The following is a 72,089-nucleotide window of genomic DNA, read 5'->3' on the forward strand; positions in this document are numbered from 1 at the left end:
CTTTTCTCCTGCACATAAAACAAACAAACAAACAAAAAAACTTTCCACAGTATTTTAACAAAAGGACAGAGTCAGGACTAGACTGCCACCTGTGCCCATGAAACAGCAATGAGCTTGCTGGGCTGTAGCTGGGAAAAGTTCAAAGAAACAACTGACTGATCAAATCACCCTGAGCATTAACTCCATGTTTATCATATTTTCTCAAATTCAAAAACATATTAATTTTATACTTGATCCTTTTAAATGTTTCAAACACAAATCAAGGCACACTTACCAATACAAAACACAAAATATTTCTAAGCCATTAAATATTTTCTATAAAGCCAGTATAATATAGTGAATACATTTAGTAGTTCCAATTCTCCTAAATTTTCAAATGCCATGTGGAGATACATGCAAGCAAAATAGCCAAATGCTTAACAATGTTTGTTAAATTTTAGGAACATCTTTTATAAAAAATATACAATTATTTTCTACAATTTCTGGAGGTACAAACTCAATGATCTAATTATATGCAACCTAATTTTGATCTCAGACCACTTTTTTAAAATTTGAAATAATTATGGAACAAATAATCACAATCAAAGATCTTTGGAACTAACAGTTGTTCAGAACGTGGCTACACTTTCTAACACCTATATCTGCTACTATTGCTTCCTCTCATGACCACATTCATCTGTTTTAACCACTGGGCTTTCTAAAGCCATACTCTTCATCTGGAACCAAACCAAAAAGCTGTGTAAACCATAATTTCATCCTAAAATGATTCATCCTTTAAATTAGAGGATGTCTTATATGTTCTCATGTTTTAGTACACATTTGTATGACTATACAATAAGCCTTCTATTATTAAGACATGGAAAATTATTATTGGGATTGAACCTTTTTGGGAGGCTGCAGTTGCACTCCTTTTACTTTTTATATTGGCTCCTTGGACATGTTTTTAGTCAATTTATTAAAATTTATTTTAAAGTGTTACGTTTTTGAGAGGATCTGTGTATATGACAAAGGTAACTAAGTAAACTCCATAGGTCTGCTTCAGGCTGGATACAGATAAGGAGAAGATGTGACAGCTCAAGAAACTATATTGTCTAACTAATTCAGAACTGTTCATAAATGAGTGCCAAATTTTATAGCATTGTAAAAACGAGACGACTGTTTTCTGGTCACATAGATAAAGAACTTGGATGTCAACACTTCCTTCCTCATAACAAGAAGAAACTAAAAGTCCATAACTCTCCTTAGATCCGTTTGAAAATTGAAGTCACAGGCAAATTTCAGACTCAAAAATTGGAGAGATATTTGCATACAAAGAATCATGACTTACCAGCAACAAGAGAACAACAAAGTGAGTAGACTGACATTACTCAATTTCAAGGCTTACTAGAAAGCTACAGCAATCAAGACAATGTGGTACCGGTGAAAGTACAGACAAGTTGATCAATTGAACAGATTAGGGAGCCCAGTAATGGAGCCACACAGATAGGATTAACTCATCGTTGACAAAAGGCAATCCAATGGAGAAAGTATAGTCTTTTCAACAAATGGTGCTGTAACAACTAGAAATTCATATGCAATAAAGTGAATCTAGACTCAGACCTTGTACGTTTCACAAAAGTTAACTCAAAATGACTTATAGACCTAAGTGTAAAATGTAAAACTATAGAACTCTACAAAATAACATAGGTGAAAATCTAGATGACCTTGGGCATGGTGATGACATTTTAGACACAACATCAATTGCCCAATCCATCTAAGAAAAATATTGTTAGACTTTATTAAAATAAGAAAACAATTCTTCACTCTGAAATATACTATAAAGAGAATGAAAAGACAAGCCACAGACTGGGAGAAAATATTTGCCAAACTATGTCTAATAAAGAGATCAGTATCCAAAATATTCAAGGAACTCTTAAAACTCTATAGTAAGGAAAAAAAAATTCAACAATAAGCAAAAGATTTGAACAGAAATTTCATTAAAGAAGATATACAGATGGCAAATAAGCATAGGAAAAGTTTCTCAACATCATTTGTCACTTAGGAATTTTAAAAAATGAGACACCATTGCACATCTATTAGAATGACCAAATCCAAAACAGTGACAACAGCAAACGCTTGGGAGGATGTGGAGCAACAGAAACTCCCTCTCATTACTGGTGGGAATGCAAAATAGTAGAGCTACCTTGGATTATAGTTTCATTGTTTCTTACAAATGAAATATATTTTTACCACATGGTTCAGCACTCCTTGGCATTTACTCAAATAAGTAGGAAACTTATATCCACGCAAAAACCTTCACACTGATATTTACAACAACTCTTAATAATTGCCCAATTATGTATAGAGGTTCATTGGGCATAGAATGTACACTGTATCCATGCAGTAGAATCTTATTCAGTGATAAGAAGAAATAAATGATCAAGCCATGGAAAGACACGGAGGAACCTTCAGTGCATATTACTAAGTGCATAAAGCCAATCTAAAAAGGCTAAATACTGAATGATTCTAACTGTATGACATTCTGTGAAAGGAAAACTATGAATACAATAAAAAAGATCAAGATTCCAGTCATTTGGATGTAGAAAGAAGGGGATGGATGGATAAGTGGAGCACAGAGCTTATTTGGTGTAATGAGATTATTTTGTAAGTAGCCAGTAATGGTGAATACATGTCGATGCATATTTTTCAATATTCATAGAGCTGTACTACACAGAGTGAACTATAATGTAAACCATGGGCATTAGGTAATTATACTACATAAATATTGCCTCATCAGTTGTCACAAATGTCCCATAGCAATGCAAATACTAATAATAATGAAAACTGTGTTGGCGAGGGAGTGTAGGGAGGAGCGACTCTCTGGGATATCTCCGTACCTTATGTGCAATTTTTCTGTAAATCCAAAACTACTCTAAAAAGTAAAATATATTCAAAAAATAAAACATGTATGTTCCAATTTTTATTCCTTCTAACAGTTTATTCCCATTAATTAAAAAGTTTTTAGCACCTATTGAGAATCAGATTTTGTGACTGTCTCATGGCACAACTGTTCAAAGATCTGATATACATGCAGTTAAGATGTCAGTATTTCAGATAGGTCTGAGGTCTGTGAAGGTGAGCTGGACAGGAGATGAGGTCATTGTCTGGCAATCACCTACATCTTAATGAACTCAGGTTAGCAGCTTGCCAGGCTTAATCACATGAGGACACATGGAGTCGTTTGGGGGGAAATGGTTTCCAAGGGGGTAATTCCTTAATAAGGGAAGTGGAATCAGACCTCAAGTGACCATCAACCTCCATGAGTTGACCTGCTTATCTCTGCAGCTTTGTGACAGGCTAGACATTTTCTGCCTGCACAGCACGTAAAGATGCCAAAATTCCTTCATAATCTTCCCAGAAATGTAATGATTTGATTCCCTACTGGCTTTCAGTAGCATAAAGGTAAAGAGCAAATACTCTGTGGGCCTATAGGAAGGTTCAGAGATGAAGCTTGAGACAGTGTGGTCTGTGAATAGCACCTATGTCCAAAGTAGACTGCAAGAACACACTTGTAGTCGTATAACTGAGCCAACTGGACGAGGTTCCTAGATTGATGATAATTTCTGCATTGTATTCCATGGAGTTGAAGCTGTCAAAAGTAGTGCTTGCCAGGAAAAGCCCATGGAAATTGCAGCTCCAAACAGAAAGGGGTTGATAAATCATAGAAACCCTTACAGAGATTCAGCTAAGAAAATCCAGGTGAGGCCAAAGAGTTGTACTAATATTGGTCTATTTGGCATCAATGTCAGGAAACTTCACATTCAGAAGAGAGAGAGCAATCATCCTGAATTCTAATCTAAAACCTCAAAGCACCAGAGTTACCACAATATCCCAAGACATGCAGAAAGAAGACTGTTTCTCATATCTAAAATAACACAACAAAGAAGGAAATCTTACACCGTGAAAAAGAAGCAATAGAATCAACAAATAGCAAAAAAAATCACAAGAAGAAATAAAAATAATGGAGACTTTTGAGCAGGAAATTAAAATAATTTGGTTTAGCACTCTCAAAGGAATTAAGAAGGGACAAACATTTATGAAAGGACAAGGAAACTAAGTAAGCAAGAAAAGACAGATGGGAGAAAGAACTAATTGAAAGTCTTTTGAAAAAAATTATTTGAATAAGAAAAGAAAAACCTCAATTGATGGGATAAATAGGAGACTAGATAAAACAGGTATGAATTTTTATTTAAAGTAATGATTGCTTTTAGAACCTACTTGATTTCTCTTTATCTACCAAAGCCAATGACAAGACCATATTCTGAGATATTCCATGTACAAGAGGTCAATCAGTGCTATTTTTCTACACTAAAAATTATTTTGCTCCTGTAGATTTGTGGTATTGGTGTTGAACTGTTAAGCCATATTTACAAATATTTAGACTTTACTCTTTTTTTTTTATTAGGAAGATTGGCCCAGAGCTAACATTTGTTGCAAATCATCCTCTTTTTCTTTTTTTTCTCCCCAAAGCCCCAGTACATAGTTGTATATCCTATTTGCAGGTCCTTCTTGTTCTTCTATGTGAGATGCCACCTCAACATGGCTTGATGGGTGGTGAGTAGATCCTCATTCAGAATTCAAACCAGTGAACTTTGGGCTGCCACAGCAGAATGCGCATAGTTAACATTTACATCACCAGTCCAGCCCCTAGGCTTCACTCTTTATGTGATGTTTTATATAATTTTCAAACTTCAATCCCACTCATTTTATGCATGGCTACCACTCTCGGCTCCTTCTTCTTCCTGACCCTCCTCATGAGCCTCCACTTCTGCTCCATTGTAGAAAGCGGAATCAAGCCAATTCAGATTTATCCAGGACACTCACTGATTCAGTCACTTCAGTCTTAAAATTTGTCTCTTTCAAGAACTTTCCCATCTACAAAAATATATGGGAAGACAACTGCATGCTGGCTTGCTCCTTCCTTTGCTGGCTCTCTTGCTCAGAGCAGAAATGAATGGCAGTCCACAGGCTCTGTTTCATTCTCATTGGTCACTTTTGTCTTCCCCTCAGAACCCATGGAAACTTTCACATATCATGTTTTCACCTGGAATAAGATCAATTCACTGGCATTGCTGCTGGGACACACAAAATGGGAGCCCAGGTAATTGCATCTGCCAGGGAAAATTGTTAATCCTCTCCAGTGATGTCTGAGACAAGGTATGGAGGAACTATGCCCCATTATTAAAGATCTCTTTGTTGGAAATGTTATAATTCAAACAATAATTCTTCATGAGGGATTCTATCATTAAAAGGTTGTTTGAAAAGCATAGGAACCAGTAAAGCAGGCTGAGAAGGAGGGTTAATGTGGTCCAAGGGAAAGCAGAAGATGGTTCTGTCTTGGACTGCAAGTGAAGGAACTGTTTCAAGGAGAAAAGTATAATGCAACTAATATGACAAGTAAGAAGAGGACTAAAAATGGCCATTGAATTGGCATATAGTACTCAGAATGCAGTGTGACTAGAGTAAAGTCTAGAAGAGCAAGTGGTTAGACAATAGCCCATTGCATTGAGGATGTTAGGTTCCTTAGAGAGAAGTCATGTAACTATTCTTTTAAGGCCGACATCACCTTGACCCTATTATCTTACCCACTTCTCTGTACAATCCCTTCATGGTTTCAATTTATAATTCCTTCCAAGTATATGGTGACATCACCCTTGTTCATACAGACAACTCAAGCTTCTCAGTGTTTCAACATCCTCAAATCTAGAGAGTTTCTACTTGTACCTACACTACGCAAGGTCATTACTCCCATGTTGACTCCTTAGAACTGCTTCATCTCTGAAATTGTAACACTGACACATTCCACCCAGCTCAATTCTTATTACTCAGTGGTTTCTACTACACCTCAATCCATCAGGTTCTTGATTCATCAGGAATTGTATTCACTGATTCTCCTTTTCCCCTTTTCATCCTTTTGGTTCTCATAGAAGTTTACATACACCACTTACATTAAGTAATAAGTTAAATTGAAATTAAATCAGACTCCACTCATTCTCTCTACTTTTCTCCTTTAAACTGATTGGTGCTGAGTGAGGCCTCCTGGCTTTTCCACCTCTTTGTCTTTCCTTGTGTCAATCATACAGGATAAATGTCCTTATAACAAAGACAGTTACTCTGCTCTTATTAATGTGGACCCTTTTATCTAAAGCTGAGACCCAACTCCCGCAAGGATTCTCATTCATTTAACCATAATAAAACCTCGGTATTCCTCTATTTTAAAAGCTCACCAAGCAGTTCTAAGTGTGGCCAAGATCTGAAATGTCTAATGTAAAGACCACCAGGTTCTCACTATGATTTCAGTGGTCAAGGTGTTTTTCTTCCCAACACCCATTTTAATCCAATTGGTTTGTTTAGAATATTCATGTTAACTCCATTGCACTTGACATGTCATCACCTTATGAAGGGGACTGTAACCCAATCCGACACAGTGAACGCATAAGGTAACTGTGCTGAGGGGCTTCTAAGAGAGTTTCCATCATTTCTTGAAACAGGTGTGCCCTCTCCGTCAACTGGATATGTCCTGTTGAGATATGTCATCTGAAATTGCAGCACTGTCTTCCCTCAGCCCAAGGACAATGCCAAACACAGAACAAAGAAGAGCCAAGAGAGTATCGGAGAACATCTGAACCTCCTATGAAATACGCAGAGCTGGCCCTTCCTCTTGACTTCTTATTGGGATAACACATTTCTGTGGGGCCTAAGCCAATTTGAGATAGATTTTCTCGACCTGGTTGTATCCTAACCAAGCCATCCATAGAAGTTAATGATTTTCTCTTTACAACTCCGTGCACTATGCATCCAGCCAAGAGTTTCACAATCTGTGGAAATTGCTGTGTCATCCTCTGGGATGGATTCTAAGGTTTTGATGATACTGTTGAGATGATTTTATTAAAATAAAATAAACGATGCAGAAGAGTCAATGATCCCCAAAAGAGCCTCAGCTTTTCCTTCCCTCATCTCACTGCCCCATTCAGGCCACATTTTGTTCTTCAGACAGAAAGCACTCCATGACACAATAGTGATTGAAGTGGATTTTACTTCAAATTCCATAGTTTATGAATTTCATCAAGTAACATATTTCAAACTTCATAAATATCTCCTTAAACACTTCTGCTTCTTTCCCCATAATTCCTCCAAGGGCATCTAAAAGTGCCATCTTCCCTCCCTTCCATCTCTCCTCCCATACAGCCTCTATCATCTCCTGCCTTTTCCAAAGCAATACAGTCTGATCTTTGGCCTGCACAGAAATCAACCTGCCACTCCACACCCATTAACCCCTGTCAAGTTCAAGTGTAATCTATTTTTGCTCCCACAGAATATCACGTGACCCCACTCTACCCCGGAGAATTCATTAGACAGAACGGGTCACTCCCGAGGGATGAGTACTGCTGGCAACATAATTTTACATTTTTTTAAACTTATCAATATACACTTTGCTCAGCAAGTATTTGCTGTTCTCTGTACGCTGACAATTCTCTTGTACAGAATGAGTGAGGAGAAAAATCAAGCAATTATTTACTGGTGAACACAAACATTAAAAATAACTCCCAGGTGCTCACTCCTCCAGGACCAGGAAATCCTGAGGTCTCTTGACATACGGTTTTCTTGTTCAGCCTGAGTGTATAAATGGGGAATGTTTGAATGCCCGCCAATTCCATTTACCCAGACTGGTCATGAACAAGGCCCAATGGACAAGCCAGTGAACCTTGGGATGCTGGAGGATTCTAACTCATCATTGGCTTAATAAGAGAATGTCCAGCCTGGGCCCTCTGTGATATATAGTGTATCCTACAAGTCAGAGCCTGCCCTAGTATCCCCAAAGGAGCAGCATATTGTTGATGCAAAATAACAGTTTTTTCTTGCCACAAAAATTCAAAGAAACAAGGCACAGAAATCAGAAGGGGAAATGAGGTCTTGATGTAAGGAAAAAGGTAATAGAATTAGCGGTGGGGCTCCTGAGGCATTTTGTTATATGTATGCTGGGCGTAGGGGTTAGTCTTTGTTCAAGAAATTCTGAATAAATCTTACTGATGGGATTTTTGACAAAATGAAGGGTGAGGTATTTAACTAAAGTCTTACAGTGGAATTTGTGTTTAGAAATGACCAGTCTACTGGTTATTTTGCATCTTGTAAAGTAAAAGTCTGATGTAATTGTCAAGGACAAATTGACATGGTTAAATTCTTTTTTAACTTAAGAGTCAAGGATGAGCAATGCTGAAGAGAAAATTCAAACTCCTGTAGCATGCATGATGTTTCTGCATGCTATCCTGTAAGATATGCCTGCAGAGACCTGAAAGAATTATAAAACAGTCAGTGGCTTGATTCTAGTTTCACTTTGAAATCACTGACTTCTGTAATCTCCGCCCCACATATCTTGTTATTAGTAGAAATAAACAATGCTGGAGCCTTGTCTTCTACTCAGCTCACAGTTGGGGAAAGAAAGGATAGACAGAGTCAGGTTAGCCAGGACTGTGGACAGTGATGGACCTGAACCATAGTTGTTCTGTGACACTGAATGATGGGCACTTTATAACTTTGCATGAATTTGGCACTTTTGCTTCAGATGAACTAAGTGGAGCCCGCAGGCCTGGAGGGTGGAACACAAACAGCCTGGAAGGGTGGTCAGCAGACCCGCTCCCCATGCCTAGTACACTTTGGGTGATTTGGAATGACTCATTTGAGCCTCCATTTCACTGTCTCTAACTTTGCGCTAAGTGGAATGAGAAGCTGTTGACTCTGGGGAAGGAGGGGGCAGGAATTTTGTGTATAGATTATCGTTATTATTATTTTGGTTACTTAATATATATTGAATTCTTACCATGTATGTTAAGTACTTTCCACGCGTTGTCTTTAATTCCTCAACAGCTCTCATAGGTAAATTATTATTCTCCTTTTTATTACATGTGTAAAATCTAAGCTCAGGCTGCTCTCCCTGCACTCATCTGCTGCCTCAGTCACAGTCACTCTGCCCTTTGTTAGAAACCCCTGGTGGGCAGTGGGCACTGGAGGAAAGGACAAGTAACGTGACTACCTCATAGCAGCTTTGCTGTAAGTTTCTGGGGCTGGTAGAACTGGTCAAAGAGTTTTCCCAATGTTTCCATCACTGAAACCTTTTGTCATATGAAAAGTCTGTATTATTCCAAATGTTATGTATTTGGAAATAAAATCTTAGGAGGTAAAAAATAACAATGGAGACAGAATTGTGTTTCTCCCCAAATGTATTCTTGACACTCCAGGTGGTCTCCTGCCATACACTTAAAGTGTCAAACTCTGGTCTCCATGAAGTAGAGGAAGCTTTGGAGTTGGGTGGGAGAGTTTCACTCCGAAATAACTGAGACCAATATGATCCATCTTGGTAGAGCTATCACATAAAATATCAATAGCTAATACTTGTCAGACGGGGCTAGTTTGTTGGTAGTGACATAATTATCCATCGTATTCACCATTATAGCTTAAGCATAGATTGTGTCTTACCTATATTACATGCAACTTTTATTACTGTTGTTAAACATAGAAAAGGAACACAGAGAACCTAACAAATAGGCAACGATACATAGGATACTATAATGAAAACTCCAACTCTCTGTAGCTCTTACATAATAGTGCAGTCTGAAGGACTGTGAAAAGATACGGCAACTCATAGATAGAATGTGATCAGTCTCAGTAAAGATTAATTGCTGTTTCTGTCCCCAGTTAGATGGAGAATCTACTATAATCAATTCTCCACCCAGGGGCTGGCTTGTCTCCTCCAGGAACAGTAATTTACCAAGACTCGGTATCAAACTCTGATGCTGCTGAGAGGTCACCCATTTCAAAATAGTAGTAAGTCAAACAGCCCTGGTGAGAAGTCGCCCATGCAGTTGACCCACGCATAGTCTTAATCCCCTACATCATGTATATTCCATGCATGGGCCTATTGTGTAAATCCTGGAATGGTCTATATGGAGGCTAAGTATCATCCAGTAGACAAGACACACCCCCTTTACCTAAGTATTGAGAGCCCCTTCTGAAGACTCTGGTGATCAGCAAAATCCCTCAGGCAGAGACACAGCTTCTCACAGTTGGAAGTCTGGGTCAGTGTACACGGATATATTGAGTTTCAAGCAGATATGGGTAGAGTGACAACTGAGTCTGTCACAATAATGTACTCCTTATAGTACATTTGTCGTTTAATTCTCGTCACAACCCCCTGAAAATTAACTATTATTCTCCTTTTAATCTTATTAGTACACTTTTTCTTTTTAAATTTTTTTCAACTTTATTGAGGTAAATGTGACAAATAAAACTCTAAGATATTTAAAGTGTATGACATGATGATTTGATATATGTATACATTATGAAATAATATGCCCCATCAGGTTTAACACATCCGTTAAATCATCTACTTTTTTTTGTCATGAGAACATGTAAATTCTAGTCCCTTAGCCTACTTCTATTATACTATACAGTAGTCTCAACTGTACTTACAGCATTGTACCTTTGTATAGCTGAAAGATTATATCATTGTACCAACATCTCTCCATTTCCCCCAACCCCTACCACCTGGCAACCAGTTTTCTAATCTCTATTTCTATTAACTCAAGTTTTATTCAGATTCCATCATGCAGCATTTGCTTTTCTCTTTCTGGCTTATTTTACTTAGTATAATACCCTCCAGCTTCATCCATGATGTTGCAAATGGCAGGTTTTCCTTCTTTTTCAAAGCTGAGTAGTATTCCATTGAATATATACATCACATTTTCTTTATCCTTCAGCCATCAATGGGCTCACAGGTTGATTTCATACTTTGACTATTGTGAGTAATGCTGAAATGAACAAGGGAGCACAAGTGTCTCTTCAATATAATGATTTTGTTTCCTTTGGCTAAAAGCCCTGAAGTGGAATTGCTGTATCATAAAGTAATTCTATCTGTAATTTCTTGAGGCACCTCCACACTGTTTTCCTTAGTGGCTGCACCAATTTTCATTCCCATCAGCAGTGTACAATCATTCCCTTTTCTCCACATCCTTGTCAGCATATATTACCTCTTGACTCTTTTTTATATTATTTTATTGAGGTCATATTGGCTAATAAAATTGTGTAATTTCAGGTGTACATTGTTATCTATCAGTTTCTGTATAGACTGCATCATGTTCAACACCAATAGTCCAACTTTTATCTGTCACTACATATGTATGTCCCTTTACCTCTTTCACCCTCCCCCCACACCTCTACCCTCAGGTAACCACTAATCTGTTCAATTTGTTTATGTGTTTGTTTCTCTTTCACATATGGATGAGATCCTAAGTTGTTTGTCTTTCTGCATCTGGCTTATTTTCCTTAGTATAATACCCTCAATGTCCACTAATGTCGCTGCAAATGGCATGATTTCATCTTCTTTTATGGCGGAGTAGTATTCCATTGTGTTGTATATACATACGTATATATAATATCTTCTTTATCCATTAATCGGTTGATGGGCACTTGGGTTGCTTCCATCTTCTCTCTTATTTTTTGATAATAGCCATCGTAACAAATGTAAGGTAAGGTGCAATCTTCTTTATTCATATTTTATATGTACCTAAGAGCAAGGCTGGAGAGGCCAACAAAGTGTCTATTGATGTAGGTTCCCATCACATTGATGTGGCATTCTTCTATCAAAATGAGAACGAGATTGGCAAGGCCATCTGAGAGAAGATGGCAGATGGTACTGTCAATAGAAAGGACATCTTCCACAAAAACAATGTGCTGTTGGTGGAATGAAGAGAGGTTGCTGCAGATCAGATGTGTTACACTGAAAAAAAACTGAAACAACTTTGTCAGATTTGAATAATTTATTTTCCTCCTAACGCTGCAGAGGCCCATTATAGAAAAATAGAAAACAAAAAAGGCTTCCTTTGCTCTGAAATTTGTTATGCCTGGGACACAGTTGCTCAACATCTCTGAACAAGTCAGCATTCACATGTAAACCTGAATAAGGACACTTTTATTCTATATCTATTGTGTGGATTGACAGAGCCACTATGGAGTCAGTTTACTCTTTCTATCTTTCAGCAGTTTCTCTCAGGACATCCAAGTAAGGCTGACATGTTATTCAGAAAAGGGAGCCAGATTAGGAAATACATTGTTCTAGTCAGCATTGGGTTTATAGAAATGTGTACAATTTTCTAAGGTGGGAAACCCTGCTTCCAATGTTAAGAGAGCTGAGGTCTCTACAGAATGATCCCATGTTCTTCAACATCAGTGATAACATGGTTTAAGAGTGTGTGTCTCTCAACAGAACTGTTTCCAGGCATTTATTATATGGGACAGTAGGTTCCATGTCCCCTTGCCTGACATTTCTTTACTCTCCTTACAAGGATAATTTTTCTAATCCTTGAAACAATTAGGTTTTTTGTCTGGGCCATCTCGGTGTTATTCAAAGTCCTCTTAGGGTCATTCAGGAAATCTCAGCATCTCATTAAGAAGCTCGGTTATACTAAGGATCTTAAACGTATCCCCATTGCCTCATATTTTTAGGAACCACCACAGTGGTTTTTTACTCACTTCTCAATCTCTGAACCATGAGATTTAATTTGGGTCCACAAATGTCTGAAATCATAAGCCACTTTTTTATTTCTTTTAGTCACTGCAGCTTTTGATTACTTTCCTTCAATCTGAATTCATTGACCAACCATGGAAAGATCACTGAAGAAAATTGGACTAGACTACATAGACCTCTTCATCGTTCATGTGCCAATTGTTATAGAGGTCAGGTTTTGCCTTCCTTGTTATGCCCAAGATTATTTAATTACAGCTGTTGCACCTCTATTCTCTCATTCCATGTAAGTTTTCTGAGTTTTTACTTGGAGAGATAGGCTTTATCATAGTGGATACAATTGCTAAATGATTTATGACTCTCCTTCATAGCTGTGTCATTTCGCCATCGAGATTTCTTTTATCCTTATCCCATAGCCTTCAGAAGGATTGAAATTCAGTGATCTCAATGCCTCTATCTCAGAGATTTGAGGACATCGCCTTACATTTCTAAGTGATATGCTTCTGTCTGTAGTATCTTAGTTATTAGGGTACTCAAGAAAGTTGAATTACAGCAGAGTGCAGAGATACAATGAGAAATATTCAACTCTTTAGGGAGACAGCCCTCCCACATGGATCTCTTAGTCCCAGTCAAGAGTGAAGTACTCTGGAATGGCCCATATTACACAACTGGGCTCCTTTGAGCTTCGCTGATCCAACCTCTCATCACACTGGACATTCGTTGAGCACATCCGGTATCCTCACTATCTCTGAGTTGGGTTATCATAAACTGGAGCTAAAACACCTTGCTCAGTAGTAAAGGAAGTCCTGTCATCCAAACTGGACTGTGACTGGAAAACTAAATCAACTTCAACCGTAGGACAATTTATTCTTGGTGAAGTTCAGGGGTGGGTATGGAAAGGAGGATGGAGGTAATTGGGAGAGATGCAGTTTGCAGATGCAGTCTCTGAGGTGCTGCTGATCTTCATTCCTCCCATATTTTCCCTGACACAACACACACACATGCACAGAAACACACACAAATATATACACGCAAACACCCGCATTAGCTTCTTTATGGTTTTGTTATCAGGCTCTTTAGGCACCAGGAGAATTATACTTTGCAAAAAAATCCCACTTCTTCATGCTCTCTCCTGGCTGTATTCCAGCCTGTGGAGGAGCTTGTGGCAAAGGATGCCAATGAGGAAATTATTTTTCCCCATGAAAGTGGACTTTTATGATACATGGGAGGTAAGTACCGCCATTAACATCCAAGAAGCACTGACTGTCAAGGTAGAAATCAATAAGATGGGGAGTCAGAAGAATGGGTTCCGGCCCCATCGAATGTTTGCCATTGGCTATGTTGCTGCACTTCTCTGTACCATTGTGTTCTCATCTGTAAAGAAAAGGAGCTGAATGGGATGAAATCTAAGGGCTGTTCTTCATCTAAATTTATATGTTTCTAAGTAGGAACTTCTTAGCCCTCTTATCAGGTTGACCCTGGGAGCCCTACAAGGGGATCATCAGAGCAAACTCAAGAGGACTGGGAGCTCCATCCCAGGACAGATAAACAGGCCCGTGGATGAAGGGAAGTCTGTATCTGACTTAGCAGAATGGTGGACTGTATGAGAGTGAAACTTGCCCTTATGTGGCCCTTCCTAACATGTTTTTCACCATTCCAGGAAAGAAGAAGCAGACAAACCCTCTACTAGGAAAACCTAAGAGTTTCACTTTGCCCTGGACTCTGACAACATTTGCTAAAGAACTGTCAGATACTTAACAACAAAGGGGCACGTGGAGTGGAGCGGGGAGGTGAAGGGGAACAGAACAGCATCTTCATGTCAATTTATCAAGCTGAGTGTGCATATAATAGGAGCAAGGATACAATGTCTGTGTGTATAGCCATAATGGGCAATAGGAAATAATGTATTCAAGTGATAAAACAGGTTCAGTCAAATCGTGATATATATGATAATGTCTTTCCAGTTTTTAAAACATTTGGTGTCAAATGAATGGATCAAATTACATGACAGGCTTACCACACATTTCCCTCTGTCCCAGGCCTTGGAGAAGTGTAAAGATGCAGGTTTAACCAAGTCCATTGGGGTGTCCAATTTCAATCACAAACAGCTGGAGATGATCCTGAAGAAGCCAAGGTTCAAATACAAGCCCGTCTGCAACCACATGAGCCTAGAGCCCATTGAGCTTTCCTTGTTTTCTGCTCTTCACACTGTCTTTAACTGGCATTCATCAAGTTTTGTTCTTGATGTCAACTGTATAATGATAGTTACTTTTACTCTCACAGGGAATGCCAAAGAAGGGACAGGTTAAGTGGCATGGAAAGAGAATCGCTTAAATTCTTCAGAGGTGGGTTTGAGGTTCTTATGAAAAATCTAAGTCGATATGCTGAGTTGGGAGACAGCAATACTGATTTGGAGCTCAGGAAGACTTTTAGGGGTAGATTTTGGAGTCATTGTTTTATGGATGGTAATTAAACTCACAAAAGTGGATTTACTCTCCTGGGAAAGTTAATAAAATGAACAGGAAAAGGGCTGAAAAGTCAGCATTTAAGGATCAGGGAAAGAGGCACTGGTTAGGAGATTGAAGATGAGCTTCCAGATAAGAAGAGAGACAACCAGGTGAGTCTGGTGTCAGGAACTCCAAAAAGGGGATGAAAATGTTTGCGTGAGATGGAGGGTGGATCCTGCGGAGGAGCAGCCAATCCAAGTTTGCATGGAAAACGTTATTGGATTTAATGATACGGAGTCCATGGAAACTTCACAGGCGTAGCTACAGAGAGGTGAGAGAAAAATCCGGAGAAAAAAAGCAGAGCGGTGGAAAGTGAGATAATGGAGAAATCATAACAAAAAGAAATAATTTCTGAAGATAACACCAATGCTGCCAATTTTCAAACACTGTGACATTGTAGAGTTGTATAGCTCTAGTTAGTTTGAAAGTTATTCAAGGTACCATTCAAATATTTATGATCTTTGTCTTAGTTATTTCTCTTCTACGAATTGATTTGTAGAATATCTTTCAAAATATTTAAAAATATGTTCCTCTCATTATCCCTTCTCCTCCTCTTTCTCCATCTTCTCTCTCCCTCCTTCAATTTATTCGTGAAAGAAACTAAGCCTTTTTCCTTTAACTTTTCCCACACAATTGACATTACTCATTCACCCTGTGAAACAGTTTCACATCTTTCTCAGTATTTGTACCCCTGTAAATCAGGGATTCCATCTAAGGACTTGGTCACACATATCTCATTGTAAATTCATGAATTTTAACAAATATGGTATTTTCCTTTCAAAGTAGTTGCTATTTTTATTGGTGATCAATTTGCCACCATTGTATTGCCTCTTCTGGTGAGCTCCTGAGTCCTTGATTTGTCTCATCATCTTTCCTATCTTCTTCACTTTCTACAGTGCAAGATGTTCTAAGCTTAGTTTGTAGCTTTTTTGCCTAGACCTGGAATCAGTCATTTTTCTAAGAAATCTTGGTTTCTTTCAGTAGGAAATGGGATTTTAAGCACACAAGCTGGTTGTATGAGTCTTTAGTCATTTTAAACACCAATAAAAATATAAAAAAAGAATTGTTTTATCATTTCTGAAAACCATTAGCATTTGAAGGTATTTCAGAAGGTGCGTGGGAAAAGTACCAATCTGAAACATATAGTATATATATATTAATTTAGTGTCAGATATTCCTTCAAATTTTCAAATTTACATGTTACCGGCTCATGTATTATGATACCTTTTGATCTTGGCAACTTACAGGTGGAATTTCACTGTTACCTCAACCAGAGAAAACTGCTAGAGTTTTGCAAATCTGAGGGCATTGTTGTAGTTACTTACAGTGCTCTGCGGGCCCATAGAGACCCAAGCTGGTAATGAGAATATCAGAGTGAAACTATGTCAGTAACTCTATTGGTGAAGAAACCCTTTTCTTTTTTTTTTTTTTTTTTAATTTTTTGTTTATTGAAGTAACATTGGTTTATAACATTGTAAAAATTTCAGTTGTACAGCATTGTACTTCTATTTACCACCAAAATACTAATTACAACCCATCATCACATACATGTACCGAATTATCCATTTCACCCTCCTCCCTCCCCCCTTCCCCTCTGCTAACCACCAATCCAATCTCTGTCCCTATGTGTTTGTTTATTGTTGTTATTATCTACTACTTAATGAAGGAAATCATATGGTATTTGACCTTCTCCCTCTGACTTATTTCACTTTGCATTATACCCTCAATGTCCATCCTTGTTGTCACAAATGCCTGGATTTCATCATTTCATATGGCTGAGTAGTATTCCATTGTGTATATATACCACATCTTCTTTATGCATTCATCCCTTGATGGGCACTTAGGTTGCTTCCAAGTCTTGCCTATTGTGAATAGCGCTGCGATGAACACAGGGGTGCATGTACCTTTACAAATTGGTGTTTTCAAGTTCTTTGGATAAATACCCAACAGTGGAATAGCTGGATCATATGGTAGTTCTATCCTTGATTTTTTGAGGAATCTCCATCCTGTTTGCCATAGTGGCTGCACCAGTTTGCACTCCCACCAGCAGTGTATGAGAGTTCCCTTCTCTCCACATCCTCTCCAACACATGTTGTTTCCTGTCTTGTTAATTATAGCCATTCTGACGGGCGTGAGGTGATATCTCATTGTAGTTTTGATTTGCATTTCCCTGATAGTTAGTGATTTTGAACATCTTTTCATGTGTCTGTTGGCCATCTGTATATCTTATTTGGAGAAATGTCTGTTCAGGTCTTTTGCTCATTTTTTAATTGGGTTGGTAGTTTTTTTTTTTTTTTTTGATGTTTTAATGGTTTCTGACATTGTGAAATTTTGGGTTGTACATTTTTGTTTGTCCATCACGACATATATGACTCCCTTCACCCCTTGTGCCCACCCCCCACCCCCACTGCCCTGGTAACCACAGTCCAGTTTTCTCTGTCCATGTGTTGGTTTATATTCCACATATGAGTGAGATCATACAGTGTTTGTCTTTCTCTTTCTGGCTTATTTCACTTAACATAATACGCTCCAGGCCCATCCATGTTGCTGCAAATGGGACGATTTTGTCTTTTTTTATGGCTGAGTAGTATTCCATTGTATATATATACTACATTTTCTTAATCCAATCATCAGTCGAGGGACACTTAGGTTGCTTCCACTTCTTGGCTATGGTGAATAACGCTGCAATGAACATAGGGGTGCATAAGCCTCTTTGGATTGTTGATTTCAGGTGCATTGGATAGATTCCCAGTAGTGGGATAGCTGGATCATAGGGCATCTCTATTTTTAATTCTTTGAGGAATCTCCATACCGTTTTCCATAGAGGCTGCACCAATTTGCATTCCCACCAGCTGTGTATGAGGGTCCCTGTTTCTCCACATCCTCTCCAACATTTGTTGTTTTTTGTCTTGGTGATTATAGCCATTCTAACAGGCGTGAGGTGGTATCTTAGTGTTGTTTTGATTTGCATTTCCCTGATGATTAGTGATGTTGAGCATCTTTTCATGTGCCTATTGGCCATCTGTATATCTTCCTTGGATAAGTGTCTGTTCATTTCCTCTGCCCATTTTTTGATGGGGTTGTTTGTTTTTTTGTTGTTCAATTGTGTGAGTTCTTTATATATTATGGAGATCAACCCCTTGTCAGATGTATATTTTGCAAATATTCTCTCCCAGCTGGTTGGTTGTTTGTTCATCTTGATTCTGGTTTCATTTGTCTTATAAAAGCTCTTTAATCTGATAAAGTCCCACTTGTTTATTTTTTCTTTAGTTTCCCTAGTCTGGGTAGGCATGTCATCTGAAAAGATTCCTTTAAAACCAATGTCAAATAGTGTGTTGCCTATATTTTCTTCTATGAGTTTTATAGTTTCAGGTCTCACCTTCAGGTCTTTGATCCATTTTGAGTTAATTTTTGTGAATGGCGATAGCACATGGTCCACTATCATTCTTTTGCATGTGGCTGTCCAGTTTTCCAAACACCATTTATTGAATAGACTTTCCTTTCTCCATTGCGTGTTCTTAGCACCTTTGTCGAAAATTAGCTGTCCGTATATGTGTGGTTTTATTTCTGGGCTTTCAATTCTGTTCCATTGATCTGTGTGCCTGTTTTTGTACCAGTACCATGCTGTTTTGATTACTATTGCTTTGTAGTATGTTTTGAAGTCAGGAATTGTGATGCCTCCTGCTTTGTTCTTTTTCTTTAGGATTTCTTTAGCTATTCGGGGTCTTTTGTTGCCCCATATAAATTTTAGTATTCTTTTTTCTATTTCTGTGAAGAATGTCATTGGGATTCTGATTGGGATTGCATTGAATCTGTAGATTGCTTTAGGTAATATAGACATTTTAACTATGTTTATTCTTCCAATCCACGTGCATGGGATATCTTTCCATTTCTTTATGTCATCATGGATTTCTTTCAATAATGTCTTGTAGTTCTCATTGTGTAGGTCCTTCACCTCCTTGGTAAGATTTATTCTTAGGTATTTTATTCTTTTTGATGCAATTGTAAATGGTATTATCTTTTTGAGCTCTCTTTCTGTTAGTTCATTATTAGCATATAGAAATGCAACTGATTTTTGTAGATTGATTTTGTACCCTGCAACTTTCCTGTAGTTGTTGATTGTTTCTAATAGTTTTCCAACAGATTCTTTAGGGTTTTCTATATATACAATCATGTCATCTGCAAATAGTGAGAGTTTCACTTCTTCGTTACCTATTTGGATTCCTTTTATTCCTTTTTCTTGCCTAATTGCTCTGGCCAGAACCTCCAGTACTATGTTGAACAGGAGTGGTGAGAGTGGGCAGCCCTGCCTCGTTCCTGTTCTCAGAGGAATGGCTTTCAGTCTTTCCCCGTTGAGTATGATGTTAGCTGTGGGTTTGTCATATATGGCCTTTATTATGTTGAGGTACTTTCCTTCTATTCCCATTTTGTTGAGAGTTTTTATCATAAATGGATGTTGTATCTTGTCAAATGCCTTCTCTGCGTCTATTGAGATGATCATGTGCTTTTTATTCTTTCTTTTGTTGATGTGATGTATCACGTTGATTGATTTGCGGATGTTGAACCATCCCTGTGTCCCTGGTATAAATCCCACTTGATCATGGTGTATGATCTTTTTAATGTATTGTTGTATTCGGTTTGCCAATATTCTGTTGAGGATTTTTGCATCAATGTTCATCAGCGATATTGGCCTGTAATTTTCTTTCTTTGTATTGTCTTTGTCTGGTTTTGGTATCAGGGTGATGTTGGCCTCATAGAATGATTTAGGAAGTGACCCCTCTTCCTCTATTTTTTGGAATAGTTTGAGGAGGATGGGTATTAAATCTTCTTTGAATGTTTGGTAAAATTCACTGGAGAAGCCATCTGGCCCTGGACTTTTATTTTTTGGGAGGTTTTTGATTATTATTTCAATCTCTTTACTTGTTATTGGTCTATTCAGATTTTCCATTTCTTCTTGGTTCAATTTTGGGAGGTTGTATAAGTCTAAGAATTTATCCATTTCTTCTAGATTGTCCAATTTGTTGGCATATCATTTCTCATAGTATTCTCTTATAATCCTCTGTATTTCCATGGTATCCGTTATAATTTCTCCTCTTTCATTTCTAATTTCATTTACTTGAGCCTTTTCTCTTTTTTTCTTAGTAAGCCTGGCTAAGGGTTTGTCGATTTTGTTTATCTTCTCGAAGAACCAACTCTTTGTTTCATTAATCCTTTCTACTGTTTTTTTGGTCTCAATTTCATTTATTTCTGCTCTGATTTTTATTATTTCTCTTCTTCTACTGGCTTTGGGCTTTGTTTGTTCTTCTTTGTCTAGTTCTGTTAGGTGTAATTTAAGGTTGCCTGTTTGGGTTTTTTCTTGTTTGTTAAGGTGGGCTTGTATCGCTATGAGTTTCCCTCTCAGGACCGCTTTTGCTGCATCCCATATGGTTTGATATGGCATATTATCATTTTCGTTTGTTTCCAGATAGTTTTTGATTTCTCCTTTAATTTCACCAATGATCCCTTGGTTCTTCAGTAGCATGTTGTTTAATCTCCACATTTTTGTCACTTTCCCAGGTTTTTTTTCATAGTTCCTTTCCAGTTTCATAGCCTTATGGTCTGAAAAGATGCTTGTTATTATTTCAATCTTCTTAAATTTATTGAGGCTTGCTTTGTTTCCCAACATATGGTCTATCCTAGAGAATGTTCCATGCGCGCTTGAGAAGAATGTGTAGTCAGCTGTTTTGGGATGGAGTGCTCTGTATATGTCTACTAGGTCCATATCGTCCAGTTTTTCATTTAAGTCTACTATTTCTTTATTAACTTTTTGTCTGGATGATCTATCCATTGCTGTAAGTGGGGTGTTAAGATCCCCTACTATTATTATGTAGTTGATTTCTCATTTTAGGTTTGTTAATAGTTGCTTTATGTAAATTGGTGCCCCTATGTTGGGTGTATATATATTTATAAGTGATATGTCTTCTTGATGGAGCGTCCCTTTTATCATTATATATTTCCCTTCTTTGTCTTTCTTAACCTGTTTTATCCTGAAGTCTACTTTGTCTGATATGAGTATGGCAACACCTGCTTTCTTTTGTTTGCCATTAGCTTGGAGTATTGTCTTCCATCCTTTCACTCTGAACCTGTGCTTGTCTTTAGTGCTAAGATGTGTTTCCTGAAGGCAGCATATTGTTGGGTCTTGCTTTTAATCCATCCTGCCACTCTGTATCTTTTGATTGGAGAGTTCAATCCATTTACATTTAGGGTAATTATTGATATATGAGGGCTTATTGTTGCTGTTTTGTCGCTTATTTTCTGGTTCTTTTGCATTTCCTTTGTTTCTTGTCCCATTTGTTTTGGACTGCTAATTCAGTTTGGTTGTTCTGTCTTATGATTCTTGTAGTTTTCTCTTTGTTTATCATATGTGGTTTTGCTTTGATTATTTGTTTAGTGGTTACCTTTAGGTTTGGGCAAAAAATCTTGTGTATGAGATAGTCCATTATCTGATGGCCTCCTATTTCCTTATACTAAGTCAATTCAGTCACTTTCCTCTTCCCCTTCTAAGTTGTTCTTGTTATACCTTATTCTATCTTGTGTTGTGGCTGTGTGTTTACAGTGATGAGGTTAAATTTATTTTTGGTGAATTTCTTCCTTTGATCTTTGAATTTAGTATTTAAGTGGTTGCTAACCTATTCCGGTAAAGATCTACTATTTCTCTGATTTTGTCTACCTACTTTTCTCCTTCCTCCAAGCTTTGTGTTCCCTTTCTCTTCTTTTTTTCAGGCCTGAGGGCCTTCTTGAGTATTTCTTGTAGTGGGGGTCTCGTGGCCATGAACTCCCTTAGCTTTTGTTTACCTGGGAGAGTTACTATTTCTCCATCACATTTGAAGGATATTTATGCTGGATAGAGCATTCTTGGCTGAAAGTTTTTGTCTTTCAGTATTTTGAATATATCGTTCCAGTCTCTTCTAGCCTGAAAAGTTTCTGTTGAGAAATCTGCTGAGAGCCTGATGGGAGTTCCTTTGTACGTTATTTTTTGTTTTTGTCTAGCTGCCCTTAATATTGTTTCTTTGTCGTTGACCCTGGCTAGCCTTACCACTAGGTGTCGTGATGGCCTTTGTCTGTTAATATATATAGGTGTCCTGTTGGCTTCGCTTACTGGTATTTCCTGCTCCTTCCCCAGATTTGGGAAATTTTCAGCTATTATTTCCTTGAATAGGCTCTCTGTTCCTCTTTCCCTCTCCTCTCCCTCAGGAATACCTATAATTCTTATGTTACATTTTCTAATAGAGTCAGATATTTCTTGGAGTCTTTCTTCATTTCTTTTTAGACTTATTTCTCTCTCCTCTTCCATCTGGAGTATATCTGTATTCCTATCCCCTAAAGTACTAATACTTTCCTCCATATTGTCAGCTCTGTTCTTTAAAGATTCCAGATTCTCCTTTATCTCCTCCATTGTGTTCTTCATCTCCATCAGCACTGATTGGTTTTTCTTTATGATTTCAATCTCTTTTGTGAAGAAACTCCTAATCTCATTGAATTGTTTGTCTGTGTTGTCTCGTATTTCGTTGAGTGTTTTTATGATAGCTATTTTGAAATCTCTGTCATTTAGTTTATGGATTTCTGTGTCTTCGGGGTTGATTTCTAGGTGCTTGTCATTTTGTTTCTGGTCTGGTGATTTCATATATTCTTGCATTGTGGTTCCTGTGTTGGTTTTGTTTTTCCTCATCCTGGAAGTCTCTGGTTGCAATTTCCACCTGCCGCCACTGTCTGGTGGTAAAGGGCTGTGTAGTCTAAGCCCCCTGCGCTCTGCCCCGGTTTTTTTGCTGCGATCCGCAGTTTTGTTTTTTTTCTTTTTCCCGCTGCAATCCACAGGTCCAGTAGTTTGATCAGGTCTGCCGCAGATCGCTAGGTCTGGTCTGGTCAGTTGAGCTGCAGAGTCCGGGTTGCCGGGAGGGGGGAGCTCTCTCTTTTGTCCTCTGGGTCCCTGACGTGGGAGGCTTCTCGTTTGCCCCTCTTTATCCGCTCTCTGGGGTGCTCAGATGTTGATGGTAGCCCTGTGGCTCCTCTGAGTCCTCTGTGCGGGAGTTTCCCACTGTCTGAGAGAGTCCGAAGAGCCACGGTTTCCCCGCCGAGGGCCGCCCTTCCCCCCTCTCTAGGAGCCGTGTGGACCGGGATCGCTGATCTGATGGGGAGGGAGAGGAGTTCTCCTTACCTCTCCCCACTTCCTCCGGGGGCCCAGCACGTTCCGCTCTCAGATGTGTGGCAGTGTGGATCCCTCTGCTCTAGCTTTTCACTGTCTGGGATTCTGTTGTTGGTCTGTGACTGTTGCTTTTGTTGTATCTTGTTGGGGGAAGAGTTCACAGGAAAGCTCACTCTGCCATGATGCTGACGTCACTCTAGGGTCAAATTTTTGAAAAATGTTCATTAATCATTCTTCTAAGTTGTGTGTCTGTGTGTATGTGCATTTGTGTGTGTGTGTGTATAGTTTAAGATAGTTAATTGTTTCAAATGTTGTATGATAAAGAAAGAGCTTCATCTTACCAAAACAAAAAAGAGATTAGTATCTGGAGGTTTGTAGTCTCACATATCGTCACTAATTTTTCAGCAAATCTCTTGTAATAGTTTCCTAATGTACAGGGATCCTGAAGGAAAAATTTACTGTGCAAGAAATTAATGGTTTCTTTATCACTAGATAATAGTTTATTAAGATTCCTTTTTGAGATCATACGATATTTGACCTTCTCCCTCTGACTTATTTCACTTTGCATTATACCCTCAATGTCCATCCATGTTGTCACAAATGGCTGGATTTCAATTGGTATTTTGGTGGTGAACATGATGTGGTCCATGCAGAAATAGAAGTACAATGATGTACACCTGAAATTTTTACAATGTTATAAACCAATGTTACTGCAATAAACAAAAAATTAAAAAAAAAAAAAAGATTCCTTTTTGAGAAAACCAAACTAACAAGTTAACTGTTCCCATTTCTCTTCTCATTCCACGGCTTACTGCTTTAAACTTCCTCCTCCTATAGTCAGTTTGCTAACAGTTGGACTATGGACTTGGGTGTTACCCTCCTGTTATTCGTATAGCCTGTGAGGGCATACGAATAAAACAGAGTCTGCTTAGAGAGAGAAGCAACAGGCAATGGATCCCAAAGGTTGGCGTATGGAATTAAGTGATGGCCACTTCATTCCTGTACTGGGATTTGGCACCTATGCAGCTGAAGAGGTAACAATAGTGGTCTTGGGTTAGAGTGTGAGTGGAAGCTGACCTGGGTTGTCAAGTCATTGAGTTCCTGTGTGACTCTGGGAGGCTCACTTGGTTCTGGTAACCAGGCTAGAACCATTCCTTATACAAAGAGACAAAGTAGTCAGTGTTCACTCTGCATCGGGGTCTCACAGTGTGGTCACCCTCAGATTATTCTGGCTTTTCCTCCAGTTTCCATCTATTTCCCAGGTTGGCAAAAGAGATGAAACTCAGCAGTCAAGAACACTGACTATTAGCTGCCTTGCTTTGAGGGTGATTACACGGGAGTGGTTTCTCTATATATTTCTTTCACTTAAAAATCATTTCCTGCCACCAAGAAGACATGATCCAGAGAAATATTTGCGGTTCAATGTCCTAGACGTGAGCTGAATGACAAATGATGGGAGAGTGTTGCTGTTCTGTTGTGGGTTAGCCTGCTGACTAGTATGCAATGCATACTCCACATGTAGTTTCCCTCATACTTCTCCTACTGCTTGGGAATTTATCCCAAATGGAAAATATAGTATCATTTGAGCAAATAAGCTATGGTCTTTCACTGCAAAGTTTCAATTCTCGGTCCTTGTTAATGTATTTTTGAATGAAGCAAATGGGTAGAGTTTGATCTTGGACATAAGAGGGAGGAAACAGGACAAGTCACTAGATGAAGCCAGAAGTTTGCCTTCCAATTTTGTCTTTAGACTCATTGTATGACAAGAGAGTAGTACTTAAAATTTGAGTCTCACTTTCTCATTTATAAAACAGAAGGAGATATTCAAAGAGATGATTTGGAGACAGATGGCAGGGCTTGTTTACTTTGTAGTGCAAAGTGGGATGAAGGGGAGGGAAGGGTCAAGAATATCAGTGAAGCTTCATTTACCATAAACTCCTGAATTCCCCTCCACCTAAGGAAAGAGTATGACCAGCAGAGAGCAGTTAGACCATGTTTCTAGTTCCTAGCAACATCAATGACTAAAGAAACCTTCTTAAATACTTAAAAAGGAGTGGAATATTGTTCAGCCTTAAAACAGAAGGAAATCCTGCCATTTACAACTGCATAGATGGACCAAGAGGACCTTATACTAAGTGAAATAAGCCTGGCACAGAAAGACAAATACGGCATGATCCCACATATATCTGGAATCTATAAAACTCAAACTCATAGAATCAGAGAGTAGAGTAATGGTCACTAGGGGCTGGGGAAGGGGCAGTGTGAAAAATGGGGAGATGTTGGTCACAGGTAGAAACTGTCAGTTACAAAATGACTAAGTTCTGGAGAACTAATGTGCAGCATGTTGACTACAGTTAATAATAATGCATTATATTCTTGAAATTAGCTAGGAGAGGGGATCTTAAGTCTTCTCACTACTCACAAAAAGAAGATAACCATGTGATGTGATGGGTATTTTAATTACCTTCATTGTGGTAATCAATTCACAAGATATTTGTATATGAAAACATCACATTGTACAACTTAAATATATCCGCTTTAAACTTATATATAATTTTTATTTAGTGTGTTCTGTGTGACTACACTAGTAGAGGACTATTAGAAGCTATCACCTTGTTTCCTTAGACTTTCTTCCATGTACCTTTTTCCTTTTTTCATTTTGATCAGTAACCTCACAATATAAATCATATCCATGACTGTAACTATATGCTGATTCCTGTGATTTATTTCAGCAAATCAATGAACTTGGGGGTGGACTTTGGAACCTTAGATGCTAGTGATGAAGCAGTGATAGCCCAGGATTGAAGGGGTCCCTGGGATACACAACTTTTATCACTTACCAGGAAAGACCCAGGCAAACTGCCATGGGTTCATCACCACACATGCAGAACTAACCTAAGACATGAGGAAAAGTTGAGTCTTAGGAAAGTCAAAGTTGTGCCTTAGCTCTCTCTCAATCATGTGAATTTCCAGCCACTACTTTTGGTTGCTCATCTAGGTTCCTAAGAGCAAAACTGTGGAGGACATCAAATTAGGTATAGATGCTGGGTTCCGCCATATCGATTGTGCTCATGCATACGGTAATGAAAAGGAAATTGGACTGGCTATCCAAAGCAAAATTGAAGATGGCACTGTGAAGAGAGAAGACCTATTCTGCAATTCAAAGGTGCTGTGTATGTGATGTGTGTGCATGCCATCGTGTGAATGTGACTGTGTGGAGATGACAATTACATGATAGGATCAGTAGTTGTTGGGTGAAATGTGCTTATTGGTACAACTTTCTTAACACATATTAATGTATTAAATCCATTGTCAAAAAGAAGATGATGGCTTTCTCATCATTGCTTTGTTCAAATTCTATGATTTTAAAGTAAAGTCAATTTACTTTTCTGAGCCTCAGACCATATCAGTGTGACTTTAAATGGACTAATCAGATAGAACTGATCATATTATAACATTCCCTATCACCTGGCTGACTTACTACAATTTCTTAGCATTCTGAATCTCACTTCTCACCTCCATAAATAAGAGAGAGCAATATAAGAGGCACTTTGTGTATTAAACAGGATATAGCTAAAGTGTCTTGAATTGTGCACAGCACATATTAATATGTTCAAAGCACATTTTCTCTATAATTATCTAAACAAAAGAGATGCTACTTATTCCCCACAAGGTTTAACATTTTATAGAATTAGGCTGTCTTTGTGAACTCGTTTGTAAACTTCTTCAAACAGAGTTCAGATAATGGGCATGATTATTATTTGATAACACCTTTTATATCTTGGGTCATTTCCTTCCAATGTTAGTAAATGTACTAATGATAAATCCAAACAAATAGTAGAGTGTCTATAAGTAAGTCAAATCAAAATGGAATGCAAGGGAAAAAGTTTTTTTTCTCTGTGGTCATCAGTTTCCAACCATTAGAAAAATGTCTAATTCTTAAGTGAAACAGGAAAAACAAAACTGAATGACATTTTTTAACTTCTGCAGCTTTGGATCACTTTCCTGCGACCAGAATTGGTCCGAACAGCCTTGGAACAGTCTCTGAAAAATCTTCAACTGGACTATGTTGATCTCTATATTATTCATTATCCAACAGCTCTGAAGGTTGGCAATTTGCATGGTCACACCTATTTCACTTCTTGTGTCAGAATGTCTATCAACTTGCATGGATGACTGGATTAAGATTATCCTTAGAATATGTAGGGGTTATTACGCTACAAAAGAATCTCCAAAATAATATTTCCTGAATAGCTTTTTTTTTTAAACTTTATTTATTTCTTTTTCCCCCCAAAGCCCCAGTAGATAGTTGTATGTCATAGCTGCACATCCTTCTAGTTGCTGTATGTGGGACTTGGCCTCAGCATGGCCAGAGAAGTGGTGCGTCAGTGCACGCCTGGGATCTGAACCCCGGGCCGCCAGTAGTGGAGAGTGCGCACTTAACAGCTAAGTCACGGGGCCGGCCCCCTGATTAGCTTTTTATGTACTTTTTTGAATCTTAATTTCCTTTCCATGCCTTCAAGAGAAAAGAGTTCAACCATCTCAAAGCTTCTGCCTCGAAAATTTGAGGAAATAAAAAAAGGCACGTTCAACATGCAGTCTTGATTATGACTCTTGAATCTCTTGGGGATGTGAGAAACATAGGGTTTCACACAGCTGCGGTAAGCAATGAAATTCTCATGATGAGTAGATCTCATCTCTCACCATTTTAAGTTGAAAGTAGATATGATGCGAGTTCCTCTGGGTGGGTCTAAAGCTGGCAGCCTTCATAAGGACTTCCAAGACATTGACTACACCATTGCATATCTTGACAATGGATTTTTTTAGACTGCACTTAGCCATTAATGACTGGGTTACGTAGAATTCTTGATTTTAAGTTAGACAGCTACTAAAGCTGTCCTATGCAAAAGAGTTTATTGGACTATGTAAGTGGGAAGTCCAAGCCCTGGAGAGATTAAAGGATTTGGAATAGTCTTCAGCAATATCTCGTTTTCTCTATCCCTTAACTTCGTATTACTATTGGTTTGCTTTATTTTTGTCACAGTATTTTCTGTTGGTGGCAAATATGGCCTTGGGGCTGTTCAAGGCTCATGGTCATTAACACTTGAGAGCATCACTGGATCTTCCAGCAACCATATTAATCCTTAAGAGAACCTCAAAAGACCCTGTTTGGTTCATGTGCCTTCCCTTGGACTGTTGAATGTTCAGAGGGATAAGGAACTCTGATTTCTAGCCTGGGTCAATATTGCAGTAGTTATACTAGATATAAGGCCTTGAAACTTACTGTCATTCCCAGTGTAAGGGACGTATCCTTCAAGAGGAAAATGTAGGGAGCAGACAGGGTTGTTATAATTCACTATGAGTCCCCATTATAACCTAGGAAAACAGTATTTATTAAAAGTTAGAATAAGTGTGAGAGATTAGAGGAAGCCTGTCTCTTAAAGACATACCATACAATTGCATATGAAAATCACTTTGCAAATATTAGTATCTAGAGTGTTACAATGGGTAACTCATGAAAGATTACTGTGGCAGCCCTGAATGTGCCTGGCAGCCTGGCTAAGTTGGATAAATTATTCTGTGACATCACTAAAATGGCTGCTTCTATTCCAGCCAGGGGAGGAACTTTATCCAGAAGATGAACATGGAAAAGCAATATTTGACACAGTGGATCTCTGTGCCACGTGGGAGGTGAGTGCTTGAAGGAGAGAGCTCAAAGGAGGAAACCAGGAGAGGAGGAATCTGGTTCATTTCTTCCACTTATGAGAATGGGCTATGCACCTTGGGGTTCAGCATTCATAAATTTTAAAATAACGGGTATGCTATAGACGTGTGGAGGAAATTATTACTGAAATGTTTATAAAGAGGAACAGAGGAACAGAATTTGGGACAATGAGGATAGGCATCTTTTTCCTTCAATGTGTAGTATTCTCACATTTTTCTAATGACAAGACAGCAATTCTTATTCTTGCTGTCACTACATTCTCTCCCTGTTTAACTTACTGCTTTTCCTCTTCTTGATAATTATGCCAATTGGCTTCATTGTTATTTCCTGACAGTTGTTCCTTTTAACAAATTTTTCCTGCATTTATTCTTGATCTATAGCCAATTGCACAAATGATTTTTCATCATCCCTTCCTCACCAGGCCTTGGAGAAGTGTAAGGATGCAGGATTGACCAAGTCCATCGGGGTGTCCAACTTTAACCGCAGGCAGCTGGAGAAGATCCTGAACAAGCCAGGGCTCAAGTACAAGCCTGTCTGCAACCAGGTGAGCACGCCTGACCTCCTCTCCTTTCTGTTCTTCATTTCCTTCTTCTTGCACTACTGCTAGATGTTTATTTGGCCTCCCCTCCTGTTCATCCTACCTTTATGGAACAGAAGATTCTAGAGAGCAGAGCCTCTGGCTAGATAGGTGTGAATAGAACACATAATTATATCTCTGTTTTGTAAAGTCTTACTGAAAAAAAGTGGTAAGACCTTAGTATTGAGTTGTGCATAAAAATTTAGGGAGGGTAAATGAAGTGACAGAGGCCTTGAATTGTTATCAGACAGTAGAGGGAAGCAAATATTTCCCTGAGCTGTAAAGGATGTCCAGAGATGGGAAGGGTGAAAGTGATTTGGGAGGAATTGTATACAGAAAGAAAAGTCTTGAAAATGTGGAATGGGTAGTAGATAATCCAAGTGTGAAAATAAAATAAGGTAGATGTCAGGGGTTTGTGTGGGGTTTGCATGTCTGAATCTTTTGTCTTGGTATCTCTGCTTGCAGGGGTCTTTAAATAGGAAGGATAGATACAAAAAAAAATTAACTGGAGACTTTGAAAGTCTCCCAGGCTAGAGGGATGCTTTATGGTGATACTAGTGGTGGGCAAAATCAACACTCAGGAATATTAGGAGGAACATAAAACAGAACTTGTGATTTACTCAATCTTAGTCTGTTTCTTCTCGATTTGTACCCTTAAATAAACTCTTTAGACACATTATTCTGTGTCTGTTTCTGTGCTCTTACTTTTTTTATTCTATTTTTATTTCATTATGGTAAGAACACTTAACGTGAGATCTACTCTCTTAAAAAATTTTGAAGTATGCAATACAATACCATACAATATTGTTAATTATGGGGAAAATGTGGTACAATAGATCTCTAGAACTTATTCATCTTACGTAATTGAGTCTGCATGGCCATAATTAGCAACTTTTGATTTCTCCCTCCTCCAAGCCCCTGGTGACTACCATTCTGGTCTCTGATTCTATGACTTTGATTATTTTATTAGATTCCTCAAATAACTGCTATCATGTAGTACTTGTCCTTCTGTGAATATCTTATTTCATTTACGATAATGTCTTTACAGTATAACTTGGAGTCAAGGAGTAAGCATCTTAGACTGGAAAATATGTCTTATAAAATTCAAGAATTTGACTTACAGTGTTAGAGCACTATTGATTTTCTGTTATAAATGTTAAAACATTCATATGATTCTAGTATTAGTTTTACTCTCAATTTTTATTATGAAAAATTTCAGACATTCAGAGAAGTTGATTATGATAGAGAACATCAATGTTTTCCTTCCTGTATTCAAAATTTTTCACATTTTGCCACATTGCCAAATATATGTATATATGTGGATCTATCTGCATACATATATGTAATATTTTGCTGACCCTCTTCAAATTAAGCTATAGACATGACAGTTCACTCCTACAGACCTCAGAAAGCTTATTGTCTAGTATCCAATCCATGTTCAGTCCTCCTTGTGGATTTCCCAAGTTCTATTATGGATCTTTTGTAATCGGGAGCCAATTGTGGTCCACATATTACTTTCATTCATGTTTCTTAAGCTCTCTTAATCTAGAATGGTCATTCAATCCTTTTTTACCATGACATCCTGACAGGATTTGTCAAATATTCTGGATTTATCCAATTGTTTTCTTTTGATGTTAATTAACTTATTACCCTATGCCCAGTTTCTTCAAATTAGAAGTTAGGTATGAATGCCTTATTACATTAAAGTTAAACATTTTTGGCAAGGAAATGTCCTTTGCATGTTGTTTCCTTCAAATGGCACTCTAGTAGGAAGCCTGTCATGAAAAGTTGTCCTATTAGGAGGGATATTACTTTTCTTCTCTTGGTTAAGCTAGTCATAGCCAGGTATTTTCTTTGTAAGTGTACATTTTCCCCTTTGAAATTACCAAGCCATCTGTTGAGTGATGATTGTCATCGGAGGAAGTCATATTTCCCCCAAGTTTTCACATAATGGTTGAGTAGCCATCAATGATTTACACTGAGTCAGTAATGTCATTAGGTTTTGTAGATAATTATTTTTAATTTAAAACACTCTCTTATAATTTTTTCTCCTTACATTTTATTGTAAACAGAAAATTATCTCATCAAGTCAGGGTAAAATACAATTATTCTTATAAGGCAGGGTAAAAGCTTAATTTCTTCCCCTTAATTATCAATGTTCAGAGAAAGCAGTTACTGCAATAATCACCATCAGTGGAACAAAGATTTTCTTCTCTCTTTGTCTCTCTTTCTCTCTCTATCATCACTATGGACTTGTGGATTTTTATTTACCCTATGTGTTATAATTCCTTCTAGTCATTATTACCATTGATGCTGAAATCTACCCAATGTCACCAGTGGGATCCCCATCACACTGGCTCTTTTGTCCTTTATAAATCCCTTCCTGAGTTTTTGAAGAATTTCTTGCTTTCTGGCACAATTTGATGTCCAAGGCTCAAACAGTTCTCTTCCTGTTCAAGATCTAGAAATAACCATGTCTCCCTGTAGACAATGGTATTGAGTAACCAAGATGTGATCCGTAGACTTGGTTGTTCCCAAGACTGTCATTTTCTTTTTTCTTATTTTACCCTTCTGTGGAGCAGGGATATAATATTTATTTTTTTAAAAAAGTCACTACCTAATGTTAATAGTTCCAGTTTAAATTTAATATTAGGCAGTTTTCTATTCAGCTTTTTTTCTTTTTAAACTTGCTTTTGATATAATACTTCCGTTTCATACAGTCTGACATTCTTCTATCTTGGCATTCTACAGGTGGAATGTCATCCTTATCTCAACCAGAGGAAACTGTTGGATTTCTGCAAATCAAAAGATATTATCCTAGTTGCCTATGGTGCTTTGGGAACCCAACGTCCAAAACAATGGTAATGAAGAGAACTGGGAAGTTACCTAAAACACTGTTTTGACGAAGTATTTTTAATTATACCATTCTCAGTTTTCTAGAATTAAGTCTCAACTGGCTTGGAGAGAGATGAGAGGGATGGAAGAAATATTTCCTCTTTATCATTCCATTACCCAGCCAATGCTTTTACATTATATGTGTCTGGTAATGCAAATCTCTGCATTAAAATCTACATATAAATCAAAAATAGAAAAAAGACATAAGCTTAAGTTTTGATTTAGATATTTATTAACTAATTAACACATTTTTAGTAATAGACTCTGAGTCTCACTTACTTTGTGTCTAAAATCAGATAATATTATGTAACACCCAGCTTTATTGTGAAAGAAGAAATCACAATCCGAAACATTTTTGTAAACTCCTATAGATATATTGCACACTATAAGTAATGTAAAATAAATAGTTCTCACTTTGGGAATACTCAATTTTTATCAATATCTTAGAAAAGTTAAAATAAAAAGTATCCTGTTCTTTTCTTTCCTCTTCCTCCTTTCATACTCTTGTTCTTATGAAGAAGATGAGAAAAAGAAAATGACCACTGAGAAGCAAAAGAGAAAAAATTCATGAGTTTGGAAACACTGGTCTCAACTCAAACATGCATAAAAATGACCTGGAGGGCTTTGTAAACACAGATTGTAGGTGCCACACATGAGTTTCTGAACCAGGTGGTCCTGGGTGAAGCCATGGAATATGCCTTCCTAACAAGTTTCCAGATGATAGCTATGCTTCTGGTCCAGGGACCACTTTTTGAGAAGCACTGGTCTAGAGCGGACCTACTTGGTCTATTTAGGAAGGCTCTTAACAAACTGAATACTCAGTCTCAGATATTCAGCATTTCTGAATTTCCCTCCAGGGTAGACCAGAACTCCCCGGTTCTCTTGGACGATCCAGTTCTTTGCGCCATGGCAAAAAAGTACAAGCGAACTCCAGCACTGATTGCTCTTCGCTACCAGCTACAGCGTGGGGTTGTGGTCCTGGCCAAGAGTATCAATGAGAAGCAGATAAAAGAGAACATGCAGGTGACGAGTGAGACTGTGGGCATAGGGATCCTAAAGAATATCCTTCATGTGTGTTCTTCTTTCTAAGCTCTCAAGACACTTTTGACCCCAGATGAGTTACCTGTGATTTCCCATACATGTACACCTTTATATATTCCCACAGGTTTTCTCCTACTGTGGCAACAGGAGAGGCAGCATGGCTGGATGGAATTAAGTTTAGACAGAACACAGAGATTATAGTGTCTGCATTAAGTCTGCAATGTACTCTGTAGCCGAGGTCAAGTGATCTCTCATTTTCTTCATTCTAAAATGAGAGAATTGGATTATGTGATTTTCTTGGTCTGTTTGAGGTGCTATAACAAAGTATCACAGACGGATGTATTACGAAAAACAGAAATTTATTTCTCACAGTTGTAGAGGCTGGAAGCCTGAGATCAGGGTGCCAGTGTGGTTGGGTAAAGACTCTCTTCTGGGTCACAGACTTCTTGTATTCTCTCATAGTAGAAGGGGCAAGGGAGCTGTTTCAAGTCTCTTTTATGAGGGCATTAATCTCATTCAAGAGGGCTTGACCATCACGACCTCATCACCACTCAAAGCTCTGGGTTCTATTACTATCAGAGTGGGGGTTAGTGTCACACATAGGAATTTTGGGGGAACATAAACGTCAAAACTATAGCAGGGATCTCCGGTCTCCAAATCTCTGTGGTTTTAGTTTGCATTTCCTTGTATAATAATGTAGTTTCATTTTCACATATTTATTTTACTCGAGTTCCCACTTTTTTGAAGTGCCTGTTGAAGTCTTTGTCCATTTGTATTAAGTTGCCTGTCTTTTTATTATTTATAGTGAGATCATTTTTATAAAATTAGCTATAGCTGCATAACAAACTATCCCCAATTTAGAGGATTATTACAAAAGCCATTTATTTAGCTCATGATTCTGGGGTTTAATGATTAGCCTGGGCTCAGCTAAGCAATTCTCTTCTTGATTGGGCCCTCTCATGTATTTGCTGTTAAATGCAGGGCACCTGGCATTTCTGATTTAGGGGTTGATTTGGCTGTTGTCAGTGGTGCATAAACTCTGTTCCATATAATTTTTCATATAGTTGGCTAGACTATAGCAAACTAGCCTGTTGTTCATCTCATCACAGTGGCGTGTTCACAAGACAGTGAGTGGATACTCGCAAAGCCTTTTCATGTCTAGGCTCAGAATAGACTCACCACTGCTTCTGGCAAATTTTATTGTCGAGTGCAAGTTACAAGTCAGGCCAGATTCAAGGGGTAGAGAATTTTGCAAAACTGTTTTTGTCTTTTCATTTATTCAAAAGATCAAAAAAATGATTTTTTAATGGAATGTCAAAATGGACGTATATATATATATATATGTTTAAATGGAAATCCAAATGTTCATATTTTCCAAAAGATTTTCATTGTCATCTCTGTCATATATCAAATATCCCTCAGTCCATTTCTGGCCTCTCTCTTCTATTCAACTACTTACTTTTATGTACCATCTAATTATAGTGAAAAATAAGTCATGCTTTTCAGAATGGTAAAACTTTTACTCCATTACTTTTTCTTCTTTAAGAATGTGTTAAGTATTCTTGACTAGTTTTTCCTTTATGTAAAATATACTATCACTTCTCAACTTCCGTGAAAAATAAGTGTGTAAGTCTTTGATACATACTGCATTGAAACTATAGATTAATTTGGAGAAAATTGGCTTATTTACAATATCGAGACTTCCAATCCATAATTATGCTATGAGTATTTATTTATATAGGTGTTCTTTATATATTTTTAATAGATTTCATAACTTTCTCCACAAAGATATTTACGTAATCCTTCTGTTAGATTTATTCATAGATAACTAGTATGTTTGATGTCATTTTGATAATTTTTCCTAACTTTCTATTGTGAAGATTTTCAAATGTACAGAAAAGTTGAAAGATGAACACAATAAATGCCTTACTTGGATTCCTCAATTGTGAAATTGTTGACATTGTGCTTTCTATCTATCTACCTACCTACCTACCTACCTATGTATCATCTACCTACCTATCTATCTATTGTCTGTCTGTCTATCTTTCTTTCTATCTATCTATCTATCTACCTTCTCTATCTTCCAGTCTCTTGGAGCATTAGTATGGATTTAAGAATTTATTTGATTCAACATGTTATCCATTACTGACATTCTTTTTGATGCTTAAAGTGTCCCACATTTATACAGTGATATCCTCTTCAAGTCAGTACTATGTCCTTTGAACATGATATCATTAATATTGGACAGTTAATGGTTTGAATTGTCTTGAAAAAAATTTTTTCACATTCTAATTGTTCATTGAATGGGTATAGAATCCACCTGTATTCATCAAAATTACTAAATTATGTGTCGTATTTTTACAATTTATCTCTAGATTCTTCTAGATCTTCTAAGTATGTGACCTTATCTCTTTGAATAATGTCAGCTTTGTTCCCTCAGCTTTTTAAAAGTTCTCCTTACTGTCTGTGGTCTTTGAAGTTTCAATATATTATATCCAGGGATGAATTTCTATTTAATTTTTGCCTGATATTTATTACCACTTGAGTATTTTGCCAGATGTCTTTATAAACTTTTGGAAACTTTTAAGACTTTTTGAGTATTGCCTCTCCACCATTCAATATGATTTGCTTGGATTTTCCAGACTGGCAATCATGCAATCTAAAACTCACAAAATTATTTCTATTTCTGTGATAGGTTTTTGAATTCCAGCTAACTTCAGAGGACATGAAAGTCCTAGATGGCCTAAACCAAAATCTTCGATATCTTCCTTTTCACATGTAAGTGACTTTGGAGAATACGTTTGCCTGAATTCGTTTTCGGATAATGAGTGTATGAGGATTGTTAACATTCACTTCAAGACCAGGAAGACAGAGGCCAATTTGAGTCAGGGGTGAGATAGGAACTTTCTGGAATCACAACTCAGACTCTCTTCAGAGCTTTGTTCACAGACACACCAACATGGTGAGTGAACTGGGATCAGCTTGGATTTGAACACACACATCCTTCACTCCTCATTCCATTATCTATCCAAGAACCTTGATATCATTGCTGAATCTATCTCTTCCACGTAGACCTCCCATTTCTACAACAATCTAGCGGACATACACTGTGGATAGCACCAGTGTAGGCTAATTCAATGTTTCCAAAACTGTGTTTATCATCTTCTTCTCCCAACTTGTCAATGCTTTATCAATTAAAGGCTTCTCCATCAGGCTTATGTCCCACACCAGAAATGCCCATCACCCCAATATGGGATCTTCATGAGATCGTGCCAAGTTTATGTCCTTCCAGATCTCTCCATTCCCTTTCATTGTATGTTTGTTCAGGACCCAAATACTGCATTTCCCTCCTCAAAGCCTGGCTTGTGGAGTCCATAGGAATTCTTGGTTTAGATTTTCTGAAATATGGAGATCGCAATGCAGAGGACAAAGTTTTCAAGAATAGAGATTTAAACCAAAGGAGGAGTCTGGAGGCAAAAATACCATTGTTGGAGAGAATTTAGAGCCACCAAAAGATCTTTCTTATTCCTTCACGCTCTAAGGTTCTGGAATTTTGAGAAAAGACTTTCATTATAAATGAAGGAAAGGGAGGAATGCACATTCCTTCTACCTGTGAGAAATTTAATTCATAATAGTAATACATGTGATAACATATGGAAAGAGATTAGCACAATGGCAAGTTGTGAATACTCAAAAGTAGGTACATATATTTTTATCCTTGCTAATATATTTATGAATATTGATACAAATGAAGAATAAGATAGGGAAATAAGGCAAAAAGAAAAGAAGAGTGGTAATCAGTCATTAATTCTTACACATATATTTTAATAGTAACCAAGCAATTTTCTACCACTTTATATTTCGGGCTATTACTGAACAGAGATCAGCCTGCTATACAGTGAGCTCCCTGCACATGGGACCCAATTCATGACATTTGTGACATTCTTTCCATTTCGGAATCTAAATGGAAATGTGTTGTATGTGGTGGTCTGTTAGTAAATAATTAGTAAATTTAATAAATGGAAGTGAAATTGCATTCAGTTACCTGTGTCACCCTAAAGTATTTACTAGTGTCAAGCATGTGGCTGGACTTCTCCTGTGCAAAATAAGGCAGAATGAGACTCTTCTTCCGCTGAGGAGTTGAAATAAGAAAGGACAGGCTATCTTGTTGCTTTATTTACAGCTGTAGCTATGGAGAGGAAGATATTTGAATTATTGAGTCTGCATCTTCTGTGTATTAAGTTCTGGGAAGGGAACATCATTTCAAAAATTTAATAATTATTATTTCCTAGTTGATATAAAGTCATGTTTGTGAAAGAAAGGAAAACTTCACAACAAGTTGGTAAATAAATGTTTAACTTTAATGACAGCTTCATAGAAATCACATCTCTTTCACAGTGGAAATAGAGTGATTGAACCCATATATGTATTGTTCTATCTCATTTTAGTGCTACTGACCACCCTGAGTATCCATTTTCTGATGAATATTAACATGGAGGCCTTTTTCCTGACTTCTACCAGAAGCCCAGTGTGCAGATAATGAGTTGGGAAACTGCTCAGATGTTGGTGATCGGACACATCAGTGTGGGTTCCATCCAAGCTGCTCAACAACTCATACTCAGCTAGACTTAAGCCCATAGGTCAGGAAGGAAAGGCACTCCATTTTTGTCACTTTGTGTAAAAATTAAAGATTTTTTCCCCCTAAAGACTCTTACCTACTCCAGTCTCTCTTTTGTATGTTTTCTTTCCTTCTGACTCATTAGAGCCAAAAACTAATTTGCCTAGAGTTGCAAGTGGAGGAGTCAGAGGGAATACAATAACAGCAATTTTACAGACATTTCTGGAGTGGGATAGGTAGAGTTTTCAGTCTCTAGGGAAGTATTAGTTAGCTGGTATTTATCAGTCAGTGTTCCTTTAGCCCTTCGAGGAACAAGAGGACACACTGCATATGGTCTGGAAGGTGAGGCACGTATTGCAAGGATGACCAACAATGCATAAGCTCTCTTTCAGCAGCTCAGGTGATCATTGCTCCAGGAAATCCCAGAATGAGGCATCCCTCTGGCAGAGCTGGCCCAAAAGGTGGGAGGGGAACCAGCCTGGAAGGATGATTAGGACTCAGACACACAGAAGGTTTAGGGGGAGGAAGTTGAGTACATATCTGTTTGGGAAACTTTGTAAAATGCCTGTTTGCTTCTTCTCTTCTGCAGATAAAAAGAAACTTTCCACAGTATTTTACCAAAGGGCCAGAGCTGAGAGTCAGGAGTAGACAGCCATGTGTGCCTAGGAAAAAGTAACAAGCTTGCTGGGCTGTAGTTGGGCAGGAATTCAAAGAAACAACTGACTGATCAAATTGCTCTGAACATTAACTCTATATTTATCATATGTTCTCAGGATTAAAAATATTAATTTTGTATACTTGATGCTTTTAACTGTTTAAAACACAAAGCAAGGCCCACTAACTAATACAAAACTCAAAATATTCCTAAGCCATTAAATATTTTCTGTAAAGCTAATATTAATATGGTGAATACATTTAGTAATTCCAATTTTCCTAAAATTTACACCACCATTTCAAAATACATGTCTGCAAAATAGCCCAATGCCTACAATATTTGTTAACTTTTAGGAACACTCTTTCATAAAATATACACATTTATTATCTACAATTTTTAAGGATACAAACTCAATCATGTAATTGTAAGGAACTAAGTTTTATCTCAGACCACTTTGTTAAAATTGGAGACAATCGTGGACCAAACAGGGACAATAAAAGAACTTTGAGACTAACAGTTGTTTGGAACCTGGGTTCAATTTCTGACACCTACACCTGCAGCTGTTGTTTCCTCTCATGACTAGATTCATCTGTCATAAACACTGGGCTTTCCAAAGCCATGCTCCTCAGCTGGGACCTAACCAAGAAACTGTGTAGCCCACAGTCTTTCCGAAAATGATTCATCCTGTTTAAATTAGAGGAGATCATATACGTTCTCAGATTTTGGTTCACATTTCTAGGACTGTAGTATAACTATGTTATTAAGACATAGTGAATAGTTATTGGGATTGAATCTTTTCATTAGGCTGCAGTTGTCTGGTTTTTATTTTTTATAATGGCTCCTTGACATTTTTTAATTTATTAAAATCCATCTTCAAGAGTTACTACCCTGGGAAGATCAGTGCATATGACAAAGGTAGCCAAGTAAACTCCCTAGACCTGCTTCAGGCAGGAAAAGATCAGGAAAAGATGCAAAGTCTCAAGAAACTATTTTGTCTAACTAATTCAGAACTGTTCACAAAATAGAGTCAAATTTTCATAATATTGAAAAAGCTAGACTTCTGGTTTTTGGTCACATAGATAAAGAATTTGGAAGTCAACACTTCCTTCCTCATAATGAGGAAAAGTATAAACAAACGAAGAATCAACAACTCTCCTTAGATCCATAAGATTATTGAAGTCACAAGGCAAATTGCACCCCAAAATTGGATAGACAGTTGGATACCAAGAATGATGACTTACAGGGAGCAGAAGAACAACAAAGTGAGTAGACTGACATTACTCAATTTCAAGGCTTACTAGAAAGCTACAGCCATCGGGACAGTGTGGTATTGGTGAAAGTAAATTTAAATCGATCAATGGAACAGAATAGACAAGCCAGAAATAGACCCACAAAAACAGAGTTAACTGATCTTTGAAAAAAGAGCAAAGGCAATCCAATGGAGAAAGAATAGTCCTTTCAACAAACGGTACTGGAACAACTAGGCATCCACATGTAATAAGTGAACCTAGACTCAGACCTTAATCTTTCACAAAAGTTAACTCAAAATGAACTATAGACCTAAATGTAAAATGCAAAACCATACATCTCTACAGGATAGAAAATCGAGATGATTTGGGGCATGGTGATGGCTTTTTAGACACAACAGCAAATGCCCAATCCCTGTAACAAAAAAAATTGTTAGACTTCATTAAAGTAAAATGAAATCTGCTCTGTGAAAGACCCTGTGAAGAGAATGGAACGACAAGCCACAGATTATGAGAAAGTACTTGCAAAACTCTATCTAATAACTGATCAGTATCCAAAATATACAAAGAACGCTTAAAACTCCATAGTCATAAAACAAAACAAAAAAAAAATTAAAAGTGAGCAAAAGATCTGAACAGACACTTCACCAGAGAAGATATACAGTTGGCAAGTAAGCATATGAAAAGTTGCTCAACATCATTTGTCATTATGGAATCGCTAATCAAGAAAAAAAAAAAAAATAAGACACACCACTACATATCTCTTAGAAAGGCCAAAATCCAAAATAGTGACAACACCAAATGCTGTCTATGAGGTGGAACAACAAGAACTCTCTTTCACCACTGGTGGGAATGCAAAATGGTACCGCCATTTTAGAAGATGTATTGGCAGTTTCTTACAAAACGAAACATACTTTTCCTATATGGTCCAGCAATTTTGCTCCTTGGTATTTACCCAAAGGAGTTAAAAAATGTATGTCCACACAAAAACCTTTGCACAGATGTTTATAACAGTTTTTAATAATTGTCAAATTATGTATATAGGTTCGTTGGATATGGATACATAATTATATCCATACAGTAGAATTTTATTCAGTGCTAAGAAGACATGTACTATCAAGCCATGAAAATACATGGAGGAATCTTAAATGCATATTACTAAGTGAAATAAGCCAGTCTTAAAAGGCTACATACTGTATGATTTCAACCATAAGACTTTCTGAAAAGCAAAACTATGAAGACAGTAAAAAGATCAAGATTACCAGGAGTTTAGAGGAAGAGAGAAAGGGAAGGATAGATAAGAAGAGCACAGGGGATTTTTAGGATGATGAAACTACTCTGCATGACATGTAATGGTGGATACATGTCAAGATGCATTTTTCAATATTCATAGAGCTGTGCTAAACAGAGGAAACCAAACGTAAACCATAGACCTTAATTAATAATAATGCATCTATATTGGCTCATAAGTTGCCACAAGTACCCCACAGTAACACAAGATGCTAATAATAGGTAAAATGAGGGATGGGAAGGAGGAGACAGACTGTATGGGAACTCTCTGTATTTTAAGTGCAATTTTCCTATAAATCCAAAAGTACTCTAAAAAGTAGTCTATTAATAAAAAGTGTAAAAGTATAGTCCAATTTTTATTCCTTCTAACAGTTTATTCCCTTTCATTAAAAAGAGTTTTTGAGCAGATAAGAGTCAGATTTTGTGACTGTCTCATGGAACAACTGTTATAGGATCTGATGCTTAGTCAAAATGTAGACGTTGCTGATAGTTCGAGGTCTGTGAAGGTGAATTGGACAGGGGATCAGGTCATTCTCTGGTCATCATCTACATCTTAGTGAACAAGGTTAGCAGATTGTCAGGCTTAATCACATGGGATCATGTGGGATCCTTTTGGGGAAACTGATTTCCAAGGGAGTATTGTCTTCATAAGGAAAGTGGAATCAGATGTCAAGGGACCATCCACCTCTGCGAGTTGACCTCCTTATCTCTGCAGGTTCGTGACAGCTCTCCTAGGAAGACACTTTCTGCCTGAACTGCATTTAGAGATGCCAAAATTATTTCATAACCTGCCCAGAAAAGTAACAATATCATTCTGTACTGGCTCGCTGTAGTACATAGGTAAAGAGAAGATATTCCCTGGGCAGAAGATACTCCTCTGATCTTCCTATAGGAAGATTCAGAGATGAAGCCTGAGAGAGCATGGTCTATGAATGGGACCTATGCCCAAGGAAGACTGCAAGAGCATCCTCATAGTTATGGAACTGAGCCAACTGGGCAAAGTTCCCCACTCCTTAATAATTTCTGCATTGTATTTTGTGGAACTGAAGCTGTCAAGAATAGTCCTTGCCAGCAAGAGCCCATGGAAATTGCAGTCCCAAACAAAAAGGGATTCAGAAATCATGGAATACTTTACAGATATTCAGCTAAGATGCTCCAAGTAAATAGGCAAAGAGTTATACCAATATTGTTCTATTTGGAATCAATATCAGGAAACTTGATATTCAGGAGAAATAATGCAATCATCCTGAATCTTAACCTAAGACCTTGGACCATGAGAGTAACTGCACAAGCCGATGACATGCAGGAGCAAGACTGTTTCTCAAATCAAAAACAATGAAGCAGAGAAGGGAATCTACAACCGTGAAGAAGAACCAATAGACCCAACAATTAGGAAAAAGATCACACAAGAAGGAATAAAAATAATAGAGTATTTTGAACATGAGATGAAAATAAACTGGTTTAGCACTCTCAAAGGAATTATGGAAAGAAAAACATTTATGAAGGGACAAGGAAACTAAGTAAGAAAAGAAAGATGGGAGTAAGAACAAATTCGAAAAAGTTCATTTACGAAAAATAAATGACTTGAATAAAGAGGAGAAAACCTCAAAATATGTAATAAACAGTAGACTAGACACAACAACTATGAATTTTTTCTTAAATTAATGGTTGCTTTTAGAACCTACTTGATTTCTCTTTATCTACCAAAGCCAATGACAACAATATATTCTGATGACTTCCACATAAAACAGATTACTCTGTGTTATTTTCCCAGCTAAATTTACTTTGACTGTAAAACTTTTTGTATTTGCATTCAGTTGTTAAGCCACATTTACAAATATTTAGACTTCACTCTGAAAAACTGCCCTCAATCTTCAATTCCACGCCGTTTACACATGGCTACCACTGTTGACACCTTCTTCTTCCTGATCCCCCTTCATGAACCTCCACTTCTGCTCTATAGTGGAAAGCTGAATCAGGCCAATTCAGATTTACCCAGCAAATTCAGTGATTCAGTCACTTCAGGCTTAAAATTGGTATCTTTCAGGAACTTTCCAATTAACAAACATATGTGAGGGGATCACTCCTTCCATTGCTGGCTCTCTTGTTCTTATCAGAAAATATTGGCAGTCCACAAGCTCTGTTTTTTTCTCACAAGTCATGTTTGTGTTCCCCGTAGAATCCATAGAAACTTTCACATATTATGTTCTTTTGCCTATTTTTTAATTGGGTTGTTAGTTTTTTTGTTGTTGAGATGCATCAGTTCTATTTTCACCTGGAATAAGATCAAATCACTGGCATTGCTGTTGGGACACACAAAATGGGAGCCTGCGGTATTGTGTCCACCAGGAAAAACGATTAATACTCTCCAATATCATCTGAGACAAGGTATGGAGGAATAGTGTTCCATATTAAAGATCTCATTGGTGAAACTGTTATAATTCAAACAATAATTCTCCATCTAATAGCCCCCTATCACCAGTTTTAAAGGCAGAAAAAAAGGACTGGACTCACAGCTGACTATTCTAACTTAAATGTGATTGTCCTGCCAAATATTATTGAAGTCATCCAGGACATCCATAGGACTCCAAGTAACTACCTTGCTGGCATTGATTTGGCTACCATGTTTTACTCAACACCTGGTTTGCCCTCATGAATGAAGGCACTCAATGGACATTCTCCCAGCCTCCCACGTGTACCTCAGTAGCCCTGCCTTGTCACACAACCTTTGCTCCTAGGACTGAAACAGTTAAATACACCACATTTTGGCATTACATGTATTATATCTTTTTGTGGGCCCTGCCTTAGTACAGGTGACCCAAGATCTTAAGTCTCTCATAAGTCATTTACAAAACAGAGGCTGGGCCATTGCCTGTCACAAGTTTCAAGGGCCTGCCAAATCGGTCAGATTTCTTGGTTAGTGTTATGTGGTCCTCTGAAGGGCAAAGAATTCCTGAGACCACCAAGCAACTTTTGTTGCTTAGGCCCCCTTGAACCTGAAAACAGGCCCAACACCTCCTGCGCTTGTTCACCTTCGGAGAAAACACATATCAGTATTGTCGACTTTACCACACCAGTTTCTCAAATTGCTAGCGAGTTAATTTCCTTCCAGTGGGGGGACTGCAACAACGGGCCTTGGGATTAACACAAAAGTTGTTCAGCAGGCCTGGACCCTGGGCCCAGGTTCTGAATTTCCAGTGAGGCCCTGGCTACTACTACTACAACTCCTGGAGTTTATGGACCACGTATGGCCCTAAAGGCTGCCCATAGGTTTGAGAACAACAGCTGTCACAGGGCTCCTTGCAGGGGATACCTTAAAAAAAAAAAACAGATACTTGAGCCTACTGGGTTCTTGGAGACAGAGTTTCTGGGCCCCATTCAGTGGCCTGAGGACTCAGATTCCTCTCTGCTGTGGGTAAGAGAACCTTCATGTGGGAAGCTGGGCCCAGACAGGGAGCCTCCCTGATTAAATGGCAGTAGCTCCTTCAGGACAGGGCCAAACTCCAGGAGGATGTCTTCCCCCATGCTCATCCCCTCATCTGTGACCATGGGGGAGGTGAAGATGTCCCGTCTACCTGCCCCCTTGTCAAAATGAGAAGCCCTTGGGACAATGACAGTGACCCCATTACACAAAATGGAGCTCACAGACAAGTGGTGGCATTCCAACTGCCTACAGCACATCCCTGATCAGCATGGAACAGAGGACTCTGCTCAGTTGGCAGGGTTGAAAGCTGTCCATTTGGCTCTCATAAGATGCCCTGAAGAGAGGACTATCGGAGGTCCATGTTTTCACTTATTCATGGGCGTCTGCTAATGAGCTTGGGACATGGCCTAGAAGATGGAAAAAGCATGAATTTTTATTACAAGGGAAATTGCTTTGAGCAGCCCACATTTGGCAGCCATTGGTGCATTTTCTCCTCCCATTTGGGCTACTCATGTCTCAGCTCTCACCTGGATCCACACACCAGAGGCTCCGTTAATGCCACAGCAGACAAGCTATCAAATACTCAAAGAGCTGCACTGGCTAACCCTGAGTATCAGGGTCACAAATAGGCCACCACAATGCATCTATTCTGCCCCACAGCTGGACGTCTGGGTTCGTAGGACTCCCGTCCATAATGGTATCCAGGCTTTGCCTTGTGACTGTCCTTGGGCAAAACAGGCATCCATAACTATGTCCCTTGTAACTAAGGTAAACACTGGAGACTCGCTCAGTGGGGAGCTCTTCCTTGTGTCCAGTTACATTACTCCATATGGCAAATAGATTATATTGCTCCACTGCCCTCCTCAGGTGCCATGTGACATGCTCTTACATGACACATACTCAGCATGCTAATGCTCACTACCCCACAGGTCAAACCACTGTGGACTCTACAATACAGGCCTCAGTCTGTGTTGGCACGTTTGGTCACAGACTCTGATCGAGGCTCTCATCTAGCTTCCCAGCCTGTTCAAGCATGGGTACTGGAACAAAGTACACAATGGAATTTTCACCTGTCTATTGTCTTCGGTGGCAGGTTTAATTAAAAGACACAGTAGCCTCCTTAAGGTATTTCTGTGTAAGGTACAATCAGGCAATGGTGCCCCTAAATGTGTTTCTCTCCTGCCTTGGGCCTTGGTCCTATTACATTCTAGACTGGTGGGCCTTAAAAGACTCCATACCAACTTTCATAAGCCACCACATCTCCCCTTATTAACTTTCAAGGGGAGGTAAAGGATTCTATGTTCACTAAGAGTCTATTTTTATATTTACCTCCTCACCCACTTCCTCCTTCTGCTTTCAAATCCTAATCATCCGTCCTCCCATGAGAGTTGGCAACATGACTGTGGTTGGGCATATCCTCTCTCACAGTGACAATAGAATGTCCTGAGGGATCCCTGATGGCCCTGCTGTGAGACCCTCAGGAAAAGCCTATCTCTTCTCTCTGCTCCAAAAGCTTTGCCAGGGTTCACAGTATGTAAAGGTTAATTAACAGATCCTCATGCCCTCTCTGCTCCCTTGCAGGAAATAGAAATAATTGCCCCAGGGCTGACTTCAGGACCAGTGTGAACCACTAAGAGAGGAGATGTCAAACTCCACTTCGTGAATGCTGACATCCACCCTCTCAATGACACTAGAGGATACCCATGCCAGCAGGAGGCCCCACTAATAACCACTCTTCCTAGCACTAGAGGATACCCATGCCATCGCATGGACACCACTGACACTCTCTCCCTCTTACACTAGTGAATATGCATTCCAACACGACATCTCCACTGACACCCCCTCTCTCTCCTTCCATAGAGAACACCCATCCCTGCTCTCCCATGCCACCCTGTACAGCTCAAGTCCTGACCGTATCCTCCCCCTGCTGCTCTTCCCTACTGCCACATCAGCACCACCAACATACATGTCCATCTTGTTCAGATCATAACTAGGCCTTTAAACAAATTGTCACTTGGACTTTCCGTGATCAATGTCTTTACCGAACCACCACACGTTCATCTACCCAGCCGATGTCTAGGTCAGCAATGACTTATGTGAATATCAACACCACAGTCAATGTCCATCTGCCCTCTATCATGTATTCCTCTCACCCCATCCAGGCTTTCACTAATTGTTTACCACAATCTTCCCTAGGGGTGAAGTGCAAAACCCCTCTAGCAGACAGCACCAATTATGCACAGTCTGTGTCTGTGCTGTCCCATCTACTGTCCTCTTCCCTCAACTCTTGACTCATATGTCACGTACTTCACTTCACATCACCCTCTCTTACAGATCATTCCAGAGATGGGCTACTGGGTGTAGTATGGAACGGATACCTCCACGTCCCCCACTTCATAGCCCATCTATTTTATGATCCCCTTTCCCATAGATCAGCTATCAATCACTTGCTTCCCCATCACTGTGGGATTTCCTCTTCTCATTAAGGACACCCCTACCCTGCCTGCATCATTCTTCCAACACCACTTGTGAGCCCTAACTATCCCAGGTATACTCTTTGGTGTGGAAGCATTGCACACACCAAAGAAGACTGACAAAGCAGGCAAACTTAAAGAGCCCAAATGGCAATATCCCAGGCTTTAATCTCTCACATTACACAGACACTACAACCCTTGGCCTCGTACATAAGGCAATATCCCTTTCACAGAATCTATGCATACAGGAATTATCTTGCACTCTGAACACATTTCTGCACAATAAGACAGCTAGAAGGATGGGAGTAAGAGTTGCTTAAAGATAGGGGACCAGAATGCTGAAAGGGAAGGTGGGATGACACTCTAGACAGTTTTGACAAATGTCACAAGATATAGAGCACTAGGTCTTACCTTGTCAGAGAATCACTTAATAAAGCCTTTGACAGTGGTACAATGTGTCTAATGCATTGTTATGTCTGGAGAGGGATAAAATCTGCAATTAATTATCCTTAGTTTCATGATAAGTAGACTAAACTTACTCCACCAATCAATACATGGAAATCAATTTTTATTGACTATTGAAAAATTCATTAAATTTCTAAAAAATCATATCTCTGAAACAGTTTGTGTTGGAATTAAAAATTTAACATCACTAATGAAACAAACTGTAGGAAAACATATGAAAGCAATGATTGTAAAATATATTACTATACCAACACAAACTTGTTTCAAAAGACTTTATTTTTTCACTATTTCTAGTTTAGTTTTAAATATCTAGGGATATGGCTCTATATTTTAGTGTCATCCTGAGATTTCAATAATCTTACTAGATCTGAAAGTAAAATGATACCATCAAGGAAAGCCCAAATATTGTACAGAGTGACTTCATGGCAGGCTGAGAAGCACCAGGAATCCATCTCTCCACCTAGACAACAATTGTGTGGGTAGTCTGTGTGAAGTAAGGATTCTGGAACTCTGGGATCTCTTTGAAAGCTTGCCACATCCAGGAGAAAGCTTGCTGGTAAATAACAGTTAATATGAGGATGGAAACCAGACGTTCTTGTGAGGCTTGCTGGAGCCAGGATGGGCAATAAGGAACCTGTCTTCCATGTATGAGTGTTCTGTGTTTGATTATGGGTTGCTGCTTCTGATTGCTGAGGTGGAAACAGAAGCTGTGACGTTGGTTCATACCCCACTGGCTAAAGTGGCTTCCAGAGGATTTAAAGGAGCCTTGCTTGCTTTCATAGACATTCGTTTTCTAGGATATGTGCTTGGTCTGGGGGGCTCAAATCAGTTTTGGGCCCCTGCAAATCACTTAGCCACGCAAAGTGGGTGCTGAGGCAGCAATTGTATGGGGTTGTTTAGCTAATCTCTCAACAAAGCCATAGATCAAAAACTCACATGTGAAATCATACTCAATGTTAAAAGACTGAAAGCATTCCTCCTGAAGTTGGGAACAAGACAAGGGGCCCGTTTTCACCACTGCTATTCAACACTGTGCTAGACATTCTAGCTAGAGCCATTAGACAAGAAAAAGAAATAAAAGGCATCCACATTGAAAAGGAAGATGTAAAACTGTCTCTAATCACAGATAACATGAGCCTACATATAGCAAATCCCAAAGAATCCACAAGCAAACTACTAGAGCTAATAAACAAATTTAACAGAGTTTCAGAGTACAAGATGAACGCACACAGATCAGCTGTGCTTCTGTACATCAATACTGAACAATCAAAAAGGAAATTCTTTTACAGATACAACGTTTTTGTTGGTGATGACAATAACATTTTGGGTATAGATAATGGTGATGATTCTACAACATTGTGAATACATTTAATGCTGCTGGATTGTATACTTATGGATGGTCAAAATGATAAATATTATGTTATGTATATTTTACCACAATTTAAAAAATACTAATCTATAGAAAGACAATTATAGATATTATAATTACCTCTACTAATTAGGTAGAGCAGAGATTCAAAAGCTATGACCCATAGACGCAGCTCATAATACAGAAACTATGTGAATTTCAACTTTCAATATTCACAAAGAAAGTTTTATGGAACAAAACATTTAGCCCAGATTGCTGAACTTGGATGATTGATTGATTCTTAGTAGGACACTGGGACGGTTGCCTCTCTCAGAATGATTCCTATCCAAGCCACTGATCATCAAATTGACTTCTGTTTTTATGGTAAAACTTTACTTTCTACAAAATTTGTAAAATGCCCATACCTTTTTGCCTTTATCGTAGGTTTTAGTATTTTTGCAACCTTGTGTCTCCTTAATGGACACGCCTCTTACTGTTTCCAATTATCAGCATTATATAACCCTTAATGTTTAATGACCTCTCTTCCATACCGTTGAACTCTGCTTTACCTTGGGTAATGTAACTCACCCTGGGAATGCTTAACGTTCCTTTGGTGTGGCCCAGATGGGATTGATAGTCCCTCCTGTACTTGGAACATTTCAGAAATGCTTGGCTTGCTCTCAGTTCCCTGCTTACAAAAACAGAGAAATACATGGCTCTATTTTAGAACCTGACTTTAACACAGAAGAAGAAAAATTACTTACATACATTTACCTTCTCTAACTCTTTAAAATAAGTAAGAAATTAAGTATATTTTATTTTTGTTCATCCTGCTTTTACATTTCAATTGCTTTTTCCTAAACTTCATCTTTAGTTTTCTGTTTGTCAGTATAATTAGAAACTCATGGCTTTTCATAGAATCAACTTTTTTCAAATGACAACGCTAACTTTATTTTCACTTTGAAATTGTCACAACTGGTCTAGCAAGATTTCCACAGTTTTTTCAGAGTTGTTTCTGGCAACCGTTGTAACCAGTGTTGATTTCCGGCAACAACACAATATTCATTTCTGTCCTGAATTTTCCCGAGGCAAGATAAAAGTAGCCAATTGTGAAGAAGGCAGATTTCTTTCAGAGGAAATAGAGTTAGGGACCAAATTCTGATCATTAGCGTTGCACATGAAATTGGTGCTGAGTAAATGTGCTGCTGGATACTCTTTGCCTCCTTTAGGAAAAACAGAGCTGGAAACATTATTTTAAAGGTATGAGTTCATGTACTATTTCCAATTTAATGTATTATATTTCTTACCTTGTGAGGTACCGTCAGCCACTAATATTTTGTTATGTCAATAGTTTCTTCATTAAGGAAGTTGTTTAAAAGAAACTAAAATAAAATGGAGGAATCAGTAGGCAAATAGAAACTCAAGTTTGAACAACATTGAGAATAAGTACTGAGGGAATTTCAGAGAGGGAGGTTGAGCCAAGGAGGCAGTCTGCATCAAAGACCACAAGATATCAACAGGTATTTCATAATCACACAGTCCCTCATGTGACCTGGAGAACAAAGTAGCTGAGCTGGTTTTGCAAGCTCAAAGGTCTCAGATGAATTTCTAAACTCAGCAAGACAGAGAGGGAATTAGTTCTAGGCAGTGGGGCCAAGATCAGAAGTCAAAGTGTAAGAACAGGGAGAGGTCTGAACAGAGATGATCAAGCAGGTCCAGAAGGAGGCATTTTAGGACTCTAAATATATGAGACTGGCACATGCTGAGAAGTGCATTGTGATGAAAGGGAGTGGAATATGCCACCCCAAAATATGCCGTGTTGGCATATTGATTATTTTGAATTAAAACTACTTAAGAAATAGTGGTGCAAGAATGACATTCAGACCCTCCTTTGTACGTCTGAAAGCAGGAAATAAATCTCCCATGTGAAATTACCCTACCTATACCAGGAGCTTAGAATTCCTTATCTCCAGAGATAGGGAATTCAGGCCCGAGAAGGCTGCATAAACAAACTTTGTTACTTCCTCACTCATTTGCTGCCCCAAGCCCAAACCTCTTTGTCTTGTCAATTCTTCACAAATTTACTGTTTCCTTGTCTAAAAGGTATAAAACCTTCCTCTTTTGATCACATCTTTGAATCTCATATTATTACGGGCTCCTGTATGTATGAAATTAAATTTATTTTTCTCCTCTCAATCTGTCTTATGTCAATTTAATTCTTAGACCAGCCAAGGAACCTAGAAGAGAAGAAGGGAAAAGTTATCCATCCCTATAGTGGTCAATTGTGCAATAAAATCTGTAAGTCCACGGAATTTAAAAGTAAATTTTAACCTATTTCTTCACAAATAATACATTTTCAATTAGAAATTTTAACAATGGGCTATTATAGATAAAAGAACAAAATCACAATAAAATAATTAATTGTTTCCAAAGCTGTGGCTCCCAAGCAAGGGAAAACTGGTACCTTTTATTTTGGAAGGCGAATGAGTATTCAAAAGGGAAGTTTCATCATCACATGTAGAGGTGGGTATTCGCTCTTGAAGGTGCAGCTTGAAAACATGTTTCCACATACATCACATATTATGGTAATAAGGCCTAAGCTCCTCATGGGGCAGACATCTTCACATTAAAATGAAGCAAAGGTAACCCTTGGGCACTTCTTGGCCCATCTGCGCAGGTGTCAGTCTTGTGGTGGAGTTTGGACTTGTTCAGTGTGGTTGGCGATTGCATCTCTGAGCATAACTGAAGAAGTGCTTTGGAAACCTCCTTCGAGTTGCTGGGAGCAATTAGCTGGTGACACTTTGTTAAATGGCAATAGCTCCTTCAGGACAGGGACAAACTCAAGGAGGATGACTTTCCCTATGCTCAGCTCCTCACCTGTGACCATGGAGAGGTGGAGGTGCCCCCTCTACCTGCTCCTTTGGCAAACTGAGGAGCCTCTTAGGACAATGGCAGTGACACAATTATACAGAATGGAGCTCCCAGGTGAGTGGCAGCATTCCACCCACGTCTAGCGCATCCCTGACCAGGATGGGACAGAGGGCTCTGCTCAGTTGACAAGGTTGAATCCTGTCAATTTGACCATCCCAGGATGCCCTGAAGAGAGACCTACCTGAGGTCGGAGTTTTTACTTATTCATGGGTGGCTGCTAATGGTCTTGTCACATGCCCTGGAAAATGGAAAAGGTATAATTTTTTGTTACATAGGAAACCAGATTTGAACAGTCCACATTTGGCAGGTGTTGGTGGATTTTCTCCTCCCATTTGGGTTACCCATGTCTCAGCTCTCACCCTGTATGATTGGGACAAAGACAGACTAAGAGGCAAAAGAGCCAGGAGGTCTCAACCAGCAGCAACTATGTTTAAAGAAGATATGGAAAGGGAATGAGTGTAGTCTGATTTCACTTCAATTTAATTTATTAACTTGATTTGAATGTGTAAATTTCTATTGGAACTGAAAGGATAAAACAGAACCAAAAAAACTCAATGATTACAATTCTTGATGAATCAATAACTTGATAGATTAAGGTGTAGTAGAAACCACAGAGTAAGAGAACTGATCAGAGTGGAGTGTGTTAGAGTTGAAATTTCAGAGATGAAGCAGTTCTAAGAGGTAAACATGGGATTAGTTACCTCATGTACTGTAGGTACAAGTAGAAACTCTCAGGAGTTGAGCATGTCACAACACAGAGAAGCTGGAGTGTCTTCATGAACAAGGATGATGTCAACATATCCTGGGAAATAATTATAAACTTTATAAGCATATAAACATTATAAAGACGATGAGAAGGGTGTATTGAGAAGCAAGTAAGATGGTAGGGGAAACACAATGTCAGCCTTAAGAGAACAGTCACATGTTTCTCTCTTTCTAAGGAATTTAACATCCTCAATGCAATGGGCTAGTGTCTAAACAAACCCTGTTGTAAACTTTGCCCCAGTCACACTACATTCTGAGTATTAGGTTCTGAGTAAACATAAGAAAGATCACTGGTTGGGATGAAGTCCTAATCTTACCAATTAAGAACATGGTTCCATAGCACTAAGGTGAGGGGGTGGGTGGGGGTGCTTTGCTTAGTTGGTGCTCTGTGTCTCCAACCTTAGCACTGACAACTCGATTGGCAGAGCAACTTCCCACTAGTTCTCCCAAAGCCACATCTGTTCTCATTCAGAGGTTGAAGTCATTTATTCATCTTCATTAAAGCTATAATCAGAAACTCCCTCTATTCTATTCTATTCTATTCGAAATTATACCTAATACTATTCTATTCTAACTCCTGCACATAGTTAACTGATATTTATTATTTATAAAGCAACCCTAAAATATCCTCTCATCTATATTGCATGTTGGAAACCCATTTATCAATATTGCTAACAAGGAGCAAATATGTTCTACTCACACTGTAATTTCACAGAAAATAAAGACAATAGAAAATTTGATCTTTCCTTCTTTTCATAAATTAATTAAAAGAACAACAACCATCTCTTCCCAAAGCATGGAAAACTGACCATGACTCAGGTCTGTGAAAGAGTAGAGAAAAATAGAAGTAATTTTAATATTAATCCAGACACATTCACTATATGTATTACAGCACTATAATAATAATAGTGTTCATCAATTTAGGACCTCATCTCAACCAGTGCTTCCTTCCTATGTTTATTCAGAAGCTCATACTCAGAATGCAGTGTTACCTGAGCAAAGGTTAGAATAGGGTTATGGTTGGACAAAAGGTCTTTGCATCAAGAGATACTGAATTTCCTAAAAAGGAGAAAGAGGTAACCCCATACTGCTATAGCAGCACTATAATTCTCCCGGAGTGAGTCTAGATATTAAAATTTAACAACTTTTTGACAGGACTCCTGCCATTTGAATGAGTACCTTCAGTGGAACAGTTGTCAGAGGAGTTTAATAATCAGAGGGCTGAACAAGGAAGGAAATTCTGCAGGTGAAATTGATGTAACATCCACAATCAGAAAGGGCACAAGGGAAGGTCAGGCTGTGGAATTCCAACTCCGATATTCTTAATCTCAGTGTCATCAATCTGTGGTCTCTTTAGTTGAGATCATGGGGCAAACCCTGAAGATCCTCAATTTGAGGTAGTCACTGGGGTCACCCAAATCTGGACAATCTCCTCACAGATCATGAACGATCCTTGGAACTTCTAGTGGCTCTTAATAGGGTGATTACATGTTAGTGCAGGAGATCCACTGTGAGAACAACCAACAGCTGGTTGTTGGGATATATAAAGAATCCATTAAATGTGTAAATCACTTTGGTTAGTATTATCATCCTAATATTGTCTTTCATTTATGAACATGATTATCTTTCCACATATTTGTGTCTCATTTAACATCTTTAAGCAACTTTTTCTAATTTTTATGGTACAAGTATTCTGCCTCCTTGGTGTAGTTGTTCCTAAGTATTTTATTCATTTTCATGCTATTACAAATGGAATTGTTTTTATAAATTTCCCTCTCAGATTGTTCATTATTAGTGTATAGAAATGTAATTGATTTTTCTGAGTTGATTTTGTATCCCACACATTTGCTGAGATTGTTTATTAGTTCCAACAGTTTGTTGTTTGATCTTTAGAGTTTTCTACATATAAGAACATGTCATCTTGGAACAGAGATAATTTTACATTTTCTTTCCCATTTTGGATACCTATTATTTCTCTTTCTTATTACTTTAACTGTAACTTCCATCTGTAGGCTGACTATAGGGGCAAAAGCAGGCAAACTTTTCATATTATTTATATTAAGGGGGAATGCTTTCTGTCTTTCACCATCGAGTATGATGCTAGTTGGGGGGTTTTCATAGATGGGCTTCATTATGTTGAGAAAGATTCTTTCTATTTCTAGGTTGTAGAGTGTTTTTTATCACGAAAGGGTGTTGAGTTTTGTCAAGTCCTTTTTCCACATCAATTGAGATGATCATGTGGTTTTACCTTCATCTTGTTAATGTGATTTACTGAATTTACTAATTTTTATGTGTTGAACAACACTTGCTTTCCAGGAATGAATCCCACCTGGTCATGGTGCAAAATTTTTAATATGCTACTGAATTCAGTTTCTGCTATTTTTTTTTTTTGAGAATTTTTAACTCTCAAACCATATGGAACATTTGTCTTTAGTTTATTTTCTCATACTATCTGTGTCTGGCTTTGCATCTGGGTAATACTGGCCTCATATAATGAGTTAGAAAGTGTGCCTTCCTCTTTAATTTTTTGCAAGAGTTAAGAACGATGATTTTTAATTCCGCTTTAAATGCTTGGTTGAATTCACTAGTGAAGCAGTTTGTTCCTGGGCTTTTCTTTGTGGGGAGGTTTTTGATTACTGAATCAATCTCCTTAATAATTGTAAGACTACTCAGGTTTTCTATTCCTTTGTGATTCAGTTTGTAGGATATGTGTTGTTAGGAATTTTCCATTTCATCAAGATTTCTCAATTTCTTCGCATACAGTTGTTCATAGTACTCTCTTTTCTATTTTCTTGTTGATCTTCTGTCTTGTTGTATTATCCAATATTGAAAGTGGGGTATGGAAATTTCCAACTACTTTTGTAGTGGTGTCTATTTCTCTCTTAAATTCGGTAAATGTCGTTTCCGTATATTTTGGAGCTCATATGTTTGGTACATATATGTTTATAATTGTTCTATATTCCTGGTAGACTAACTTTTTTCTCTATATAATAACCTTTTTTTGTCTCGTCACAATTTTTGACTTAAATTTTTTTTCTCTGTTACTCAGATAGTCACAACAGCTCTCTTTTGGTTAATATATACATGGAATATCTTTTAACACATTTCCCTTTCAAACTACCAGTGTCCTTAGATCCAAAGTGGGTCTTTGATAGAGAATATAAAATTTAATTATGTTTTTTTTTAATCCATTCTGCCAATCTATACCTTTTGATTGGTGGAATTTATTTACATGTAAAGTAATTACTGATAGGGAAAGACTTATTTTTTGATTTGTTTTCTTTATGACTTAAGCCTCTTATTGTATCCATCACTACCTTCATTTGTGTTTAGATGATTTTCGGTTGTGATGTGTTTTGATTCCCTTCTAAGATTAAATTGTGTATATTCTATTGTTATTTTCTATGTAGTTATCATACGGATTACAGATAACATTGTAAAATTTTAATAATTTATTTCGAATTGGCACCAATTTAACTGCAATGACATATAAATCTCTATTCCTATACAGCTCCATTCCCCTTTCCCAAATAATGTTATTCATTTTACTAATTTCATCTTTATACATTGAGTGCATATTAATGTAGATGCATAACTATCTTATGCATTCATATTTTAAATCTTGTAGAAATGAAAAAGTAGATTTACAAACCAAAACTATGAAAGTACATGATTTTATATTTGCCAATATATTTACCTTTACTGGAGGTCTTATATTTTCATGTGGCTTTGAGTTGCTGTCTAGCATCCTTTCATTGAACCTGAATGACTCCCTTTACATTCCTTATGGGACAGTTCTAATGGTAATGAACTCTTTCAGCTTTTGTTTATCTCAGATTGTCTAAATTACTCCCTCATTTTTGTAGGAAAATTTTATCTGATATAGAATGTTTTCTTGGCAGGTTGTTTTTTTCTTTTAGGATTTTAAATACATCATCCCACTGCCTTAAAGCCTCCAAAGTCTCTAATGAGATATCTGTTGATAATCTTACCCAGGATCCCTTGTACCTGATGAGTCATATTTCCTTTGCTATTCAAGATAGTCTCTTGTCTTTGTTTATTAACAGTTTGAATATAATGTATGTAGGGGTGGATATTTTTTAGTTTATCTTACCTGTAATTCTTTGAGATTCTTGGATTTATTGATGAATCATGTCTTACATTCATGTTGGGGAGTTTTTGTTCATTATCTCTTAAAACAATCTTTCTGTCCCTTTCTCTCTTCTGCTTCTGGCACTCCAATAAAGTGTATGTTAGTTAATATGATTGTGTCCTATAAGTCCTTTAGAGTCTGTTCATATTTCTTAATTTTCTTCTTTCTTTTCCTTAGGCTTCATATTTTCTATATTTTTTATATTATCATTTTATTCTTACATGATTTACTTGATTTTCTTTAGTTCTTTGTCAAATTTTTGCTTTAGCAATTTCACCATATATAAGACAACTGTTTTAAAACACTTTGTCTACTAAATCCAATGCCTATGGTTTTTCTAGAAAAGTTTCTGCCACATTTTTTCTTTTTAGTCAATAACGGTATTTAGTTTTTTTTTTTTTTTTGTATTTAATTGGGAATTAGATAAAAACAGCCACCTCACCCAATCTTTGCAAATTTCTTCTGTGCCCTGACAATCCTTTACTTATTAGCTTGGCATGCTCCTCATCTTGGGATCAGCCCAACATGAAAATTGAAAGTATATCCAGTCCTTTTCTGAGCGTGCCTATACGCAGATGATTTCTGAATGTCTTAATATCCCAAAAATACACACCCCAGAAGCTCCTCAGAGCTTTACGTGGTCTATTCTATGTCTTCACTCTTAATCTCTTGCCCCTGGCATCTGTTCATCTGTAGTGCCCCTGCAGCGATAATGAACCATTCCAGCTAGCTTTCAGTTCAAGCTTAGAATTAGGCAAAACAGACAGCAGTCATTCAAGCAGCCCCCAAATTGGTTAGCACATTGCAAATAAGATCCTCTTTGATCACTCTGGTTTGAAAGAGGTAGCTGGGGACTGGGCTGATATCTCCAGCAGACCAACCCTGCACTGTTCCAGGCAGCAGGAGAGGAAAGGAGGGGTAAAAACATGATGAAATTCCCTACCACTCTGAATACGTCTTTTTCCTAACTGGGTGTTCACTTTGTTGCTGTAGATTTTGACTGTTTTCCAGACCTCCTATAAGGTTATTTCAGCTAGTTTCTGGTTGTTTGCTTATGTTTCCTTGGGAGAACTCAGAGCTTCCTGGTCCACCATTTTGCTGACGTCACTCTATGTGTTCAATTTTAAATGGATTCATAGTAATCCATTATATCAATGCATCATAGTTTTCCTAACTCCTCCCAAGTTTATTGTAATTTGTTTCCAGTTTTTCCTTTCTTGAATACTGTTGAGCAAGATAATCAATTTTATAAAATATTTATCAGTTTTTGTGGTAATTACATCGTGATATATTTTGTTAAGTTATGTAACTGGGTGAAAGATCTAAACAGTCTAAATTCTGTTTGCATACCTCAAATGATACCGAAAAACTCTTAATTATTAATACTCCAATAATCACCTGGCCAAAATGTCTTGTTTTGAGCACGCTTTTCAGGATTACACCCTTGTTAGGATGGGATATTCTTTCATAAAGCAAAGAAAAAAGAAACAAGGATAATTTTGCTGATGGGTAAGGTAAAATGCAAAGTTTCTGTCAGTTTGCGGTTCCAATTCTCTATTGAGGTTCAACTTATCGAAAAACTTAATCAATCATTCCTCTAAATTGTGTGTTTGTTTGTGTGTGTGTATAGTGTAAGAGAGTTAATTGTTTCAAATGATGTAAGATTAAGAAGGGGCTTCATCTTGGGAAGGAAAAAAAAAACAGAGATTAGTATTTGGAGGTTCCTAGTCTAACATATAGTCAATAATAGTTCAGCAAATATCTTGTAATAATTTATGAATATGCATTGATCCTGAATGAAAAATGTCTTTGTGCAAGAAGTTAATGATTTCTTTATCATTGTGTAATAATTCAGTAAGATTCGTCTTTGATAACACTAAACCAATAAGTTAACTGCTTCCAATTCTCTTCTCACTCCACAGGTTACTACATTACCCTTGCTCCTCCCACGATCAATGTGATAACAGTTGGAGTGTGGACTTGGATATTACCTTCCTGTTATTCACATAACCTGTGAGGATAGAAGAGTAAAACAGAGTCTACTTAGACAGAGGAGCAACATGCAATGGATCCCAAAGGCTGGCGTGTAGAACTAAATGATGGCCATTTCATTCCTGTACTGGGATTTGGCACAGCTACAGTTGAAGAGGTAACAATAGTGGTCTTGGGGTTGAGGATTCAAAACAACATAGACCTATCATGAGTGGAAGCCGACTTGGGGTGTCAAGTCATTGAGTTCTCTGTGAGTCTTAGAGGCTCACTTGTTTCTTGCCACCAGGCTAGAAACATTCCTTATATAAAGAGACACAGTAGTAGTGTTCACTCTGCAACAGGGTCTGACCACGTGGACACCTACTGATTATTCTGAGTTTCCTCTAGTTTCCATCTATTTATCAGGTTTGCAAAAGAGATGAAACTCAGTTTTCAAGAACACTATCAGCTGCCTTGCTTTGAGGGTGATTACATGGGATTGGTTTCTCTGTTTATTTCTGCAATTCAAAAAATCTTTCCTCCCACCAAAAAGACATGATCCAAAGAAATATTTGTGGTAAAAGGTCCTGGAGATGAGGTGAGTGACAAAAGATGGGAGACAGTTGTTCTTCTGCTGTGGGGTGGCCTGCTGAGTGCCAGGCAATGAATATCCCACCTGTAGTTTCCCTCAAACTTCTCTTACTGCTTGGGAATTTATCTGGAATGGAAAATATAATATCATTTGGAGGAATAAGCTACAACGTTTCAATTCTTCATCTTTGTTATTACTGTCCATTGAAGAAAATAGGTAGAGTTGGACCTTGGATAGAAAAAGGAGCAAAGAGGACAGGTCACTAGACAGGAAGCCAGAAGTTTGCCTTCCAATTTTGTCTTTAGAAGAATTGTATGACAAGGGAGTAGTATTTAAAAGTTGAGTCTCATTATCTCATCTATAAAGAGAAGGAAATATTCAAAGAGACATTTTGGAGACAGATGACAGGACTTGTTTACTTTGTAGAAGAAAGCGGGATGAAGGGGAGGGAAGGGTCAAGGATACCACTGAAGCTGCACTTTTGGTAAACCTCTGAATGCCCTTACTACTAAGGAAAGATCATGACCAGCAGAGGGCAGTTAGACCAAGTATCTAGATCCTAGCAACATCATTGAATAAAGAAACCTTCTGAAATACTTAAAAAGAAAGGGAACATTGTTTCACCTTAAAATAGAAGGAAATCATGCCATTTTCAACCACATGGATGTATGTTGAGGGCATTATACTAAGTGAAACAAGACAAAGAAAAAAAATGCATGCATAATCCCACTTATATATGTAATCTAAAATTCAAACTCACAGAACCAGAGAGTAGAGGAGTGGTAACAAGGGGCCGGGAGTGGGGGCAGTGGGAAAAATGGGGAAATGTTAGTCAGAGGGTACAAATTCTCAGTTATAATATGAATAACTTTTAGAGAACTAATGTACAGCATGATGACTATAGTTAATAATAATGTAGTATTCTCTTGAGATTTGCTAAGAGTGGAGATCTTAAGTGTTCTCACCACACACACAAAGAAGTTAACTACGTGATGTGATGGGTATTTTAATTAGCTCAATTGTGGTAATCATTTCACAATGTATATGTATATGAAAACATCACATTGTACAAGTTAAATATATACTTTTAAAATTTATTCACAATTTTCATTTAGTGTGTTCTGTGTGACTATACTGGTAGAGGTATCTTAGAAGCTATCACCTTGTTTCTTGAGCCTGCATTCCATGTACCTTTTCCCTTTGTTGATTTTGCTTAGTAATCTCTCACAATATAAATCATGTCCATGACTACAACTATTTTCTGAGATCTATGACTTCTTTCAGGAAATCATTGAATCTGGTGGTGGTCTTGGGGACCTTCGATGCTAGTGATCAACTAGTGATTGCCTGGGATTGAAAGAGTTCTTCAAATGACTTTTATTACTTATCAGGAAAGACCAAAGCAAACTGCTTTGGGTTCATTACCACACGTGCAGAACTAACCTAAGATATAAGAAAAAGTTGATTCTTGGGAAAGTCAACTTTATGCCTCAGCTGTCTCTCAACCATGTGGATATCCAACTACTCTCTTTGGTTGTGCATCTAGGTTCCTAAGAACAAAGCTATGGAGATCACCAAAGTAGCTATAGATGCCGGGTTCCGCCATATCGATTCTGCTTATTTTTACAAAAATGAAGAGGAGGTTGGACTGGCTATCCGAAGCAAAATTGAAGATGGCACTGTGAAGAGAGAAGATATATTCTACACTTCAAAGGTGCTGTGTATGTGGTGTGTGTGTGTGTGTGTGTGCACATGTGTGAATGTGATTGTGTGGAGATGACAATTATATGATAGGACCAGTAGTTGTTTGGTGAGTTGTGCTTATTGGTACAACTTTCTTCACACATACTCATGTATTAAATCTAGTGTCCAAAAATGATGATGACTTTCTCATCATTGCTTTGTTTAAATTTTATGATTTTAAAGTCAAGTCACTTTACATTGCTGATCCTCATACCATAACAATGAGATTTAGCACGGACTATTGTATCAGATAGAACTGTGATCAGATTATAGCTTTCCTTATCGTCTGGGTGACATTAAAATTTCCTAACATTTTTAATCTCACTTCTCAGCTGTATCAGAGACAGCAATGTAAGAGGCACTTTTGTGTATTAAACAAGGTATAGCTGAAGTGTCTTGAATTGTGCCCAGCACATATTAATATGTTCAAAGTACATTTCCCTACAGTTACCTAAACAAAAGGGATACTGCTTATTCCCCATGGGATTGGTTGTTTGACAAAATTAGGCTATGTCCTTTAACTGCTTTGCTAACTCCATCAAACAGATTTCAGGTAATGGGCATGGTTATTATTTGATAACACTTTTTTTCTCTTGGGTCATCCACCCACTGTTTGTAGAAGTACCAAAGAAAAATCCAAACAAATAATAGAATTGCTATGGATAAGTCAGATCAAAATGGAATGAAAGAAGGAGAAAAACATTTTTCTTCTGTAGTCATATGTTTGCACCCAATATAAAAATGTCTATTTCTTAGGTGAAACAAGAGAAACAAAACTGACTAAGGTATTAATCCAATACAACTTCCATTCTTTAATCTCTGCAGCTTTGGCTCACTTTCCTTCGACCAGAGTTGGTTCAACCAGCCTTGGAAAAGTCTCTGAAAGATCTTCAACTGGACTATGTTGATCTCTATATTATTCATTCTCCAGTGGCTCTGAAGGTTGGCAATTTGTGTGGACACATATTTTACTTCTTGTGTCAGAATGTCTATCAACTTTCATGGCTGGTGAAATTAAGATTTTATTACAAGGGTGTTGGGATTATTACACTATAGAAGAATCCCAAAAATAATAATTCCTGATTGACCTTTTAGATACTTTTTTGAATCCTTAATTTCCTTTCCATGCCTCCAAGACAAAAGTGTTTAACAGTCTCAAATCCTCTGACTCAAAAATTTGAGGAAATAAAAATAGGGATGTTTGACACGCTGTCCTGATTATGACTCCTGAGTCTCTTGGGGATGTCACAAACACAGTTTCACACAGCCATGGTGAGCAATGAAACTACCTTACACTTGCACGTAATGAGTTGATCTCCTCTCGCACCATTTCAAGTTGAAAGCAGATATGATGGTGCTCCCTCTGGGTGGGTCTAAAACTAGCAACCCTCATAGGGACTTGTAAGACCTTGCCTGCACAATTGGATATCTTCACAGTGGAATTTTTTAGAACCGCACTTAGCCATTGATTACGGTGTTATGTAGAATTCTTAATTTTAAGTTATAGAAAGCTACTCAAGCTATCCTATGCGGAAGAGTTTGTTGGACTATGTAAATGTGAAGTGCAAGCTATGGATAGATTTAATGATTTGGAATAATCTTCAGAAATATTTCATTTGTCCCTATCCCTTAAATTTGCATTACTATTGCCTTGCTTTATTTCTGTTGCAACATATTCCATTGGTGGCAAATATCGTCTTGGGGCTGTTCAAGGCTCATGGTCATTAACACTTGAAAGCAGCTCTGTATCATCTGGCATCCATATTATTCCTTAAGAGAACCTCATATGAGCCTGTATGGTTAATATGCCTGCCCTTGGACCATTGAATGTTCAGAGGGATAAGGAAGTTTGATTGTCTAGACTGGGTCAAGATAGCAATAGCTATTCTGGTAAGAAGGCCATGTAACTCACTATCATTCCCAATGCAAGGGAGGCTTTTTGCAAAAGGAAAGTATAGAGGCAGAGAAGGGTAACAAAAGTCACTAGGGGTCCCCTTTAGAACCTAGGAAAATGTAGTATTTATTAAAACATATAATAAGAGTAAGAGATTAGAGGAAACCTATCTCTTAAAGACATTCCTTACAACTCCATATGCAAATCACTTTGCAAATCTTAGTATCTAGAATATTATACCACCTGGTCCTAGATGTACTTGGCAGCCTGTCTAAGCATGGAAAAATTATTTTTGACCTCACTAAAATGACTGCTTCTATTCCAGCCAGGGGAGGAACTATTTCCACAAGATAAAAGTGGAAAAGCAATGTATGACACAGTGGATCTCCGTGCCACATGGGAGGTGAGTGCTTGGAGGAAAGAGCACAGAGGAAGCCAGGAGAGGGGGAATCTGGTTTATGTCTTCCACTTATGAGAATGGACTATGCACCTTCAGATTCAGCAAATTTTAAAAGAGCTGATGTGCTGTAGTCATGTGGAAGAAATCATTACTGAAATGTTTACAGAAAGGAACATAGGAGAAGAATTAGGGACAGCGAGGATAGGCAATTCTTTCCTTCAATGTGTAATACTCTCTCACAGTTTTCTAAGAAGACAATAATCCATATCCTTTCTGTCACTACCTTCTTCCCCTGTTTGATTTACTACTTTTTCTCTACTTGATAATCGTGCCAATTGTCTTCATTGTCGTTTCTTGAGAGTTGTTCCTTTTAACAGATTTTTCTTACATTTACTTTTGATCTATAGCCAGTTGTACAAATGGTTCTTCATCCCCCCTTCCTCCCCAGGCTATGGAGAAGTGTAAGGATGCAGGACTGACCAAGTCCATCGGGGTGTCCAACTTTAACCGCAGGCAGCTGGAGAAGATCCTGAACAAACCAGGGCTCAAGTACAAGCCCGTCTGCAACCAGGTGAGCACCTTGGCCTCCTCTCCTTTCTGTTCTTCATCTCTTTCTTCTTGCACTACTGCGAGATCTCTATTTGGCCTCCCCTCATATTCATCCCAAGCTTATAAAAGCAAGGATTCTAGAGTGCAGAGGCTCAGACTATATAGGAATTAATAGAACCCATAATACTATCACTGTTTTGTAAAGTCTTATTTAAAAATGTAGAGAGCCTTTTTTGTAAATTGTGTGTAAGAATTTAGAGAAGGTAATGAAGTTGATGGATGGCTGGAGTCTTTACCCAGACCTTAGAGGGAAAGTGACATTTCCCCGAGCTGAAAAGGATTTCCAGATATTGAATGCATGGAAAGTATTTGGAGGGACTTATATACAGGAGGGAATATCATGAAAATGGTGAATGGGCAGTAAGTAAGAAAAGAGTGAAAATAAGATGAGATAGGTGTTAGGGCTTTGTGTGGGATTTTGATGCCTGAATTCTTAATCTTAGTGTCTCTGCTTTCAGGGGTCTTTGCATAGGAATCACAGACACAAGAAAAATTAACTGGAGACTTTGAAAGTATTTCAGGCTAGAGGGATGGTTTATGGCCACACTAATGGTGGACAAATTCCATATTCAGGAGCATTTAGCAGGAACATAGAGCAGACGTTGTAATTCATTCAATCTTAGTCTGGTTCTCCTCATCAATTTCTATCCTTAAATGGACTGTTTAGACGCATTATTCTCTGTCTGGTTCTGTGCTCTTACTTTTTTTTTTTTTGTTCTATTTTTGTTTTATTATAATAAGAACACATAATATGAGATCTATGCTCTTAAATTTTGAAGCATGCAATACAATACAATACTATATTGTTAACTGTGGTGACAATGTTATACAGCAGATATCTATAACTTAGTCATCTTACATAACTGGGACTTCATGGCTACAATTTGCACCTCCCAATTTCTCCCTTCTCCCAGCCCCTGGCCACCACCATTCTGCTCTCTTATTCAATGAGTGTGACTATCTTAGATTTCTCACATAACTGGTATCGCACAGTACTTGTCCTTCTGTCAATGTCTTATTTCATTTACCTTATGTCCTCAAGGTATAACTTCGAGTCAAGGAATAAGAATCTTCAATTAGAAAATGTGGCTCATAAAATTCAAGACTTTGGCATATAATGTGATTATGAATGTTAAAACAGTCGTGTGATTCTAGCATTAGTTTTACTCTCAATTTTTATTATGAAAATTTTCAGACATGAGAGAAGTTAAGAGTATGATAGAGAACATCCATGTTTTCTCTCCTATATTCAAAAATTTTCACAATTTGTCGTGTTGCCAAATACATGTATATATGTGTGGATATATCTGCATACATGTTTGTAATATTTTGCTTACCCTCTTCAAAGTAAGCGGTAGACATGATAATTCATCCCCACAGAACTCAGAGAGCTTATTGTCTAGTATAAAATCCATATTCAATCCTCCGGATAGTTCTCCCAATCTCTTTTGTAGGTCTCCTTTTCTAATCAGGAGCCAATTGTGGTCCATGTAGTACTCTGACTCATGTTTGTTAAGCTCTTTTAACCTAGAATGGTCACTCAACACTTTTTTTACCATGACATACAGACAGGTTTTTGTCAAGTATTCTGGATTTATCTGATTGTTATCTTGTGATATTAATTAACTTGTTTCTCTAATCCCAGTTTCTGTAAATTAGAAGTTAGATCTAAAGGCCTTATTACATTAAGATTAAATATTTTTGGCAAGAAAATGTCTGTTGCCTGCTGTGTCCCTCAAATTGCACTCCACTAGGAAGCCTGTCATGAAAAGTTGTCCTACTAGGTGGGATATTAGTTTTGTTCTCTTGGTTAAGCTAGTGGTAGCCAGGTCTTCTCTTTGTAAATGTGTATTTTCCTCCTTTAAAATTATATAGCAATCTTTTAAGTGATAATTGTCATCAGAGTAAGTCATATTGCTCCCAAGTTTTCACATAATGGTTGAGTATCCATCAATGATTTTATCCTGAATTAGTTATTTCACTGGGATTTGTAAATAATTATTTTCAATGTTAAACAATGTTTTTAATTTTCTTGCCCCAAATTTTATTGTATAAAGAACATTCCCCCATCAATTCAGGATAAAATACAATTATTCCTGTAAGGCAGGATAAAAGATAAATTCCTTCTCTTTAATTATAAATCTTCCAAGAAAGCAGTTACTTTAATTATCGTCATCAAAGGGAACAGTTATATTGTTCACTCTCTCTCTCTCTCATTACTACGGACTCATGGATTTTTATTAACTCTATGTATAATAGTTGGTTTGGGTCATTATTCCCTTTGATGCTCAAATCTACCCAATGTCACTTGTGGGATCCCATCACACTGATTATTTTGTCCTTCAGACGTCCCTTCATGGATCTGTGAGGAATTTCTTACTTTCTGGCACAATTTGATGTCCAAGGATCAAACAGTTCTCTTCGTGTCCCAGATATGGGATTAGTCACATCTCCTTGTAGTGTACAATGCTGTTTAGTAAACAAGATTCCATCTGCAGAGTCACCTGTTCTCAAGAATGGCATCTTTTTTTCTTTTTTCACCCTGTTACTGAACAGAGAAATATTATTTATTTTTTTTAAATCATTACTTGATATTGTTTCAATTTTAAATTTAATATTACACAATTTACACCAGAGTTTTTTTAATTTTAAACTTTCTGTTTCATTTTAATATTGCCATTTCATAAAATCTGACATGCTTATATCTTGGCATTCCACAGGTGGAATGTCATCCTTATCTCAACCAGAGCAAACTATTGGATTTCTGCAAGTCAAAAGACATTGTCCTAGTTGCCTACAGTGCTTTGGGATCCCAACGTCCAAAACAATGGTAATGAAGACAACAGGGAGATTAATTTTAACACCATTTTTGATGACATATTTTAATCATACCATACTGTTTTCTGGAGTTAACTCTCAACTTGTTTGGGGCAGAGAAGGGAACAATGGAAGAAATCCTTCCCCTTTATCATCCCATCACCCAGCCAATGCTTTTACATTATGTGTGCCTGGTGGTAGGCTAATCAATATCAAATGCCTTCATTAAAATCTATATATAATACAGAAATTGAGACAAGAGACACAAGCTTAAGTCATGATATAGATATTTGTTAACTAATTAACACATTCCTAGTAATAAACTCTCCAATCCACACTTACTTTATGTCTAAAATTAGGATAATAAAAAAAAACTCTCAGGTTTATCATGACAGAAAAAATTATAATCTGAAACACTTTTGTAAACTTCTATAGAAATATTGCACACTATAAGTAAAGATAAAATGAATAGTTCTCATTTTGAGACTACTCAATTTTTTCAATGTCTTAGAAAAGTTAAAATAAAAAATATCCCATTCTTTTCCTTTCTCTGTCATACTGAGAATGGTCATACTTTTGTTCTTACTTTGAGGACTATGATCAGAGAAGACAAACAGCCACTGAGAAGTAGTAAGAAATAATCCGTGATTTGGAAGCATTGGTCTGAAGTCAAGCATGCATGAAAATGACCTGGAGGGCTTTGTAAACTCAGATTATAGATGTCACATCTGAATTTCTGAATCGGTTGGTCTTGGGTGAAGCCATGGAATTTGCCTTCCTAACAAGTTCCCAGATGATAGTGATGCTTCTGGTCCAGGGAACACATTTTGAGAAGCAATGGTCTAGAGTGGACGTACTGAGTCTGTTTGGCAAGCCTCTTAACAAAGTGAATACTGAGTCTCACATCTTCAGCATTTCTGCTTTTCCTTCCAGGGTTGACCAGAACTCCCCGGTTCTCCTGGAAGATCCAGTTCTTTGTGCCGTGGCAAAAAAGTATGAGCGAACTCCAGCACTGATTGCCCTTCGCTACCAGGTACAGCGTGGGGTTGTGGTCCTGGCCAAGAGTTACAATGAGAAGCGGATCAAAGAGAACATGCAGGTGATGAATAAGACTGTGGGCTTGGGGCTCGTAAATGATATCCTTCACGTGTGTTCTTCTTTGTAAGGATCTCAAGACATCTTTGGACCCAGATGAGTTACTTGTTATTTCCCATGCATGTGTGCCTTATGTGTATTCCCATCGGTTTTCTCCTATTGTGGCAACAGGGGAGGAAGCATGGCTGGATGGAATTCAGATTTCACAGAAAACAGAGATTTTAGTTCCAAGATGAAGTCTGCACTGTACTCTGCAGCTCTGTGCCAGTGACATCTCATTTTCTTCTTTCTAAAATGAGGGAATTGGATTATGCAATTTTCTTAGTCCGTTTGGGCTGATATACCAAAATACCACAGACTGGGCATCTGATGAAAAACAGACCTTTATTTCTCACAGTTCTAGTGGCTGGAAGTCTGAGATCAAGGTGCAGTGTGGTCGGGTGAAGACTCTCTTCAGGGTCTCACACTTAATGGTATCTTCACAAGGTAGAAGGGGCAAGGCAGCTCTTTCAGGTCTCATTTACGAAGGCATTAATCTCTTTCAAGAATGCTCCACGGTCATGACCTAATCACCACTCAAGGGCCCCACCATCTAATACCATCACAGTGAGTGTTAGGTTTCCACCAATGATTCTGGACACACGCAAACATCACACTGTAGCGGTGATTTTCAATCTCCAGGTCATTGTGGTATAGTTTGCGTGTTCTTTAATACTAACATGGTTTCATTTTCATCTATTTATTTTCCTTCAGTTTCTTCTTTTGTCAATTGTCTGTTCAAGTCTTTTCCCCTTTTTACTAAACTGTCTCCATTTGTGTGTGTGTGTGTATGTGTCTGTGGTAGACCATTATTCTACCGTTGTTCTACGATTGCATAACAAATTATCCCCATTTAGAGTTTTACTACAAACGACATTTATTTAGCTCATGATTCTGTGCTTTGACAATTAGCCTGGGCTCTACTAAGCAGTTCTATTCCTGGCTGGGCTTTCTCATGTATTTGCTGTTAAATGCAGAGCAACCAGGACGTTCTGCTTTAGGAGGTTGATTTGGCTGTTTTCAGAGTTGGGTAAACTCTGTTTCATATAATTTCTCACATAGTTGTCTAGACTATAGCCAATTAGCCTGTTCTTCATCTCATCGCAGTGGCATGATTCCAAGGCAAGGCGTGGATGCTTGCAAAGGCTTTTCATGTCTAGGCTCAGAATGGACTAAACAATGTAAATTTTATTGTCCAGTGCAAGTTACAGTCCAGGCCAGATTCAACGGGTAGAGGATCTTGAAAGTGTGCTTGTGTCTTCTTATTCAAATTTGGGTCACTAATACACCTGGAATTGATTTTTTAATACAATGCGAAAATGGACCCAAATATGTATATATTTTTTTTTTTTTACTTGGGCTGTGATTTTTATTTCAGCACATCACAAAAATATTAGTTGACAGCTTTGAGTAAATCCCATGCAACAGATACTACAATAAACACTAAATTCAATCGACTTACTCAGTCTTCCCAACCCTTCAAGATTGAAATTATTAGCACACAATAATACTACATGTTTTACAGATGAGAATATTCAAGATTACAGGAGTAAGTCATTTATCCAAGAGTTATGGACATCTGTGTCTTTTTTTTTTTTTTTTTTTTTATTGCAGTAACATTGGTTTATAACATTGCAAAAATTTCAGGTGTACATCATTGTACTTCTATTTCTGCATGGACTACATCATGTTCACCACCAAAATACTAATTACAACCCATCACCACACACATGTACCGAATTATCCCTTTCACCCTCCACCCTCCCCCCTTCCCCTCTGGTAACCACCAATCCAATCTCTGTCCCTATGTGTATATTTTTAAATGGAAATCCAAATGTCCATATTTTCCCTCAGATTTTCATTGTTTTCTTTGTCATATATCAAATGTCCTTCAGTCTGTTTCTGGCCTTTCTCTTCTATTCAACTACTTTCTTTTCTGTACTGTCTAATTATAGTGGAAAATAAGTCTTGCTTTTAAGAATGATAAAATATTTTATTCTTTCCTTTTTCCTCTTTAAGAACATCTTAGCTAATGTTGACAAATTTTTCTTTTACGTAAAGTATAAAATCACTTATCTACTTTCCTGAAAAATAACAGTGTTAGTCTTTGGTTCATAGTGCATTAAAACTTTAGATTAATTTGGAGAAAATGGACTTCTTTACAATATTAAGACTTCCAATCCATAATTATAATATGAGTTTTCAATGATGTAGGTGTTCTTTACATATATATTTAATAAATTTCATAACTTTCTCCACAAAGGAATTTACATAATCCTTTTGTTAGATTTACTCATACATAATTGCTAAACTACATATCCTTTTGACAATGTTTACTAACTTTTTATTTTGAAGATTTTCAAATGTTCCAGAAAGTCGAAAGAGTATTGAAAACAAAATTTTCACAATCTAAGTATTCATGGATGAGATACAGAAATCCACCTGTATTCATCAAACTTACTAAATTATATGCTGTATTTTAAAATGTAATTTCTAGATTCTTCTGGATATGCTAAGTACATGACCTCATCTCTTTGAATAAAGTCAGCTTTGTTCCTTCACATTTTTAAAGATCTCCTTTTTGTCTGTAGTCTTCTGCAGTTTCAGTATATTATATCTAGGGATGGAATTCTATTTAATTTTGGCCTTCTATTTATTACCACTTGAGTATTTTGCTTGATGTCTTTCAAAACTTTTAGAATCTTCTAAGACATTTTGAGAATTTCCTCTGCATGATTGAGTAGGATTTTCTTGAATTTACCAGATTGGCAATTATGCAATCTAAAAATCATAAAAATCTTTCTTCTTCTGTGATAGGTTTTTGAATTCCAGTTGACTTCAGAGGACATGAAAGTCCTAGATGGCCTAAACCAAAATCTTCGATATTTTGGTTCCCAAATGTAAGTGACTTTGGGACATATGTATGCCTCGATTCATTTTCTGATGATGAATGTATGATGACTATTAAAATTTATCTCAATACCAGGAAGACGGAGGTCTGTTTGTGTCAGGGATGAGACAGGAGCTTTCTGGAATCTCATCCCAGACTCACTCCAGAGCTTTCTTCATTGACACAATGAGAGAGTGGGTGGACCTAGGACAGCTTGGACTGACACACATAAGTCCTGCACTCATTGCTCCACATAACTTTCCAAGAAGCTTGATATCATTGCTGAATCTACATTATCCATGTAGGCCTCCCATTTCTACAACAATCTAGTAGACATACACTGTAGATAACACCAGTATATCCTAATTCAACGTTTCCAAAACTGTTTTTAATCTTCTTCTCCCAACTTTCTAATTCTTTATCAGATTAAAAGCTTCTCCATCAATCTTGTGTTCCATACTAGAAATTCCCATGACCTCCTACATGGGATCTTCATGAGATCCTGCCAAATTTATGTCCTTCATAAGTTTCCAAATCTATCCCTTCACCTTTTTATTGCATGTTTGTTCATGACCCAGGTACTGCATTTCTCTTCAGAAAGGCTGGCCTTGTGGTACCCATAGGAATTTTTGGTTTTTATTTTGTGAAATATAGAGCTCTCAGTGCAGAAGACAGAGTTTTCAAGAAAAGAGATTTAAGTCAAAAGAAGACTATGGAGGCAAAAGCACCATCATTGGAGAGAATTTTCAGCCAACAAAAGATCTTTACTATTCCTTCACATTCTAAGGTTCTGGAATTATGAGAAAATACTTTCATTATAAATGAGAGAAAGGGAGGAATGCACATTCCTTCTGCCTGTGAGAATTTTAATTCATAATAGTAACACACGTGATGATGTATGGAAAGGGATCACCATAATGGAAAGTTGTGAATATTCAAAAGTTGGTAGATATATTTTTATCCTTTCTAACATATTTATTAATATTGATACAAATGAAGAATAAGATAAAGAAATAATGCAGAGAGAGAGATTGGTAATCAATCAGTAATTCTCCCAATAAATTATATATTTTAATAAGAAGCCATAATTTTTATACCATTTCTATTTTGGGTTATTACTGAATAGAGATCTCCTTACTGTACTGTATGTTCCTTGGAGATGGGACCCAGTGTTTATGTGACATTC

At 37.7% G+C, this 72,089-nt stretch overlaps 2 protein-coding genes across 2 annotated transcripts in view; both read left to right on the plus strand.

The window, feature by feature from the left end:
• Window positions 1-24,195: 24,195 nt before the first annotated feature.
• Window positions 24,196-37,974, plus strand: LOC101408284 (aldo-keto reductase family 1 member C23-like protein). The gene is made up of 9 exons (XM_004425410.3): window positions 24,196-24,279; window positions 26,244-26,411; window positions 27,236-27,352; window positions 28,859-28,936; window positions 29,392-29,514; window positions 32,299-32,408; window positions 33,300-33,465; window positions 36,179-36,261; window positions 37,932-37,974. The coding sequence occupies exons 1-9, from the start codon at window positions 24,196-24,198 to the stop codon at window positions 37,972-37,974; spliced, it is 972 nt and encodes a 323-aa protein (XP_004425467.1).
• A 20,944-nt stretch (window positions 37,975-58,918) lies between these two features.
• LOC101408541 (aldo-keto reductase family 1 member C23-like protein) overlaps window positions 58,919-72,089 on the plus strand; it is a 14,015-nt gene continuing 844 nt past the window's right edge. Inside the window, exons 1-8 of the mRNA XM_087420869.1 lie at window positions 58,919-59,002; window positions 60,963-61,130; window positions 61,985-62,101; window positions 63,379-63,456; window positions 63,902-64,024; window positions 66,783-66,892; window positions 67,813-67,978; window positions 70,831-70,913. Of these exons, the coding sequence (XP_087276995.1) occupies window positions 58,919-59,002; window positions 60,963-61,130; window positions 61,985-62,101; window positions 63,379-63,456; window positions 63,902-64,024; window positions 66,783-66,892; window positions 67,813-67,978; window positions 70,831-70,913 (929 nt within the window). The remainder of the gene's footprint in view (window positions 59,003-60,962; window positions 61,131-61,984; window positions 62,102-63,378; window positions 63,457-63,901; window positions 64,025-66,782; window positions 66,893-67,812; window positions 67,979-70,830; window positions 70,914-72,089) is intronic.

The sequence above is a fragment of the Ceratotherium simum genome, chromosome 32 (genome assembly GCF_057802395.1).
Source record: "Ceratotherium simum simum isolate JZ-2026a chromosome 32, ASM5780239v1, whole genome shotgun sequence".
Classification (NCBI taxonomy): Eukaryota; Metazoa; Chordata; class Mammalia; order Perissodactyla; family Rhinocerotidae; genus Ceratotherium; species Ceratotherium simum.

Coding starts and splice junctions, on each gene's coding strand:
- LOC101408284 (XM_004425410.3), top strand. CDS start 24,196: ATGGATCCCAAAGGTTGGCGTATGGAATTAAGTGATGGCCACTTCATT. Junction 28,937..29,391: donor ATCTCTGTGCCACGTGGGAG/GTGAGTGCTTGA, acceptor CTTCCTCACCAG/GCCTTGGAGAAGTGTAAGGA. Junction 36,262..37,931: donor CGATATCTTCCTTTTCACAT/GTAAGTGACTTT, acceptor ATCTCATTTTAG/TGCTACTGACCACCCTGAGT.